Source organism: Mus musculus, chromosome 8 (genome assembly GCF_000001635.26).
Source record: "Mus musculus strain C57BL/6J chromosome 8, GRCm38.p6 C57BL/6J".
Taxonomy (NCBI): domain Eukaryota; kingdom Metazoa; phylum Chordata; class Mammalia; order Rodentia; family Muridae; genus Mus; species Mus musculus.
In genome coordinates, this window is record NC_000074.6 from 96,301,840 (window position 1) to 96,365,247 (window position 63,408).

General features: G+C 40.5%; 1 long non-coding RNA gene and 1 other non-coding gene across 3 annotated transcripts; one reads left to right on the forward strand and one right to left on the reverse strand.

Moving 5' to 3' along the window:
- Window positions 1-7,322: 7,322 nt before the first annotated feature.
- On the forward strand, window positions 7,323-59,994 carry Gm32005. Of its 2 annotated transcripts, XR_879124.2 has the most exons (6): window positions 7,323-7,781; window positions 52,556-52,696; window positions 56,017-56,199; window positions 56,695-56,889; window positions 57,931-58,004; window positions 59,347-59,994. It is a non-coding gene; the product is annotated as a predicted gene, 32005 (long non-coding RNA). The 2 variants fall into 2 exon arrangements; XR_387954.3 differs by lacking the exon at window positions 57,931-58,004.
- On the reverse strand, window positions 16,648-16,779 carry Gm22780. The gene has a single exon (XR_003947698.1). It is a non-coding gene; the product is annotated as a small nucleolar RNA SNORA17 (small nucleolar RNA).
- Window positions 59,995-63,408: the final 3,414 nt, after the last annotated feature.

Genomic DNA, 63,408 nt, shown 5'->3' on the forward strand with positions numbered 1-63,408 from the left:
TCAATGGAGGAGCTAGAGAATATACCCAAGGAGCTGAAGGGGTCTGAAGCCCCATAGGAGGAATATCAATAAAAACTTCGATTTTTTAAACAAATCTGTTTTAGAAGAAAATCCCCACCAAAAGCTATGAGGCTAAGTTTCATAACTTGACAAAACTTTTATCTTGTGATTCAATGAATATCATTTGAAATTAATATTTAAAGAATTTTAGAGTTTTATAAACATGCTAATAGACCCCAAAATACCATAGTCTAGGTTTTCAGAAGTTTAGAGTATAGAAGGTTATTAATCTGTGTGTATTTATCAGACAAAACACTTGAATTTATATTCACATATGCATGTATGTGCATACACATACATTCTAAGTTAGGTGTGATGCAAATAAAAATTTTAATATATAATTAAAATGTAAAAAAGAAAAGACCACAAGTTTGTTATTCAGTTAATTTGGGGTTTCTAGGGCTAGACTGAATTGTGTCCCATACTGTTTTAGACGCAGCGTCACAGTTTTATGAAGAGAGCTATCATAACACCTGTAACACAATTACATTAAGTCAGAGCATAAACATTAAGACCAAGTAGAATGTTTTCATCTCTATCTTTGGAGAAAAGATAATGCTGCCTTTGGTATTTTTGCATGGTGGTCTAATTTTTTTGCGGGGGGATTTACTCTGTTCTGTAAGGTGATCAGTCAGAGGCTGGCCTCTTCCTTCTCTGAAAACGGCAGACCCTTAGGTCCTTACATAATAGACATGGCTACAGGGGCATTTGATGCACTCATGCATGGGCTGTGCATTAGGAAGCAGGTCTTCCCTCTCCTATGATTTCTGACACTTACCAGAAGGGTACTTCCTTTAATAGTCCCAGCAAAAGGCATCTACAGGGGCAGGTACAGACACCTGAATCCCTTTTCTCTGCCCCCTTTGTCTCCTTTCAGATCTTAGCTGTTGAAGACCAAGAAGGCAATGTCCAGCAGCTGAGTTTGTGCAATCTGAGGTCCTGATGCTGCTTCTGAAGTTTTCTAAGGATGTCAAGGACTGACTGTGTAATGAGACCAAGAAGAGCTTGTTCCTCTGGGGATAAGGGAGCAAGGTTCTTGACTATTCTATGAGCTTCAGTTAGCCTCCTTGGAAATCTGGCTGGGTTTTCTTTCCTTCCTTGAGGGTTTTTAGAATACAACTTTATCCTTGTTATGAGACTTTATTATCATCCTTCATCTATGGATTCTTTCTAGGCTTATAATTCCAAGCAGTGGGTTTCTGATCTGAGAGAACATGTGCTGCCACCATATGATTTGGAGTTTAATTAAGTAGTTTGATCCACCTGGTTTTTAGCTTCTTCTCCATCCTCTGGTCTTCCTTAGGGTTAGAGACTAAGTACAGGTCTTTCCGTATGAGACCATAAGCTAAAGATAGGGTCTGAAAGTTACTAGTAAATTGGGGTGAGTCCTCAGTGAAGCTTCTTTGCTTCTTGTATTACTAAAAGGTTGTGGCTGGAAAGGAACGTGGAACTTAATTGTTCCCTAGGGTTCAGGTACTTCACTTAAGTGGAGTGCTCTTGGTTTGGGAGTGGATAGAAAACCCCTTCCTTGTATTTCCTGCAGGACTTGATTCTCCTTTCTCTGTCAACTCGTGGCAAATGGGTGGATATGAGTTGGGATGGAACTCTGTGGGGTGGGAGGAGATCATTCATCTGTGTGTCCATTTTCTATTGTTTATCATTTGAAAAAATAAATCAGAATTTGAACATAACCACGGGTCATCCAGGGTATTAGGGGTGTTTCTGTTTTGTTCCTTCTACCCACAATCCCATACATTGGTAGAGGACCATGAAGGCTTGAACATGTCAGAGCATTCTCCTTGAGTTTTATCAACTAGGCCCATCTCTAAGGTGGCAGCCCAGTTTCAGCTCCCATCCTTCGGACAAACTCCTCATCACTTGGCTTTTATTAAGGCCAGATTGTATTATAGAAAATTACAATTAGCTTTTTCTTCTTAGTTTTTTTTTCATATTCTTAGGATGAAATTTATTTTAATTCTTGAAGATATATTATAGTGGGGATTTCAGAGAAACCGAAGGTGAGATTTCTAGGATGGTCCTCAGAAGAGAGACAAAATATCAAGGTCCTCTGTGGTTGCTGAGGTGCTGTGATTCTTACCCACGCGTAGAATCCTCAGCATGGCCACAGGAGGGTTAGAGATATTGGTTTGAGTCACCAGACCTTTTGGGACTACTACTCCTTTGGTCAGAGTTTGAACCAATTGCCTGACTGTTTCTCCTGGGACTAAGTTCTACAATGTTGGAATGAAGTCCCAGCTACAAGCATTTCTTTTACCTCAGTGGAATAAGTCTGTCTCTTAAGGAACTTTTAAAATAAAAAGCCTGTGCTGTTAGGTTGCTATGATCAGTGAAGAGGCTTGGCTGACTGGATCTTGTTTTGTTTTGGATTACCACCCAGGTTAAAGCTATAAATAGGTGGTGGTCCCCATCCCCCTCTACTCCCTGTTTGGACCCCATGCTGAAGGAGATGTCTTACTATCCGAGGGACTAAATCCATATCTTCATTGATGTGATTGCCTGTAATAAAGGAATAGGAAAAACCAGAACTATGTAGGATATGACAAAGGAGGCATAACTAAAGCATAGCAACATGCCACAGTGATAGAGAAATGTTTAACAAAGTCAGTTATTAGAAGAGCGAGAATCTGAACCCTGGCCTAATGTGTGCCCTATACTCCCAGCTGTGCATCTAAGCACCTAGACAGTGCCCAATCAACCTTAGATAATGTCTGTGTTCAGTTAATCTTGTTCTTATGTCTCTAGGTCATTGGGTCCACAGGGCCTCATCCCTGTCAGGCACTGTTTCTGAAGGTTGAATGTGAGACTGATGGCACCTTGCTGTGTGTTCCAACTCTGTTAGAGACCTTTGGGAACTACCACAGCTAGTGTCTTTGTTCCCACACCCAAGCATGCTGTCTCTGGGCTTGAACCTGCCATCTCTCTCTGTGCCTTGGGGAATGTGAAGAGAGGTGAACAAAGGGAAGAGGAGGATGGAGCTGGTGAGTAAAGTGTTGTTAGCACGAGGAAGTTTGGCATCAGGTGGTGCTTGGAGGACCTAGTGGACTGCATGCACTGTGGAAATGGAGTGTCAAGTGGCTATCAGCATCTCACTAGTGCCATCATGGCTGTCCCCTTGCAATCAGCAACGTCTTTGTTAACTATGTGGTTCTTGCCACCTTTAGTCTGAATTCTCCACATGCCTGCCTGCAGTTATCTTTGGTTGGCATCCTCCAGGTGGCTGAAGTCCATCTTGACCATCATAGATTTTGCATGTACACATGCTCAATTACTGATGACATACATGTGTCCAATGGTCAAGCCTTGTGCTCATTTTGCTATTGATTACTAATTGGCATTTACACATTGGTAGACAGATAGATGCTATAATGACAGGGGGTGCACTTTGTGACCCCCTTGTGACACTGGATGTCATTGGTGGCAGGTTGAGGGTGAGGGTCTGTTTACTTACCCTAGCCTTATGCTAATCCATGAAAGAGTGAAATGAATGGGACTTAGTGATGCCAGGCTTCTGTCATTGCTACCACAGGGGTATGATATAAGGGTTTTAAATGCTGAGAGGAAAGTGAAGGAGGCAGGAAAGGAAGAAATGGATGGGCTGATGAGACAGGTGAGCATTAGTAAAAAAAACCGAGGAGAGTATTCTTTGACTCACAAGTTGCCCTGCTCTGCACTCTGGCTCCTGTTACATTAGCTCCAGCTGTAAGCACGAAATTCCTGCATCTGGGTCTATGGTCTCTATGTGCTTTGGGGGAAAATGAAAGGAGAAAGAGAAAGGAGGATATAAGGAAGGGAGGGAAGAGAAGAGGGAGAGAGGGAAGGAGAACAGGAGGTGGAAAGGAAGGGCCCCTTTGAGGTAAAGTTTTTTTAAAAGTTTTGACACAAATCTTACTTTCTGGCTGGCTATATACCTGCTGGGATGTCCAGCATCTCCTGTCCCAGACCAGAGAACTGGGACAGTTTCTGCATGTATAGTGCTTGAAACAGAGAGTTTGTTAAGAAAGAGAGCACTTCCCAGTAATGAAGTAGGCTGAAGAGGCATGTTAGAGGCCAAATGTTAGATGCTTGCTAGGAATTGGTTATGGGACTCACAACCATTTATGTATCATTGAAATAGTGTCTCCTTCCTCCCACATCTGTCACAACCTTGTCTCTCAAATGTTCTGCCACTTCTATGTAATTCTTGGTGATAATGATGGTGGTTGGTTCTCCTCCATCCCATGTTATTGATTTCTTCATATGCTAATCTCTTAGTGCAGTATGATAGGAAGGAGTGCTATTTTATTCCATGTTCTGTCCTCTCTTCTAATTCGCAGGGAAACATGAATTCAAGATTGCCAACAGGCATCTGAAGGGCAGAGAAAAGCTCAGGAGCTTCTTTAAGATTTTGTGGACAGGAAACAGTCAAGTCTTCAGCTCACGACGCTACTGAGCACCAAAACTTTGCACACAATTGCGTCCTGTGACATACTGTTACTTTCTATCTAGAAAGATGCAGAATTTTTAAAAAGTTACAGTTAAAACAACACCTAAAATTATTTCACAGCAAATGATATTATCAAAGATTTTATGTTGATGGCATTGAGAAAATAACTGTAAACATAAATGTTGGTTAACATTTATTTAAGCTACAAGTAACAAAAGACTATATATCAAAATGCCAATAGCATTGCATCTCAGTTATATAATTATATTAGAATATTGATTTTTATTCTATTTTTCCCTTTATTTTCTAATTATCTCCAGTGAATATATATTATTATGGAAATAATAAATACGTTTGAAAGCTGACATTTAAAAATATCTGCAAAGGACATTGGAACATATCTCTAGCTCCTTTGAGTGAAAAATCATGTTTTTTCTTTCATAAGTCACTACATGATCACAGAAATAGAGGAAATGTTGTGTAGTCACGAGCTTTTCTACCTGGCCACTTTGTTCTTCAAAATAACAACTCTGAGACCAATTATTTATTAATAAATAATCAGTGCATAGCATTGGCTTGTCCCTTAACTATCTTGTTACTTATATAACCTGTTTATTGTAGTGTGTCTGCCATGTGGCTAGTTAACTCTACTCCAGTTTCATAGGTCTATCTCCTCAGCATTCTGGGGCAAATCTCCCTCTTTTGACTCTTTCCCAGAATTCCCCACTCCCTGCTGGATGTCCCACCTTCTAATTCTGCCTTAGCTCATTGGCTGTAGTCTTCCACACATTGCATCCTCAATTTTAGTTACTTTATCATAAATTATAAAAGTTTCTGACATCGTAACTGTGTACTGATCTATCTGCAAGGTGAGAGAAAGAGAATTTTATTTCAGAGCACAAAGAGTTTCCAATTTACAAAACTTTCAGATTATAAGCATGTGGTGACATCTGGTCTCACAGTTTATGCTATATCTAGGGTTAGAAATAGTTTGACATTTCCACTCTAAAGTTGCGGCTATTTATTTTTGTGACCTCTCTTCCTACTCAAAAAGCTCCATTTGGGTGCATTTGCTCATCTAATAAAATGAAGAGAAAACACACCATGTGGCATCTAATTCGTTACAAAATTTTTATATTTGTATTCTAACATAGGACCTGAGAATATTAAAGTGATGGAGGAAAGAAGTCAATTACAAAATTCAGAGTAAACTTTATTCTTGTTCAAGTGAAAACTGAAAGTGATCGTTGTCACAGCCAGGCAGGTGGGAATCTGTAATCTTTTTGTTTGTTTAACATTCAAATTTTTGATTTATTAAAATATACCTTATGTATGATATTATACGTGTATATATAAACTGTCTGTGCCTGGTCCTGTTTTGTTTGTTTTGACATAGTTCACTTAGTACCAAGTTGCCTTAAAGGTAAAAGTGCTCATGTAAACCAATATTGTTAACTTCTCCCAGCTTCCTTTGGTTCCCAGTAAAGCTTAAATTTCATAAAACAAATATTTATAAAAAAATAAGCAATTAGACCTGTACAATTGTGCCTCAGAAGTCTTAACATCACCTCATACTCACCTGTGAATCAGTAACCTTGAGGAGCACATCTCTGGTCCCCAAGTTTAAGACTGAATGTGAACTCTATGTGTTACCCTGCTTCACCTTCCACATCTCATGATCTCGTTTTCCTGATCTAATCTTCTGTGCCGCTTCCTTTCAGCATGGCAGATTTGTCCATTCAAGGCTGTCTGCTCCTCTCATTGGCTTTCTGTTTTGGCCACAGGATTCGGTGGATACAGTATCTCCCCAGTCAGAAGGAATCATATTCTGCTTTTCCTTTTCAATTCTCTTTCTCCAAGTATGGGCAATAGATCTCATTATTTTGCCTGCAAGATTAAAGCTTAAAAGTGACTTGTTTTCTTTTTTTTTTTTTTTGCGTGGGTTGATGCTGTCCTATAGAGCTTGTGGGAGAGGGGAAATTCTGGAGCTATGTTCCTCAGTACTCCTTGATACTCCAAGAACATGGCTGGCTACTGTGCCCCTGGAGGTACCGGGGCGCAGCTGAGGAGATGACTGTGTTGTTACAATTAGTAGGTGTCACCTGTGACTGGCTTATTCCACCGCACAAGTTTGGGTATCCTTGTAGATAAATGCAGTTTTGTGTTCCTTATTTCCTCTTTTATTATCTTCTTTTCATTTCCTCTCTCCACTCTGCTTCTCTGTGTAAAGATCTTTGTTATATGGTTAGCAAAGGGATGGAAAGATCCTGAGAGTCCACAGGAGAAACCATGATTTCTTGAAAAATCAAGTGGGGAAAATCCATCAGGGAGAAAGCACAAGACTTTCTTCCTCTTTTAGTCAACTCTTTTTGGGAGAAAGGTTCTGTCCAAGCAGGACACAGTTAAGCTTGACAGGAGTGAGTTCAGTGACCTCTAGGGTAATGACCACACTCTATACATTTCTTCATATAGGTTAGCTTGATAAAGCTTCTGTCAATTAAAAAGTTTTAACTCAAAAAGTTAGTGTGTTTGGATGTTACAACGTGAAATAGCCTGACGATGTGATTATGTAAAAATGTTTCTTTCCCCCGTATTTCATATGATATCACGGGGAGTGGTGTGATCTTTTTCTGGATCCATTAACTTAGCCCCATATGTGATCTCATGCTTTGGAGCAAAGTACTGTACGGTAGGGTTATGATTCTTTCAAATGCTCCACCCCCTGCCTCCCTCGACTACTCTGATAGGCACATTTTGTTTTTTTTTTGGATCTCGTTAGGTGCGACATTGCTGTCTACCTTGGGATACAGTGTCTGTTGCAGTTTGGCAGTGTCCGTACTGGGCACAGCTGTCAGCATCTCTTTGCCTTCATTTCAGAGAAATCAGATGCTATTGGCAACAGATCAGAAGGCAAGCCAGACATAATTAGGGTTTCTCTTTAGCAAAGAAGAAATAGAAAGATCATCCTTCAGACCTTCCCTCTACCCCAGCTGTTTTGGGGGCAGTTTCTTCATTTCACTGATGAAGAAAAAAAAAATCACATTTTTTCTTTATTATTTTTTTTCCTATTCTCATGTCCAAGCTCACAGTGGGGGAAATAGAATTGTCCCATTTTTATTACTTTACTTGCTGTTTTAGCACAATGCTGTGCTTGAAGTTAGAGTACAAAGAGACAGCTTTACACAGAAGGCGTCTGCCCCGCCTGCTGGGAACACACACTCCACATCCACATCCCGGAGCCTCGGACTGAGAATCAACTTATTATCTTTTATCAAAGGTAAATGGAAGCGGAAGGATTGTCCTCTTCAGTTTTTCAGTTGACTAATGTTTGGCTCATTAATATGATTTGGGATTGTAACGAGAGGATCGGGAGAAGCTGGGATCTGTCTAACAGCAAAGAGTAGGCTGTGACAGGGTTGCAAAAATGGACAAGGAGTGGTACCATAAAACATAAAGAGGGATGCATATAGAAACTTTCAAGCAAGTTAAAAATGCTAAGACAGGGGCTATAAGTTCATTAGTTTGGAATAAATAATTAATATAAAACTCAAACATTATAACATGTCCTTGACCCAGGTTCATAGATAAACAAGGAAAAGATGTGTGGTGGAGGAGAAGCTGTATTCATCTTCCTGATGGTAACTTTCAGACTTTTATATAAACTCTACCTCATGATAATAAATTTGCTACTAACAGACCATGATACTTTCGTGAAATAATTGTTATTAATTATTTTACTTACATATGAATAAGCTAATATTAAGAATATTTTAGAGCAACTCACCATATTTATTGGGAGTGGGATCCAAATCTGTGGGTAAGATCCCAGTATATACCTTTATCTTCCTCCTGGACCCATGGTACTTGATATATACAGCCCAGACTCATGAGCAAATGGGCAATGGCAGAGAACATTAAATGGATCCCCTTTACCCAATGAACTCAAGATTCAAACACTGGACTTCATTATCTCCAACATAATGTCTACACTTGATCTTTTGTTGGTCTGTGGACTCCACTTTCTCCTTCTTGTAGCCATGGTCTATACTGTCTTTTATGGAGATGAGGGAAAATCTTGCAACCTGCCTAAAGGAGTTGAAATACACTGTGTGTAGAACAATACAGCCAAGGTAGGAAAGTTGGCATGAATACTCTGTGGCAGCCATGAGAAAATAAAATAATTTGAAATGAATAAGTGATGACAAATGAAAAATTATCTTGTTGTAGCATGCAAGAGTCACAGCTGGGTAAGAGAGAAAGGAGGGAGGGGCTTATTAAGTTGGGGGAGGAAGGGAGGGGACTTAGGGTTGAAATGAATGAACCTCATTATATAAGTGTATGAAACTCTGAAACGATAAAACTTCACAAGTAACATTTTGTTGCTTTAAATAAATAGTGATTCCTTCCTTGGCTTTTATAATTACTCATACATTTAAACCGATGTTTTTGTAGTTTCTAAAATGAATTTTCCTAACATATTTTCATTTTCTACTTTGAAAAATCAAGTCTTTTAAAAGCAGTTTTGAGGAAAAGTGGTCTAGGGTATTTATTGTGACTTTTGTTTAGAAGAGACACTAGCATCTCTTTTTGAAAAATAATTAAAATATATCGTTTTATTTTATTGAAAATAGGTACTAGAGACTGGGTAGCCCAGAGATCTAGGGTAGAACCAAACACAACAATCACACACACACACACACACACACACACACACACACACACACACACCACACACACACACACACACACACACACACACACACACACACAATCAATGAACTGATTCCTAATGATATTCTGTTATACTCATATACCTTGTCCATTTGTCATCAGCGATGGGAAGAGGTGCAAAGACTCATAGCCAGACATTGTGTGGAGAGAGAGTCTAAATTGAAGGTCTCCATTGAGTCCCTCCCCTTGGAGATCAGTGTACGCTGAGGAAGAGGAGGAGGAAAGATTACGGGAGTCAGAGGGTTTGGGGAACACCAGGAAAATATGATCCATTGAATCAACTAAGCAGGTGATCCCTCTGTGGCCTCACAGAAACTGAAGCAGTAAGCACAGGGTCTGCATGGATCTGCAACAGGTCTTCTGTGTGTGTGTGTGTGTGTGTGTGTGTGTGTGTGTGTGTGTGTGTGTGTGTGTGTGTTATGGCTGTTGGCCTGGTGGTTTTGTGGAACTCCTAACATTGGAAGCAGTCTGTCTCTTTTGCCTGCTCTTCAGGCTCTTTTCCTTCCATTGGGTTGCTCCGTCCAGCCTAGATATGAGTGCTTTGCCTTGTCTTACCGTATCTTGTTTCGTCGTGTTTGGGTATTTTCTCTTGGAGCCCTGCTTCTTTCTGAAACGGAAATGGAGAGGCAGTGAATCTGCAGGAGAGGGGAGGTGGATGGGGGTTAACTGGGAGGGATGGAGAGAAGGTAAACCGATCGCCATGTATTGTAGGAGAGCAGAATAGAGTCCTCTCTCATTTGCACCTGCTCCCATCTGCTGCAGGAGGAGGTTACTCTGATTATGACTGGACAAGTCACCCATCTATGCGTGTAGCAGAATATCATAAGAAATCATTTCACTGATTTTTTGTTTGTTTGTTTGTTTGTGGTTCTACCTTAGGTCTATGAGCTATTTAGCCTCTGGTTCTTGGCCATCCAGGCAGTATAGGGCATGGGTTCTCTATTGTGGCTTGAGTCTCAAATTAGACCTGTTGTGGGAAATATGAAAAAATACACCACCCTACACTATTGCCAGCTACCCTCGGGGCCCATGCCTAGCCCCAAGCAGCAGCCGCCCATCTCACAGTTCTTTTGCTGCTCACATTCCCAGCCATCCACCCGCTGTGGTCAGCAGTCCCAAATCCCAGTAACCCAGTAAAGTCGAAACTCTAGAGGCTTGTGATTTATAAGTCAGATTTATATCAGTAAATTCTCATGCCACAAACGCTCATACAATGAATGCAGAGCCAATTGATATTCATATAAATTGCCCACCTAGATAAGACAAATTGTCCTGTTATTATCCAGCCCTTATAAGATATTCATAGCTACCTGTGACTATTTAAAGCCATGCCTAATCTGGATCCTCTCTCTCTTCCTCCATTGTCCTTCCTTCTCCTACTTGTCCTCTCTCTCCCGTCTCTAGAAATCTCCACCTGCCTTCCTTTTCCACTGCCTAATCATAGGTGTCTTGTTGTATTAATAATTAAATTAATTTGGGGAAAATTCTGCTACCAAGACCCAACATTGATTGGCCACTCTTGGAAGTTCTGAGCCTTCATCTATCATTGCCCCAGCCCATCATTCAGGCAGGGCAGGTTGTAGATGATGGAGGTGTGTGTGTGTGTGTGTGTGTGTGTGTGTGTGTGTGTGTGTGTTTTGGTTGGGTTGTTCAGATTTCTTTTTCCATAGGCTGCAGAGTACCTTTTAGCATCAAAGAGACCAACATGTAGGGGTGAAGCCTCTAATTTCATTCCAGATCAACTTCTCTGTATTCAATGAGCTGTGTAGAAGTTGTCCTCTGCAAAGGGACATTGTTGTCAGTTTTCAGAGAGTGACTTCCTGTCCTAGAATCAGCCTGGGTTGTTTAGGGATCTCCATGGGACATTGTTTTATACCACTACCACTACCACCACCACCACCACTACCACCACACAACAACAACAACAACAACAACAACAATAATAACAACAATGAAAATCTATTTTTTCCATATAATATGTTCTGCTTATAATTTTCTCTCCCTCTCTTCTTCCCAGTCCTTCTGTACCTCCTCTCACATCTGGCTTTGCCCCCTTTCTGTCTCTCATTAGAAGACAATAGGCTTCCAAGGGATAACAATAAAATAAAATATAATAAATAAAATTAAAACAAATACATTAGAGTAGGATAAAACAAGAAAACCGAAAGAAACAAGCCCAAGAAAAGGCACAAGAAATAGATAAGACATATAGACCCACTCATTTAAACACTCAGGAATCCAGTAAAAACACAAAACCAGAAGCCATAATATTTATGAAAAGGACCAGCAGGGTAAAAAGAGAGAAAGAAATAAAAAAGAATAAAATCAAAAGAAGAAAAAGACGAAATTTAAAAAAAGGAAAGACCCTGACATGACATAAAAGACAAAGACCCTTCAAAGATGCTATTGAGTTCATTTTCTGTTGACCATCTATTGCTGGGCATTTGCCCTACCTTTAAGAGTAGTTTGTTTCCGCAGGGAGACTCCCTTTGAGGAAACTGAATTTTCATTTGCAAGTGGTTATCAATTGGAGATAGTTTCTTGGGATGGAGAAATGTGGCATCTGTCCACTTCTCTTTTTTAACTCTTGCACCCCACTGGTGCAGACCTGAGAAGGCTCTCTACATGTTGTCCCAGTCTCTATGAGTGCCTTGTTAGTCCATTATCAGAGAAGCTTCCTCCTGCAGCAGATGGGAATGTATACAGAGACCCGTAGCCAGACAATATGCAGAAAATGAGAGACCATGGGGCCCTCAGCCATAGATGGGATGTTTGTATCAAATACCTCCCCCCAGGACTCAGGGAACCCTGTGGAAGAGGCTAGCCTCTTTGACCTAACTAACAGCCATTTGGTATTCTCTGCTTTCATTTTTTCATGACTATAGGAGGAAACATTAGAAACTTTCAGAATGTGTTGGATTTTGTGATTATGATTATCTTGAGGCTTTAAAGCTGAGTTTTAAAATCATTTCTGCAGGCAACATATGTTTAATTTTATTTAATATAAATGTTACCTGCATAAAATTCTCCACTGCAGAGAACTGGAGAGATAGGTGAGTGGTTAAGAGTATTTGCTGCTCTTCTGCATGACATGAGTTGGATTCCCAGCACAACTCTTTTTGTGACAAAAAACCAACATTGACTCTAGAAGACCCATTGCCTTTCTCTGGCTTCTGTGGGGATGACCCCCAATGTTAATATACACAGACACACACAGACACACAGGCACAGACACACACACACACACACACACACACTGAAAATAATAAAACATTCATCATTCTAACCATTTCAAAGTGCCCCTTTGTTGACTTTTAGCACATTCACAATGTGGAGCTCCCACCCCCAGACAACGTCCCAGAACATATCATCTCCCAGAATAATTTTCCGGGCCACTACAAAGCCACAGGCCATTTGTTACTTTTCCTAGACTCCGGATACCACAGTTTGCTTTCTGTCTATATGTATTTGTCTACCATGGGAATGCTGCATAAATACAGGAAGAATCCAGCTTTTCAAAGTGGATGAGGAATGTCATTGAGTAATTAATTTTAAGTCATTTTGTACACACAAGATGTTTGTATGTCTTTCATAGCTTTTGTGTACATTCACAAACTATTATTATTTTAAATAAACTAGAGGATGGTGTTAATCTGAAGCAACTTTCAAATACATTTATTTTCCTTGAGGGAGATGGGCAACAAAGAAACAAGTATAAAAAAATGGACTTTGGAGGAAAAGTGATAATTGCAGTGGAAATTCAACTTAAGCCAATTTAACTGCCTCTGAGATGCAGACCAATTGTAGCTAGGTCCTGTTACATTCTGTGTATATGCTACCCTGTTTCTGATAAAATTGAAGCATTTTCTCATGTTATCTTGCCCCAAACTCCAATAGGAGTACAGTACCTGGAGACATATACAGGAAATATTCACCCAGTTTAAAATAAAATGTCCTGACCACTTAGGAATGCTTCCTTAGTTCTGCAGTATAAATGGCTATGGCCCACCCAGTTGTGGTTTCTACAACATGTAAGCTTTTGCAGAGAATAAGGGGCCCTTCAGAGTTGTCCTTGCCAGGTTTTGATCTTGACACCAGCCATCCCTGAGACTTACTTGTGTTAGCTACAATCACTTTTTAGAGTAAGTAAGCTTGTTTTATTCAAGAATGTGTTGTCTGTCCCTACAGTGAAAGGGATTTGATTACATCTGAGGTGGCTGAAAACATGATGCCTAAACCAAAGAAGTTGAAGTTTCTACTTACCCACAAGGGAAGGTTAGTGGGTGATAGAATTCAAGTAAGGTTTTTTTTTTTTTTTTTTTGGTTTTTCGTGACAGGGTTTCTCTATATAGCCCTGGCTGTCCTGGAACTCACTCTGTAGATCAGGCTGGCCTTGAACTCAGAAATCCGCCTACCTCTGCCTCCCGAGTGCTGGGATTAATGGCATGTGCCACCATGCCTGGCAAATCCAAGTAAGTTAACTGTAGAAATTCATCACAGTAAGACCTCCCAAAGCCGCCCCAGTTGAGAGTAGTCAGGAATAGACTATTTGAACAGACGGTAGTCAAGTGTCTTCATGGATGAGTGTCTCCCTTCACATATCAAGTCATGGAGAAAAAGAAAATGGAGAGAGACACAGGGTTCACCCAGGAGCACTTTTGTGATTGCTCGCTTGACATGAATTGACAGCTTTTTTCTTCCTATTTTTTCGTTTGGTTATTTCTGCATCTCTTGCTCAGTAAGCTGTATGTGTTTTGTTCTGTCTTACATATTTAAAAGGGCAGTCAAAAGATAGATGTATTTTTCTGTCTGAATCTTGGATTGAGCGAACTAAGATGCCCTGCTGACCAGTGAGACAGCCCTTTGGTAGCCTAGAGCTGCTTTCTTCTGTGCTTATCTGAATGGAAAGTCAGTGCGTCCTAGCTTGCCTCTACAATGGTTGCTCCACACTTAATGTTTCTGAGTGTTTCGGCATTTCCACTCACTCTGGCTGCTCATGTTCAAGATCATGACTTTTTATGTTCCATTTTTGATATTCCATTTATATCCTAAGTTTTTTTTTTTTTAACTTAGAACTCTGATTTGTCAGGTCCTTAAATCTGTTATATGCTGTGGCAAAGAAGAAAGATGACATCACAGAATGCAAACGATACAGAGCTTCTCTACTGATAAATAAATGGTGAGAACAGGGCAAATGAAAAGTAGGTGTTGGGAAAGTAGGAAGAAACCAGAGCTGGTCAGGAAACAGAAAGACGGGGTGGGAATCTAGGGTACTTGCCTACTGTGTGAGAGGCCCTGGGGTTCATCTGGCACCACAATGAATAAATGAATGAATAAATGAATGAATGACAGAAAGAAGTGTACTGTGGCTTGGAAGTGAACAACCTTCTCCCTCCCATCTATGCCGTAGTCCATCAAGATGTTCAAAGACAGTGGCATTTAATACTCTAATGATTCCACTGGCTTCCCTTTCAAGAGCTGGTAAGCTCTGCTGTGTATCCTGTCCAGTAAAACCCAGTGGATCATCAACCTAGAAAGTTTCTAGAAAAATGCTTATGCAAATCCATCACACAGTGAAAATTATAAAAATAATTATTAAGAAACAATAATTGGTTCATTTACATGATCTAAAACTTGAGGAGGTATCAGAAAGAGAACAAGAATGCAAAGTCCCTACTTGGAACTATTTTAGATAATATGACTTGAATACTTTTTATTGTAGCCAAAGTTGGGAAGCCAGTGCTGTAAGCTTAAAATGTCACAATAGAAGGACCACTATGATAGGTATAGATATTGTAATGTATTCATCCAACTTGGTGGGATCACTACTATACCAGTTATGAGTTCCCACCCAACACAGGTCTTCTAATTATTTTCATTTTGTAATTAAATTTCATGTTTTAACATTTAAAAAGATTTATTTATTTATTATATGTAAGTACACTGTAGCTGTCTTCAGACACCCCAGAAGAGGGCATCAGATCTCATTACAGATGGTTGTGAGCCACCATGTGGTTGCTGGGATTTGAACTCAGAACCTCTCCTCTGGAAGAGCAGTCAGTGCTCTTAACCTCTGAGCCATCTCTCCAGCCTTCATGTTTTAAGTTTTATTAGTTCTTTGTGAATTTCACATCATGCACCCAATCCCATTTATCCTACCCTCCCCTTGTGCCCACCCTCTACCCTTGCAGACTCCCCCCCAGAGAGAGAGAGAGAGAGAGAGAGAGAGAGAGAGAGAGAGAGAGAGAGAGAGAGAGAAAAGTCTTATTGTGGAAGCTGTAGCTACCAATAGTGTGTCCTACAGTCTACCCTTTTGTCCAAACTTCTTTGCTTGTAAGTGTTCTTTGAAATGACTCACTGGTCTGGTTTGAGGTCTCTGACTTCTGCTATTCTATCACTACTGGAACATCTCTGAAACTTCCTTCAGATATCATCTTGTTGCTTTGTACCATGGAGGTTCTGTAGTTTTGGATCTGTAGGACTGAGCCCTTAATGCACCCCAGGATCCATGGAGTGGATGTTGGGGTAGGCCAATTCAAAGCCCTTAATCTGGGCCAGAGTGGTATCTGAGATGGGCAGCCTGCTGGCCTTTGGAGCTGGCTCACTGGCAACCTCAGAACCAGGACCAGCTCTACCTTGCTTCCCAGGTAAGATGCAGGGCTTGTTTTCCTGAGTGTTGCAGCTGGTGAGGGACAGGGATAGCTCTCCCATCTGCCATAGACATCGAGGAACAAGGGAGGAGAGGAGGGTGTCTCTCCCCACTCTGTGCCACTGTTCAGCAGACAAGAGGCAGGGTTGACTCTCCCGCACTTAAGCACATCAAGGGCCAGCTGTACTATGCTGCCCAGGTGAGGTGCAGGACCTGCTCTCTCTAGGGCTGCAGCTGGCTGGGGGTGCAGTCAGCTCTCTTGCTCTCATGCTCCAAGGGCCAGCCTTCCCATGATGTCCAAGTGAGGGGTGGGAGCAGTTCTACACAGCCCTCATAGATCAACATGTCTCCAGGAGGCAGTCCAAACCAGGGGCCTCTGAATGGTGTTTGGTGGCAACAGACCCAGACCAGCTCTCAGTGGCAGCACAGGCCAGGACCCCACCATGGTCCCAGGTGGCATCACCAGCTACTCACATCAGGCTGTTCCTCACTACCCCCGAGGTTTTAGTTTTGCCTCTCTTCATTGTGCCCACATCCTTCTGCCCACATTCTTCTGTGTCTCTTTCTCTTCGATTTCTCCACCGCTTACTTGTTCCTCTTAGTGATTCTCTGAGTGTCATCTCAGGAATGGTCTCAGGAGTGCTATGCCTTAGTCATGCATTATGGCACTGGGCAGGGATCATCTCAGGCATGCTCTGCCTCCAACCCCCAAGGTTTGCGTGGCACTAGACTGGTGATCATCTCAGGCTTGCCCTTCTCCGGGAATGTTAAGCTACTAATCATTCAGATGTTCATAGGTCAGAACACTGAGCATAGACATAGCCTCTCTCCTTTCTGCCACCTACTGACCAACATGTGGCACAGCAGCCACCCCTGCAACGATTCTAGAGGCAGGCTCGAACAGAGGTTTTAGTAGGAATCAAATTTATAGGTTGTACAATTTAAAAATTGCTGCGATCCTCTCCTCTACTTTTTAGGCTATCTTGGTCACCTGGCACCTCATTTTGCTACCACCTCTCAGCTTCCCTTTTATGTTTTAGTGAACTTTATTATAGTCATGAGAATTTTATTTCATTAATTTATATTCATTTGCTTCTTTATTTTGTTTCTTGAGATAATGGCTTTCTGTATATTCTTGGCTCATCTTGAATTTACTATGTAGACAAGAGAGCTAGGTACAGTCCACCCAATGCCACTTTGTTTCCCTGGAGTAGTCACCACCCTTCCATTTGCTACAGTTTGGATCTTGAATGTCCCTCAAAGGCCAATCAATGTGTTCAATGTCTATCTCTACAGGGTAGCATTATGGGAGGGGTGATGACATTTTTTTTCAGAATTCTACAATTTTTATTTGATATTTTCATTTACTGTTATCCCCTTTCCTGTTTTCCCCTCCCAAACCCCCCTATCCCATCACCCCTTCCCCTGCTCACCAGCCCACTCACTCCTGATTCCTTGTCCTGGAATTCCCCTACAGTAGGGTATCAAGCCTTCTCAGGAACAAGGAACTCTCCTCCCATTGATGTCCAACAAGGCCATCCTCTGTCATATATGCAGCTGGAGCCATGGGTCTCTCCATGTGTACTCTTTGGTTGGTGGTGTAGTCCCTGGGAGCTCTGGGGGTACTGGTTGATTCATATTATTGCTCCTCCCATGGGTCTGCAAGCTCTTTAACTCCTTCAATCCTTTCTCTAACTCCTCCATTGGGGACCTTGTTTTTAATAGCTGAGTAGCACTCCATTGTGTAAATGTACCACATTTTCTGAATCCATTCCTCTGTTGAGGGACATCTGGGTTCTTTTCAGCTCCTGGCTATTACAAATAAGGCTGCTGTGAACATAGTGGAGCATGTGTCCTTATTACATGTTGGAGCATCTTCGGGTATATGCCCAGGATTGGAATATTAAAGGAGCATCTTCTATGTATATGCCCAGGAGTGGTATAGCTGGGTCCTCAGGTAACAGTATGTCCAATTTTCTGAGGAACTGCCAGACTGATTTCCAGAGTGGTTGTGCCAGCTTGCAATCCCACCAACAATGGAGGGGCGTTCCTCTTTCTCCACATCCTTGACAGCGTCTGCTGTCACCTGAGTTTTTGAACTTAGTCATTCTGACTGGTGTGGGGTCGAATCTCAGGGTTGTTTTGATTTGCATTTCCCTGGTGATTAAGGATGTTGTACACATCTTTAGGTTCTTCTCAGCCATTTAGTATTCTTCAGTGGAGAAATCTTTGTTTAGCTCTGTAACCCATTTTTAAATAGGGTTATTTGGTTCGCTGGAGTCTAACTTCTTGAGTTCTTTGTGTATATTGAATATTATCCCTCTATCCAATGTAGGGTTGGTAAAGATCTTTTCCCAATTTGCCTTTTTGTCTTATTGAAAGTGTCCTTTGCCTTACAGAAGCTTTGTAATTGTATGAGGTCCCATTTGTCAATACTTGATCTTAGAGCATAGGCTATTGGTGTTCTGTTCAGGAAATTTTCCCCTGTGCCCATGTGCTCGAGCTCTTCCGAGTTTGTTTGTTTGCTTGTTTGTTTGTTTGTTTTTCTATTAGTTTCAGTGTATCTGGTTTTATATGGAGGTCCTTGATTCACTTGGACTTGAGCTTTGTACAAGGAGATAAAAATGGATTGGTTTGTATTCTTCTTCATGCTAACTGCCAGTTGAACCAGCACCATTTGTTGAAAATGCTGTCTTCCCCCACTCTCCAGTATGGTTTTAGCACCTTTGTCAAAGATCAAGTGGCTGTAGGTGTGTGAGTTCATTTCTGGGTTTTCAATTCTATTCCATTGATCTACCTGACTGTCACTGTACCAATACCATACAGTTTTTTATCACTATTGTTCTGTAATATAGCTTGAGATCAGGGATGGTGATTCTCCCAGAAGAGCTTTTATTGTTGAAAACAGTTTTCACTCTCTTGGATTTTTTGTTATTCTTGATAAATTTGAGAACCGCTCTTTCTAACTCTATGAATAATTGAGTTGTAATTTTAATGGGAATTGCATTGGATCTGTAGATTGCTTTTGGCAAGATGGCCATTTTTACTATATTAGTCCTGCTAATCCATTAGCATGGGAGATCTTTCCATCTCCTTGGGTCTTCTTTGATTTCTTTCTTCAGAGACTTGAAGTTCTTCTCATACATATCTTTCACTTGCTTGGTTAGAGTTACAGCAAGATACTTTATATTGTTTGTGACTATTGTGAAGGGTGTCATTTCCATAATTTCTTTCTCAGCCTGTTTATCCTTTGAGTATAGGAAGGCTACAGATTTGTTTGGGTCAATTTTATATCCGGTCACTTTACTGAAGTTGATAGGAGTTCTCTTGTGGAGTTTTTGGGGTCACTTAAATATACTATCATATCATCTGCAAATAGTGATATTTTGACTTCTTCTTTTCCAATCTGTATCCCTTTGACATCCTTTTGTTGTTTAATTGCTCTAGCTAGAACTTCATGTACTATATTGAATAGATAGGGAGAGAGAAGGCAGCCTTGTCTAGTCCCTGATTTTAGTGGAATTGCTTCAAGTTTCTCTCCATTTAGTTTGATATGGGCTACTGGTTTTCTGTATATTGATTTTACTATGTTTAGGTATGGGCCTTGAATTTCCTGATCTTTGAATTTTTTCAAATGCCTTTTCAGCATCTAGTGAAATGATATTGTGTTTTTTTTTCCTTTGAGTTTGTTTATGTAGTGGATTATTGATAGATTTCCATATGTTGAACCACCTCTGCATCTCTGGGATGAAGCCTACTTGATTGTAGTGAATGATCATTTTGATGTGTTCTGGATTCAGTTGGAAAGAATTTTATTGGGTATTTTTGCGTTGATATTTATAAGGGAAATTGGGCTGGAGTTCTCTTTCTTTGTTGGGTCTTTGTGTGGTTTTGATATCAGCATAATTGTGGCTTCATAGAATAAATTTTGTAGTGTTCCTTCTGTTTATATTTTGTGGTATAATTTGAAGAGTATTGGTATTAGGTCTTCTTTGAAGGTCTGATAGATTTCTGCACTAAAACCATATGATCTGGGGCTTTTTTGTTGGCAGACTTTTAATGACTGGTCTATTTCTTTAGGGGTTATAGGACTGTTTAGATGGTTTATCTGATCCTGATCTAACTTTGGTATTTGTTATCTGTCTAGAAAATTGTCCATCTCATCCAGATTTTCCAGTTGTGTTGAGTATAGGCTTTTGTAGTAGGATCTGATGATTTTTAAAATTTCCTCAGTTTCTGTTGTTATATCTCCCTTTTTATTTCTGATTTTGTTAATTTGCATACTGTCTTTGTGCCCTCTGGTTAGTCTGGATAAGGGTTTATCTATCTTGTTGATTTTCTCAAAGAACCAACTCTTGGTTTGGTTGATTCTTTGTATAGTTCTTTTTTAAAAATTAGGTAAAAAGTCCCCCACATGCTCCCCCATCCACTCCCCCACCCACCCACTCCCACTTCTTGGCCCTGGTGTTATGAGTATGAAGTGCCCTTCCTTGTCTTTTTGATAACTTTGGGTTGAAAGATTATTTTATTTGATATTAGAATGGCTACTCCAGCTTGTTTCTTGGGACCATTTGCTTGGAAAATTGTTTTCCAGCCCTTTATTCTGAGGGCCCTTTATTCTATTTGTTTTTGACACTGAGGTGCATTTCCTGTATGCAGCAAAATGCTGGGTCCCATTTATGTATCCAGTCTTTTAGTCTATGTCTTTTTATTGGGGAATTGAGTCCATTGATGTAAGTCATTGTTGGTCCCTGTTATTTTTGATGTTATTTTTATGTTTGTGTGGTTATCTTCTTTCGGGTGTGTTGAAAGAAGATTATTTCCTTGCTTTTTCTAGGCTCTAGTTTCCCTCCTTGTGTTGGTGTTTTCCATCTTTTATCCTTTGTAGGGCTGGATTTCTGGAAAGATATTGTGTAAAATTGATTTTGTTATGGAATATCTTGGTTTCTTCATCTATGGTAATTGAGAGTTTTGCTAGGTATAGTAGTCTGGGCTGGCATTTGTGTTCTCTTAGGGTCTGTATGAGAAGTTCTCAGGATCTTCTAGCTTTCATAGTTTTTGCTAAGAAGTCTGGTATAATTCTAATAGGCCTGACTTTATATGTTACTTGACCTTTTTCCCTTGTTGCTTTTAATATTCCTTCTTTGTTTAGTGCATTTGGTGTCTTGATTATTATGTGACAGGAGGAATTTCTTTTCTGGTCCAATCTATTTGGAGTTCTGTAGGCTTCTTGTATGTTCATGGGCATCTCTTTCTTTAGTTTAGGGAAATTTTCTTCTACAATTTTCTTGAAGATATTTACTGGCCCTTTAAGTTGGGACTCTTCACTCTCTTCTATACCTATTATCCTTAGGTTTGTTCTTCTTACTGTGTCCTTGATTTCCTGAATGTTTTAAGTTAGTAGCTTTGCATTTTGCATTTTCTTTGACTGTTTTGTCGGTGTTTTCTATAGTATCTTCTGCACCTGAGATTCTCTCTTCTATCTCTTGTATTCTGTTTGTGATGCTTGTACCCATGTCTCCTGACCTCTTTCTTAGGTTTTCTATCTCTAGTGTTGTCTCCCTTTGTGATTTCTTTATTGTTTCTACTTCCATGTTTAGACACTGGATAGTTTTGTTCAGTTCCTTCACCTGTTATTTGTGTGTGTGTGTGTGTGTGTGTGTGTGTGTGTGTGTGTGTGTTTTCCTGTAATTCATTAAGGGACTTTTGTGTTTCCTCTTTAAGGTCTTATACCTGGTTACCTGTGTTCTCTTGTATTTCTTTAAGGGAGTTATTTATGTCCTTCTTAAAGTCCTCATTCATTATCATAAGATGTGATTTTAAATCAGGTTCTTGGTTTTCTTGTGTGTTAGCCAGGGCTCACTGTGCTGGAAGAACTGGCTTCTGATGATGCCAAATAGCCTTGGTTTCTGTTGCTTATGTTCTTGTGCTTTCCTTTTGCCATCTGGTCATCTCTGGTGTTAGCTGGTCTTCCTATTCTGACTGTGACTTCTCCTTCCTGCAAACCTGTGTGTCAGTACTCCTGGGAGACCAGTTCTCTCTGGGAGAAATTTAGGTATGGAGAGCTGTGGTATAGGGTCAGCTCTGGGGTACACACCTAGACCAGAAGGATTCTGTCCACAGCTGATCCTTTGTTCCTGGGTCCTGATGGCTCTGGGATGGTCACTCTTGGGCCAGAAATTTGAAGAGAAGTGGTGGTCTTACCTGTGTTTGTAGGTATGTAGGCACTCCTGAAAGACCAGCTCTCTCCTAGTGCTATTTGGCTATGGAGCCCTGTGGCAGAGGGTCTGCTCCAGGTGTAGGAAGAAACCAGAAGGTTCCTGTCCCAACCTGTCCCTCAGTTCCTGTGTCCTGAGTGTTCTGGGCATGTTCCTTTGAACAGCAGTGGTGTTCCTACCTGTGCTCAAAGGCCTATCTGCACTCCTGGGAGGCTCACTCTTTCCTGGCACTATTTGGGCATGGAGCCCTGTGTCAGAGGACCGACTCCAGGCACAGACGGGAAACAGGTGATAACATATTTAACAGGTGAGGCTGTTAAATATAGTAAGTTTTTAGGTAACTGGATCTAAGTACTTGAAGGGGGCAGTGGGATTCTGTCTCCTCAGCCTTCTTTGTTCCCTGGATCATGATGTATTTGATCTGCCTTGTGCTCTTAATAGCAGGTACAGTTGTGCCATCAGCCCAATGCAATTAATACATTATAGACTAGAACTTTTACAACTGGAATTAAGACAACCCACTTCTCTTTACCCATCCCAGTGGTTTGTTATAATGTTAGGAAATAGACCAACAAATCCTTTTAACTTCTAGATTCAGGAAAGGAGATATAGACCTAGTCTTTTAATAGAAAGAATGTCAAGGGCTTTATGGGCATCTCTTTTGAACCACCACAGTAGCATAATTACCTTCCTGAGATGCAGTGCCTCTGTCCAAACTGTTGCTCATAGGGTTTCTAGAAGGATTGGAAGTCATCTTTGTCAGTAGTCTGTACACTTATCTTAAAGTACTGGAAAGGAAGTGTTGGTATGTTTGTGGGCCACTTAATTCTGAGAGAAGTACTTATCTGTTGTATGAGACAGAAGCTATGGACATCAAAGAAATGAATGACTTTGGCTGTGTTCCAATTGCTTTATCTATGAACACTAATATTTTGAATCTCATGTAATTTTCACATGCCCTGAAATATTATTCTCCTCTTGCTCTTTTAAATTCATTCTAAAATGTAAAAAAAAAAAATTATGGCTAGCACAAGGGCTGTGCCAAAGCAGGTACCAGATTTGGCCCTTGGGCTATAGCTTGCTGATCTAAGTAGGTGACTTCTCAGAGGACATAGGGCATGTTAGGGGATGAGTAATTACACATATGGTCATTATATTCAGCCATTCTCAGAGGCATATTAGCGAGGCAGCTCACTTCTGTGATGGATTTATATTTCTCAAGGGCACAGCTCTTGTATAATTCAACGAAACAAAATAGTGACAGATATTTTAGAGACAATAGAAGTGTTTTTGAGTGTCGTAGTTTAGTGAAAGATGTGCAGGCACTATCAGTGGAAGCTCACCTTGTTGTTCAGCTGAACTTTGTGATTATTTGACCTTCATTGGCAGCAATGGCCTGATCCCAAGCCACAGCAGGGATGTCTCAATGCGAGTTGTTTAATGTCTACATCCTGCTATAATTGTGATTGACATGACCACCTTCTTTTATTTCCCTGCTACAACACTGAGAACTACATTCCCAGCTACAGCTTAACTCTCTCTGTTCTAAAGATAGAATCCAGCATGTTTTAGATTATTATAGAAAAGTTACTAGTGACATCGTTCATATTTGATTTTTATAATCCAAAGTCCTTGGGATCTATAAAGGGAGGTCCTCTACTTGTTAGATGTATGATTTTTGGCAGTTAGCTTTTTTGAACTTCAAAGTCCTCATCTGTAAAATCAAAATAAAAATCCTTATCCTATAATATTATGCTAATGTTCAATCAAATTATGCATGTTAAATTCCTGATTAAATAATAAATGCTTAATAAACATTTTCTACAGCCACATATATCATGATGCAAAGTTTCCAGGCTAGCTATTTATTTGCTGTGATACTTAAGGGGTATCTCTTGCTAATTGCGAGTCTAACTTATTTGTTCAGCAGCAGTACAATGTGGTATTTTATCTTTAAAACTTTATGCACAATTTTTATGGAGTAATAGAATTTCAACTATCTATCTTGTAACTATGAAAATAAGTGATTGAAACTATGTATTTATTATGCAATAGTCACTATGTAGTTACCAGATGTACTTTCTGGAGCTATTTTGAAAGCCAGCAATTGGTTGGCTCAGTAGACTAGACTTTCTGATTGAGTTCTTGAGCATTAATTTTTTTCAGTGTCATGGATCCAAGCTAGGACCTTGCATATGCTAGAGAAGGAGTCAAACCTTGAGCTTCACTCCAGTCCTTTAGAATTTGCATTTATGACATGTCCTTTGGCCTGGATTCACTAGAGAATTGTTAGTCTCGGTGACCTCCAATAGTCTTCCTATTTTTGACATTAGTACTCTTTACTTTTGTGCATTATAGCTCTTAATTATTGTGCCAGTTTATGCAACCAGTGCCAAGCTACAGAAGAGAACAATATAGACAAGGCTTCCTGTTATTTCGGATCTTCCATCCTAAGACTTAAAATAGCCAGTACACATGAAGGAAATAGTATGTACTAGGAGTCTCCCAAAGCACCTTATAAATGTTAGCCCATTGTATTCCTCAGATCCCTGTAAGGGAGATATTATAATTATTTTTGATTTTTCAAATAGGGAGGGTAAAGCACATGGGCTCAGGAATGTGCCCAACGTACTACTATGCTTGGCAGAGCTGAGAATTTAACTTAGGTGGTTTTGTTTTAGAGCCATGTAGCAGTCTACATACGGGTCTACATAAGACACAACAAGTGTATTAATCCATTCTGGCTGTTTAATGATAATCCAAAGATTTTGTAGCTTCAGAAAAACAGAAATTTAGTTCACCCAGTCCTGGCCACTGGGAAGTACAAGGTCAAGTGGTTGGCAGACTGAGTGTCTGGTAAGAAGGCCTGCTCATGGCCCCAGATCTCTGCCTCTTTACACAGTGGGAAGGAAGACAGACCCCAGAGTCTCTTTCATGGGAAAGAATGCCTATCTATTCATGAGTTTCTGTCCTGTATTCCATTCTCTGCTGAAGGTCCCATGTCCTAATACCATAACATTTGTACTCAGGACTTTAGTGTATGGATTTGGGGGGAACATAAGCAATGGAGCATAAAGAGATTTGCTGAAAAAGAAAGCAAGGGGAAAGAGAGTGGTTTTGTGTGTGTGTGTGTGTGTGTGTGCCTAACCAATGTGGACCATCATCATTTAAATACAAGAGTAAACTGGAATAAATAATCCACAGAAAAAAAGAGAGAGAGAGAGAAAAAAAACTTGGAATCAACACAGCTGGAGAGTACTTTTTTTTAAAGATAAAAGCTGTAAACATCTAGGTCTTTTGTCAACGCCCCTCAAAGATAGTTAAAATTACAGCAATGTTATTTTTAAAAGCGTAGAAAGCCTCTTCAGAAAGCACGAAATAGGCCATGAGAGTGGAGGGGACATCACTGTAACTACTCCAACAACATTTTGCGTCTGGAAGAGACTTCAGGAGGGAGTTGTCTTTTCAAGGCTCATTCTGTTTAGTTTACAAGTTATGTGTTGTTATAGAGAAAAAAGTCCCAGAGACACATTATATTTTCCTTATGTGAGGCTCTCCCTCCTCCATGTGGTCCCTCCTGTTCCTATCTCCACCCACTCCTGGACCACCCACAAAATCTATTCCGTGTCGATTTGATTAAAGTTAGAGTCATCTGAGAGGAGGTAGCCTCAGTTGAGAAAATGCCTTCATAAAGCAATAGATAAGCCTTTAGGGTATTTTCTTAATTAGTGGTTGATGTGAGAGAGCCTAGTCAATTTTGGTTGCCACCCCTGAGCTGGTAGTGTGGGATTCTATAAATAAGAAAGCAGGCTGATCATGCTGTGAGGAGTAAGTCAGTAAGCAGCACCCCTCCAGCCCTGTTTGAGTTCCTGTCCTGACTCTTAGACTATGGCGTGGAAGTGTAAGCCTTCCACGTTCCTTCCCAAGTTGTTTTTGGTGTTGGGACTGCAGCACAGCATTATTAACTCTGACTGAGACAATAAGTATCTAGTAAAATGCCTGGAACAGAGCAAGTGCCTGACATAGTATATCTTTTATTTTAAAATTTAAGTAAAAACACCCTTGTCTAAAAGATAATACAATAAGACCACGAGACAGTTATATCTTTACCTCCTCCTGCATGGATTCCTGTATTTTCCTAATAGAAGTATTTTCTACTTTTCCTTACTCAGTTTAATATTCTCATGCTCAAGCTTTGCTTAGTCAAGGAAAGCCTTTCTAAAAAGTTCAGGTACAAGCTGTCTCCCTGTATTGCATTTTTCTTTAAATTTTTATTTATTTTTACTTTATATTGGCAAATGTTTGTCTTCACATATGATATGAGCCATATGTATGCCTGTTGCCTGCAGAAATCAGAAGAGGACATTAGTATTCCTTGGAACTATAGTACACGATGGTTGTGAGCCACCATGTGTGTGATGGGAAATGAACTCCGTCCTCTGCAAGAACATCGAGTTCTCTTAAATGCTGGGCTATCTCTCCAGACCCCTCTCTTTTAGTATTTTTAGGTTTCTTAACAAATATGTTACTGGTAGTTTTTCTTTTTGGAGGTAGGGTTAGTTGTTGATTCTTATTTTTCTACATTTCAAGAATTATCTTGAACCTAGGCCTCAGTCCTTGTTCAGCCTTTTTGTTGAGCCTCATCTTTTACCACACAATGAGTGAACAGTCTGGTTCTAAATTGAGAGGCTCTTCAAACAAATGTGACTGTGTGATCAACAAAGTGCCTTACCTCTTCCACAAATGAAGAAAATTAATTTGACCACTTTGCTATAAAAATAGCATCTGCTTGGGGGTTTTTGAAATGTTCTTCTGGTTACTCTGCATCCAGATTGTTCGTTCTTTGTTTTCATGATGCCAGATCTTTTGTAGAAAGGTAAGTGTAGGGTAATAACTCTGCCATCATTCCTTGCATACCACATATGCTTGCCTCACCTTTAGAAAGCTGCCAAAGCTCTAGAGGTAGGAATTTAGTGCCAATCCATCCCTCAGCTCAGGTTTTGTTTTGTGCACTATGGATACTCAAGCATATATTATGAGGGCTGTTGATAAGGACAGATTCAATTGTATTGCTTTACTCTCCTGAAAAATGCTTGCCCTTGTTCATTTTCTATACCCATTACCTCTCCTGTCCATGCTGATGGCTATGTAGAAGCTAAGATTTAAATAGCCATGTATTCTTCAGTCATATGTCAGACTTGATTTCTGAGCTGTAAAGTGAGGCGTGTGAAATAAGAAGGAAATCTTTATTTTGATACATTTTTTTTTGTGTACTTTTTTGGGGGGATTGCATTATTTATTTTACTCTCAGATACACTTAACTTGAATTTTTTTTATTACTATTCCTTAGAGAAGGAGATAATGTATTCTTTTTGCTTTAATATTTTTTCTTTTATTAGATATTTTCTTTTTTAACATTTCAAATGTTATCCCCTTTCCTCGTTTCCCCTCCGAAAACCCCCTATTCCATGCCCCTCCCCCTGCTTACCATCCTACCCACTCTTTCTTCCCTGTTCTGGCATTCCCCTACACTGGGGTCTCAGTGATGACCAACTAGGCCATCCTCTGCTACATATGCAGCTGGAGCCATGGTTCCCTTCATGTGTACTCTTTGGTTGGTGGTTTATTCCCTTGGAGCTCTGGGGGTACTGGTTGGTTCATATTGTTGTTCCTCTTATGGGACTGCAACCCCCTTTAGCTCCTTAGGTCCTTTCTCTAGCTCCTCCATTGGGGACCCTGTGCTCAGTCCATTGGTTGGCTGTGAGCATCCACTTCTGTATTTGTCAGGTACTGTTAGAGCCTCTCAGGAGACAGCTATATCAGGCTCCTGTCAGCAAGCACTTGTTGGCATCCACAATAGTGTCTTCAGAGCTAAACCAAGATTTCTCAATTGAGGAGTACTGAATGGCTGAAAAGCACCTAAAGAAGTGTACAACATCCTTTTTTAAAAATATTTTTTATTATTACGTATTTTCTTCAATTACATTTAGAATGCTATCCCAAAAGTCCCCCATACCCTCCCCCCAACTTCCCTATCCACCCATTCCCATTTTTTGGCCCTGGCATTCCCCTGTACTGGGGCATATAAAGTTTGCGTGTCCAATGGGCCTCTCTTTCCAGTGATGGCCGACTAGGCCATCTTTTGATACATATGCAGCTAGAGTCAAGAGCTCTGGGGTACTGGTTAGTTCATAATGTTGTTGCACCTACAGGGTTGCAGATCTCTTTAGCTCCTTGGATACTTTCTCTAGTTCCTCCATTGGGGGCCCTGTGCTCCATCCAATAGCTGACTGTGAGCATCCACTTATGTGTTTGCTAGGCCCCGGCCTAGTCTCACAAGAGACAGCTATATCAGGGTCCTTTCAGCCAACGCTTGCTAGTGTATGCAATGGTGTCATCGTTTGGAGGCTAATTATGGGATGGATCCCTGGATATGGCAGTCTCTAGATGGTCCATCCTTTTGTCTCAGCTCCAAACTTTGTCTCTGTAACTCCTTCCATGGGTGATTGTTTCCAGTTCTAAGAAGGGGCAAAGTGTCCACACTTTGGTCTTGGTTCTTCTTCAGTTTCATGTGTTTTGCAAATTGTATCTAATCACCAGGGAAATGCAAATCAAAACAATCTTGAGATTCCACTTCACACCAGTCAGAATGGCTAAGATCAAAAACTCAGGTGACAGCAGATGCTGGCGAGGATGTGGAGAAAGAGGAACACTCTTCCATTGTTGGTGGGATTGCAAGCTGGTACAACCACTCTGGAAATCAGTTTGGTGGTTCCTGAGAAAATTGAACATAGTATTACCTGAGGACCCAGCTATACCACTCCTGGGCATATACCTAGAAGATGCTCCTTTAATATACCACTCTTGGGCATATGCCTATATAACCCAATCACAAAAGAACACACATGGTACACACTCACTGATAAGTGGATATTAGCCCTGAAGCTTGGCATACCCTGGGTACAATTCACAGACCACATGAAGCTCAAGAAGAAGGAAGACCAAAGTGTGGATGCCTCTGTCCTTCTTAGAAGAGGGGTCAAAATCCCCATGGGAGGAGATACAAAGTGTGGAGCAGAGACTGAAGGAAAGGCCATTTAGAGACTGCCCCACCTGGGGATCCATCCCATATACATGTTTGGGTTCTTATTTGTCACTAAAGAGCCAAGACAGATCTTAGTGTCCTGATGACCTTTTTCATGGTCTTAGTTCAGCTTAATGGTTTACTTAGTATTATGCCTTAGCATTCACTGTGGTTTGCTTATGCTTTGGTTGTTTCCCCCAAAAGTCCATTCTGGAAACTCTGGTCCCAATATTGTAATATTTTAAAAACTAGAAGGACATTTTAGAGGCATAGTGTAATGGAAGGGTATGGTGAAAATTTTGGTTTCTTTAAAAACCCAGTTATTGTTATGTGATTATGGTTTTGTTTTAATTCCACATGAGGGATATGGGGCTACTTCAGACTGTCATAGCTGCTATCAATGTCTACTGCTCTAGGAGGGGAATCATTTTTGCCAGCTGCAGATAGTTTACGTTTGGAATTCTGGGAACTCTTGAGAGGGTATAAATGTGAGAGCCCTAAGAGGGCCTGTGGTGTCTGCTGCTGCCCCTGCTGCTGCTGCTTCTTGCTGTTGTGTCAATGGTTTTGCTATTGACTGATGGATTGCTGAATCAACATACCCTGACAATGAATATTGGACTTGCCCCTAGGAACTGGAAGCCCCTAATCATCAGGAAGTAGGCTAAAGTGATCTATCCACCCTTTTCCCTTTAACTTTATTTCTCTTCTACCTAATGCAGAGGCTTGAAGGGATTAAGGAGGAGTAAGGGTTGGAAGGGTGGTAAAACCCAATAAAATACAAAAACCCAATAAAGTAGCCCTAAAAGTATGGTTATAGATGGGGGCTAGATAACTGGAGGTACAATACTCAGAAGGAATTAATTAGCTCTTTTGAGATCCTGGTTCATTTTCTACTGAGCAGATAATTATATACAAAACAGCAATCATGGTCCCTGAATCCCCTTAGTTCCCTGGCTCAAGATGAGATCTATCCATTTAGCATGTGGCCATTTTCAGTTTGGCTTCTCTGTCATGTTGTAGTTTGGTAAAGGGACCTTGCCTCGATGCTGATGCCATTGTATTTGGATTCTTCAATATCAGAATCATAAATGAAACATGACTCACCTCATAAAAGGTGCTGCCTTGGGTGTGTAATTATAGCAGTAGAAAGGACTAATACAGCACTTGCCTCATAATTTTACTTTAATTTAGTCTTGACTAGATCAACCTATCCAACTGCTATAGGAACGGTGACTTGAAAGCTGTGTGCTTTAGAAGTAAAATCCTGAGTCTTCCTTCAGAAGAGAACACAGCCCAGGCAGATGGATGAAACTAAAAAAAAAAAAAATCATCCTGAGTGAGGTAACCCAGAAACACAAACATGATTGGTGCCTAGCCCAATTGTCATCACAAAGGCTTCTAGCAAACTGACGCAGAGATCCACAGCCAAGCATAATGGAAAGCCAGGGGATCAACTCAGAAGTTGGGGAAGGAGAATTCTAGGAGCCAGAAAGGAGAATATAACCCACAGAATCAACCAAGCAGAGCTCATAGGGGCTCACAGAGACTGAAGTGGTGAACACAGACCCTGTATGGGTCCCAGCTAGGTCATATGTTTTATGGTTGTGTTGCTTGGTATTCTTGTGGGACCCCATCAGTGGGAGTGGGGGAGTACCTCTGATGGTTTTGTCTGCACTTGGAGCCCTTTTACTTCTACTGGGTCACCTGGCCAGCCTTGATATAAGAGTTTGTGCCTAGTCTTATTGTAAAATGTTCTGCCATGTTTGTTTTCTTTTGTCTTGTCTTGTTTTGTTTTGCTGTTTTTTTTTGTTTGTTTTTGAAGAGAAATGAAGGAGGAGTAGATCTGGTGGAGAGGAGAGGTGGGTAGGGGGACTGGGAGAAGTGAAAGTAGGGAAACAAATGGTCAGAATGTAATGTATATAAAGTATAAAAATAAAATTAAAAAAAGAAAATAAAAAAAAGAGGAAGCTGTGTGCTTTCTCTACTGAAATTCCCCATCTTAAACAATGGTAGAAGTGAGACACACTCTCTAGTACTGTTATTGGGCAAGTGTTCCTTAAAGAACTGTGCATTAAATGCTTGGCCCACGATATATTGGGAAATGATAACGCCAATATGAGATGAGTCTTACCGGGAGGTCCTTAGCTCACTGTGGACATGGTTTCAAAGAAGATAATGGAATGCTGTCCATATTCTGTATTTCTTTGCTCTATGGCTATGAGGCCAGTAGTTTTTTTTTTTTTTTTTTTTGATTATTTTCATGTTTATTTTGGGATTCTTTTTTTTTTCCATTTTTTATTAGGTATTTAGCTCATTTACATTTCCAATGCTATACCAAAAGTCCCCCATAGCCACCCACCCCCACTCCCCTACCCACCCACTCCCCTTTTTTGGCCCTGGCGTTCCCCTGTACTGGGGCATATAAAGTTTGCGTGTCCAATGGGCCTCTCTTTCCAGTGATGGCCGCCTAGGCCATCTTTTGATACATATGCAGCTAGAGTCAAGAGCTCCGGGGTACTGGTTAGTTCATAATGTTGTTCCACCTATAGGGTTGCAGATCCCTTTAGCTTCTTGGGTACTTTCTCTAGCTCCTTCATTGGGGGCCATGTGATCCATCCAATAGCCGACTGTGAGCATCCACTTTTATGTTTGCTAGGCCCAGGCATACTCTGACAAGAGACAGCTATATCAGGGTCCTTTCAGCATAATCTTGCTAGTGTATGCAATGGTGTGAGCATTTGGAAGCTGATTATGGGATGGATCCCTGGATATGGCAGTCTCTACATGGTCCATCTTTTTATCTCAGCTCCAAACTTTGTCTCTGTACCTCCTTCCAAGGGTGTTTTGTTCCCACTTCTAAGGAGGGGCATAGTGTCCACACTTCAGTCTTCATTTTTCTTGAGTTTCATGTGTTTAGGAAATTGTATCTTATATCTTGGATATCCTAGGTTTTGGGCTAATATCCACTTATCAGTGAGTACATATTGTGTGAGTTCCTTTGTGAATGTGTTACCTCACTCAGGATGATGCCCTCCAGGTCCATCCATTTGGCTAGGAATTTCATAAATTCATTCTTTTTAATAGCTGAGTAGTACTCCATTGTGTAGATGTACCACATTTTCTGTATCCATTCCTCTGTTGAGGGGCATCTGGGTTCCTTCCAGCTTCTGGCTATTATAAATAAGGCTGCTATGAACATAGTGGAGCATGTGTCCTTCTTACCAGTTGGGGCATCTTCTGGATATATGCCCAGGAGAGGTATTGCTGGATCCTCCGGTAGTACTATGTCCAATTTTCTGAGGAACCGCCAGACTGATTTCCAGAGTGGTTGTACAAGCCTGCAATCCCACCAACAATGGAGGAGTGTTCCTCTTTCTCCACATCCACGCCAGCATCTGCTGTCACCTAAATTTTTGATCTTAGCCATTCTGACTGGTGTGAGGTGGAATCTCAGGCTTGTTTGGATTTGCATTTCCCTGATGATTAAGGATGTTGAACATTTTTTCAGGTGCTTCTCTGCCATTCGGTATTCCTCAGGTGAGAATTCTTTGTTCAGTTCTGAGCCCCATTTTTTAATGGGGTTATTTGATTTTCTGAAGTCCACCTTCTTGAGTTCTTTATATATGTTGGATATTAGTCCCCTATCTGATTTAGGATAGGTAAAGATCCTTTCCCAATCTGTTGGTGGTCTTTTTGTCTTATTGACGGTGTCTTTTGCCTTGCAGAAACTTTGGAGTTTCATTAGGTCCCATTTGTCAATTCTCGATCTTACAGCACAAGCCATTGCTGTTCTGTTCAGGAATTTTTCCCCTGTGCCCATATCTTCAAGGCTTTTCCCCACTTTCTCCTCTATAAGTTTCAGTGTCTCTGGTTTTATGTGAAGTTCCTTGATCCACTTAGATTTGACCTTAGTACAAGGAGATAAGTATGGATCGATTCGCATTCTTCTACACGATAACAACCAGTTGTGCCAGCACCAATTGTTGAAAATGCTGTCTTTCTTCCACTGGATGGTTTTAGCTCCCTTGTCGAAGATCAAGTGACCATAGGTGTGTGGCTTCATTTCTGGGTCTTCAATTCTATTCCATTGGTCTACTTGTCTGTCTCTATACCAGTACCATGCAGTTTTTATCACAATTGTTCTGTAGTAAAGCTTTAGGTCAGGCATGGTGATTCCACCAGAGGTTCTTTTATCCTTGAGAAGAGTTTTTGCTATCCTAGGTTTTTTGTTATTCCAGATGAATTTGCAAATTGCTCCTTCTAATTCGTTGAAGAATTGTGTTGGAATTTTGATGGGGATTGCATTGAATCTGTAGATTGCTTTTGGCAAGATAGCCATTTTTACAATGTTGATCCTGCCAATTCATGAGCATGGGAGATCTTTCCATCTTCTGAGATCTTCTTTAATGTCTTTCTTCAGAGACTTGAAGTTTTTATCATACAGATCTTTCACTTCCTTAGTTAGAGTCACGCCGAGATATTTTATATTATTTGTGACTATTGAAAAGGGTGTTGTTTCCCTAATTTCTTTCTCAGCCTGTTTATTCTTTGTGTAGAGAAAGGCCATTGACTTGTTTGAGTTAATTTTATATCCAGCTACTTCACCGAAGCTGTTTATCAGGTTTAGGAGTTCTCTGGTAGAATTTTTAGGGTCACTTATATATACTATCATATCATCTGCAAAAAGTGATATTTTGACTTCCTCTTTTCCAATTTGTATCCCCTTGATCTCCTTTTGTTGTCGAATTGCTCTGGCTAATACTTCAAGTACTATGTTGAAAAGGTAGGGAGAAAGTGGGCAGCCTTGTCTAGTCCCTGATTTTAGTGGGATTGCTTCCAGCTTCTCTCCATTTACTTTGATGTTGGCTACTGGTTTGCTGTAGATTGCTTTTATCATGTTTAGGTATGGGCCTTGAATTCCTGATCTTTCCAAAACTTTTATCATGAATGGGTGTTGGATCTTGTCAAATGCTTTTTCTGCATCTAACGAGATGATCATGTGGTTTTTGTCTTTGAGTTTGTTTATATAATGGATTACATTGATGGATTTTCGTATATTAAACCATCCCTGCATCCCTGGAATAAAACCTACTTGGTCAGGATGGATGATTGCTTTAATGTGTTCTTGGATTTGCTTAGCGAGAATTTTATTAAGGATTTTTGCATCGATATTCATAAGGGAAATTGGTCTGAAGTTCTCTATATTTGTTGGATCTTTCTGTGGTTTAGGTATCAGAGTAATAGTGGCTTCATAAAATGAGTTGGGTAGAGTACCTTCTACTTCTATCTTGTGAAATAGTTTGTGCAGAACTGGAATTAGATCTTCTTTAAAGGTCTGATAGAACTCTGCACTAAACCCGTCTGGTCCTGGGCTGTTTTTGGCTGGGAGACTATTAATAACTGCTTCTATTTCTTTAGGGGATATGGGACTGTTTAGAAGGTCATCTTGATCCTGATTCAACTTTGGTACCTGGTATCTTTCCAGAAATTTGTCCATTTCGTCCAGGTTTTCCAGTTTGTTGAGTATAGCCTTTTGTAGAAGGATCTGATGATGTTTTGGATTTCTTCAGGATCTGTTGTTATGTCTCCCTTTTCATTTCTGATTTTGTTGATTAGGATTTTGTCCCTTTGCCCTTTAGTGAGTCTAGCTAAGGGTCTATCTATCTTGTTGATTTTCTCAAAGAACCAACTCCTCGTTTGGTTAATTCTTTGAATAGTTCTTCTTGTTTCCACTTGGTTAATTTCACCCCTGAGTTTGATTATTTCCTGCCGTCTACTCCTCTTGGGTGAATTTGCTTCCTTTTTTTCTAGAGCTTTTAGATGTGTTGTCAAGCTGCTAGTATGTGCTCTCTCCCGTTTCTTCTTGGAGGTACTCAGAGCTATGAGTTTCCCTCTTAGAAATGCTTTCATTGTGTCCCAAAGGTTTGGGTACGTTGTGGCTTCATTTTCATTAAACTCTAAAAAGTCTTTAATTTCTTTCTTTATTCCTTCCTTGACCAAGGTATCATTGAGAAGAGTGTTGTTCAGTTTCCACGTGAATGTTGGCTTTCCATTATTTATGTTGTTATTGAAGATCAGTCTTAGGCCATGGTGGTCTGATAGGATACATGGGACAATTTCAATATTTTTGTATCTGTTGAGGCCTGTTTTGTGACCAATTATATGGTCAATTTTGGAGAAGGTCCCTGAGGTGCTGAGAAGAAGGTATATTCTTTTGTTTTAGGATAAAATATTCTGTAGATATCTGTCAGGTCCATTTGTTTCATAACTTCTGTTAGTTTCACTGTGTCCCTGTTTAGTTTCTGTTTCCACGATCTGTCCATTGATGAAAGTGGTGTGTTGAAGTCTCCCACTATTATTGTGTGAGGTGCAATGTGTGCTTTGAGCTTTACTAAAGTGTCTTTAATGAATGTGGCTGCCCTTGCATTTGGTGCGTAGATATTCAGAATTGAGAGTTCCTCTTGGAGGATTTTACCTTTGATGAGTATGAAGTGTCCCTCCTTGTCTTTTTTGATAACTTTGGGATGGAAGTCGATTTTATCCGATATTAGAATGGCTACTCCAGCCTGTTTCTTCAGACCATTTGCTTGGAAAATTGTTTTCCAGCCTTTCACTCTGAGGTAGTGTCTGTCTTTTTCCTTGAGATGGGTTTCCTGTAAGCAGCAGAATGTTGGGTCCTGTTTGTGTAGCCAGTCTCTTAGTCTATGTCTTTTTATTGGGGAATTGAGTCCATTGATACTAAGAGATATTAAGGAAAGGTAATTGTTGCTTCCTGTTATTTTTGTTGTTAAAGTTGGCATTCTGTTCTTGTGGCTGTCTTCTTTTAGGTTTGTTGAGGGATTATCTTCTTGTTTTTTCTAGGGTGTGGTTCCCGTCCTTGTATTGGTTTTTTTCTGTTATTATTCTTTGAAGGGCTGGATTCGTGGAGAGATAATGGGTGAATTTAGTTTTGTCCTGGAATACTTTGGTTTCTCCATCTATGGTAATTGAGAGTTTGGCTGGGTATAGTAGCCTGGGCTGGAATTTGTGTTCTCTTAGTGTCTGTATAACATCTGTCCAGGCTCTTCTGGCTTTCATAGTCTCTGGTGAAAAATCTGGTGTAATTCTGATAGGCTTGCCTTTATATGTTACTTGACCTTTTTCCCTTACTGCTTTTAGTATTCTATCTTTATTTAGTGCATTTGATGTTCTGATTATTATGTGTCGGGAGGGATTTCTTTTCTGGTCCAGTCTATTTGGAGTTCTGTAGGCTTCTTGTATGTTCATGGGCATCTCTTTCTTTAGATTTGGGAAGTTTTCTTCAATAATTTTGTTGAAGATGTTTGCTGGTCCTTTGAGTTGAAAATCTTCATTCTCATCCACTCCTATTATCCGTAGGTTTGGTCTTATTGTGTCCTGGATTTCCTGGATGTTTTTAGTTAGGATCTTTTTGCATTTTCCATTTTCTTTGATTGTTGTGCCGATGTTCTCTATGGAGTCTTCTGCACCTGAGATTCTCTCTTCCATCTCTTGTATTCTGTTGCTGATGCTGGCATCTATGGTTCCAGATTTCTTTCCTAGGGTTTCTATCTCCAGCGTTGCCTCACTTTGGGTTTTCTTTATTGTGTCTACTTCCCTTTTTAGGTCTAGTATGGTTTTGTTCATTTCCATCACCTGTTTGGATGTCTTTTCCTGTTTTTCTATAAGGACTTCTACCTGTTTGGTTGTGTTTTCCTGTTTTTCTTCAAGGACTTGTAACTCTTTAGCAGTGTTTTCCTGTTTTTCTTTAAGGACTTGTAACTCTTTAGCAGTGTTTTCCTGTTTTTCTTTAAGGACTTGTAACTCTTTAGCAGTGTTCTCCTGTATCTCTTTAAGTGAGTTATTGAATTCCTTCTTTATGTCCTCTACCATCATCATGAGATATGCTTTTAAATCCAGGTCTACCTTTTCAGGTGTGTTAGGGTGTCCTGGACTGGAGGAAGTGGGCGTTCTGGGTTCTGAAGATGGTGAGTGGTCCTGGTTTCTGTTAGTAGGATTCTTACGTTTACCTTTCGCCATCTGGCAATCTCTGGAGTTAGTTGTTATAGTTGTCGTTGTTAAGAGATTGTTCCTCTGTTGATTTTGTTACCCTCAATCAGCAGGTGTGGGAGACAAGCTCTCTCCTCTGAGTTTCAGTGGTCAGAGCAGTCTCTGCAGGCAAGCTCTCCTCTTTCGGGGAAGGTGTACAGTTATCTTGTGTTTGGACCTCCTCCTGGCTGAAGGTGAAGGCCCAAAACAGGATCTTTCCCAGAAGCTGTGTTGCTTTGGCCAGGAAGGTGGCCGGTTGTCTGGAGTAGAAGATGTAACCGCCTCAGAAGCTCTGTGGCTCTCGCCAGGAAGGTGGCCGGCTGTCTGGAGATGAAGATGGCGCCGCCCCAGAAGCTCTGCGACTCTTGCCCGTCCCAGAAACGGCTGGCCTCTGTATTCCACAGGGTCTCCCGTGCAGCCTGCCCTCTGCGGAGTCCCGGAGCCAAGAAGGCTCCCGCTGGCGCCTGTGACACAAACCTCTCAGGCCGGGCAGAACCCCGTGCTCTCACCAGGAAGGTGGCCGGCTGTCTGGAGATGAAGATGGCGCCGCCCCAGAGGCTCTGTGGCTCTCACCAGGAAGGTGGCCGGCTGTCTGGAGCTGAAGATGGCGCTGCCTCAGAAGCTCTCCAGTAGTTTTGTTCTACCAATACATTCCCTACCATGATGTAGCCTTGCTACAGACCCAAAGTCATAGTTTCATTTGATGATGGTCAGTCTAAAGCTTCCAAAAGTATGAGCTCATGTGGGCCTTTTTAAATTATAAGTTCATTACCTCAGTTATTGGTCGTATCAACGGAAATGGGGCTAACACATCACTGTTAAACACGTATACCAAACCCTATATTTATTACTTGCTAGCTGCATGCCTGATTTATTATTGCCTCAATTTTTAGCGTTTTAAAATACTACTTTATTTTCACTTGAGTTTGTGGTGTTAACATTTTTTTTGTTTGTTTTATTAGTTTTTTTCCTCAGAGTTTGGTGTTAAAAGTTTAAAGGCTAAGCTAGGAAGTCCTTAATGGGGGGATCTCAGGTAGTTCCAGTTAGATGTTTGTTGCATAGAATAGGAACCATCTAAAGGGTCAGCTGGTCTGGGTGTTCCCTCCCATGTGCATGACAGCCCATACTGGCCATCAGCTGGAAGTTCGTCAGAGTTAATGACTGGAGCATCTGTTTGTGAGCTCTGAGTCACTTGACTTCTCACTGGTATCTAGCTCTTGTTAGACTTAGTATCACAAAGAAGAAACTGCATGGTCTTTTTGTGACCCAGCCTTCAGAGTCAGATAGCATCAGGTTGGCTTCATTATGTTCCTTAAAGCAGTCATAAAACTAAAATAAAGGGAGAAGGAATAGACATCCCACTGTGGAGAAACCTTTATGATTGCACACGTGGTGGTTACCATTAGAAAATGTGAGTTTTCTCTAGTTATTGTTACCATTTGAACTTCCACCTCCATCCTTAAAGTGGTGATATCAGAGTTAAGCCTGAAGAGAATTTCAGGACCATGACATAGACAAAGCATATTTGCTGAACTTTCTTTCTCTTTAAAGCTTTATTGGAGAATTATTTAAGATGACAAACCCCAGCTTATTTTCAGGCACTCTGGAACTCTACAGAAGTCCATGAATTCATGGCTCTGCAGAAATGATTCTGAGATTGTATCCATATTTCAAGCAGGTCCAAATGATTCAATTCTCTAGTGGAAAGTTCTCTAACAGACTGTCATATCTAGTGTAACTGACCAGCCAAATTTAATTATTATTCATGCCACAAGGCCTAATACTCATTTTTCCTGCAGAGAACTTGGCTTTGGTACCCACTGGTAGATGCCAGGCACTAGGTTATCGAAATAGGAAAAGAGTCGTGACTCCAGCCTGGCTCCAGGCTCCAGGGTCCAGGATGGAATATTTAGAGTATGGGATCATGATTGCTGGATTCATTTTCAGTGTTGGGTACACACTGAGCTGTGCTTACAAAATGAGCTTGCCACACATTCGTTTCTGTCCTGACAAACAACCCACAGGGCCAACTTTCTTCTCCAGTTATAATTTAAGGAAAGCAAACAGAACAAAATTGCAATTATCTTTTATGTCACATTTATTTTCTTGTGAATTATTAAATGATTGATCACCCAAATGTAGTTAGCACACTTGTTAATTTGAGGGTGGAGAGGATGGAAAATTCTCATATTCATTTATCTAATGGGCATTACTAATTGAAAATAAAAGGTTCTTTCGGCAGAACTCTGACTTTTCAATCAGTTGTTTGCTGGAAAGTTTTAAAACTAATGTGAAGTGAAAGGCACATTAAATAAAACACCAACTGCAATTTTGTGTGTATGTGTGTATATATGTATATAAATATATATGTATGTATATAATTGTATGTATATGTGTGTGTATATGTGTATTTGTGTGTGGAGTGTGTGTGTGTGTGTGTGTGTGTGTGTGTGTGAGAGAGAGAGAGAGAGAGAGAGAGAGAGAGAGAGAGAGAGAGAGAGAGAGAGAAATACTATGTGATTGTGATTAAAATGTCATGATCTTATGGACTTCAAATAAAGTAAACTAGGTTTCCTTTCCTTGTATTACATGGTCCTTGGAAACACTTATCCCAAATGAAAAACCTAGGAACACTTTCTACATAACATGTTGCATTTTGTTACCCCCCTCCTGTTTACAAGCTGGTCTATGTGCCATGGAATGCATCTCATCCTGAGTCCAGGGGAGGAAGCAAGTCCTAAGCTCAGCTTGCTTTAGTCCCCCCTAGAGTCAAACATCTAAATCACTGAAAATGAATGATTGGGAATATTTCCCTACTATTTAGTTTCAAGACAGAGAACACATTCAGTTTATGGGCAAGAAGGGAAAGAGGATATTTAAATTTCTACTTCAGTATGAATGAGGTCTTTGAGCTTTGAATACACAAGGAAATGTTACATCTTCAACACCCCTGGTGTATAACATTAGGCTAAAATACTATATGTTGGTCCATGAGAAAAGTAATACGTATTCTGTAGTACTAGGAAGCTTCGTAACCCCTGAAAGGCCAATCAGGAGCTAATCCAATGCATTCACGATAGGATCTTTTTTTTTCTTAAAATTTTTTATTAGGTATTTTCCTCATTTACATTTCCAATGCTATCCCAAAAGTCCCCCATACCCCCCCCCCCACACACACACACTCCCCAGATGCCCATGAACATACAAGAAGCCTACAGAACTCCAAATAGACTGGACCAGAAAAGAAATCCCTCCCGACACATAATAATCAGAACAACAAATGCACTAAATAAAGATAGAATATTAAAAGCAGTAAGGGAAAAAGGTCAAGTAACATATAAAGGCAGGCCTACCAGAATTACCCCAGACTTTTCACCAGAGACTATGAAAGCCAGAAGATCCTGGGCAGATGTTATATAGACACTAAGAGAACACAAATGCCAGCCCAGGCTACTATACCCAGCCAAACTCTCAATTACCATAGATGGAGAAACCAAAGTATTCCATGACAAAACCAAATTCACACGTTATCTTTCCAGGAATCCAGCCCTTCAAAGGATGATAGGATCTTTATTCTCAAGCTTGGACTTCACTCACCACGGACCCATGGGATGATTCTGATGCAAAAGCCCCGAATTCTCACTGGGACAAGGTTTTATAGGAAATGGCAATTGAGAAGTGAGTTTTCTAGCCTGGCAAGCATCTAATGGTGGTGGGTGGGTAGGGGGTGGCTACTGTGGCCTTTAACATAATTGGCTGCTGCTGGCAGCCAAACCATAAACTTAACTTCTGCTTTCTTCCTGATTGGTGGTTGTTAGGAAGTGAAGTGCCGTGGTGAACTTGTAACCTGGAGGTCCTGTTCGGTGGTAACCTGAAAACTGGTGCTAGGTAACGGCCTGTTAGTTTACTTGAATTCAAATTTAGGTCAGGTTCTCTAAGATTGAGTTTCAACCCAAAAGATTTGGTCTCTCTATTCATGTGCTCTTTTTGTTGCCATATTTCTTTTGGTGTTTCTGTGTTAGTTGTGATTGGTGAGTTACGTGATTTAATTACATTATATCATTTAATATTTTGAATAGTATTATAGTATGGTGGTTAGCTTTAGTCATTAATTTGGCACAGATTAGAATCAGCTGGAAAAGGAGTCTAAATATAGATGAAATTGGTCTTGAGCTTTTTTGTGAGGGATTGGCTTGATTGCCTTAGTTGTCCTGGGAAGACATAGCCTGAATGTGGGCAGCACCATTCCAGAGCCCTGGACTGTGCAACAGAAGAGAAAGCAGCTGGGCATGAAGCATGTGTACTAAGCATGGACATTTAGTCTGCCTCTGCTCTCAACTATGGATGTGACTAGGAACTTCAGGTTTCTGCCTTGACAACTCTGTAAGGATGAATTGTAATCTGGACTTGTGAGGTAAAACAAACCATTTCTCCCCTAAGTGTTTCTCCGCCACCAACCCCTGCAGGATCTTTCATTATAGCCACAGAAATGAAACTAAACAAAGCTATTTACTATGGCTAGATATTTAGTAGAATGAATTATAAAATATAATTCCCCAAAACTACAGTATTTTAAAATTTGCTTTTATTTCAGACTTGAGACATATTACATTCTAGTACAGTGTTGGGCATATTATTATACCTTTCTCTGTAAAAAACCATTTTACTAAGGGAAGTAGGCACCTCTGTTCTACCTCAGAAACTGTCTCCATTCAAATTTTTATTTGTTGACTTGATCTGGAATGTGAACATATGAAAGCCCAGGCTAAAACCTGGTCCTATGTGAATTGAGGGGAGCACAAGAGCAAAGCCTTCCAACGAAGTATAATCAATTTCAGAGGCAATTAATAAACTGGACTTGAAATTAGCCTGGAAAGATTGAGCAATACCAAAACAAAAATTATAACTTTAAGCACTTGCAATATGCCAGCAGCATTAATTATTTTCTTTCTAATTTTCAAAACCCTCCTGAAAATTGGGAATTATTATTTCCATTATACAGATAAAAAAAAAAAACTGGCTCAGAGGAATCATGAAGTTTCCTCAAGGTCACACGACCAGTAGTAAATTTAATTAGCACTGTGTTTTTCAAGGATTTTTTTTTTATTATCTCTTTGCTCCTTCCCCTTTCTTTGCTTATTAATGGAAGCTTTCTCTTTGAGAAATCTAGCATTCTAGGCTTAATATTTGACAGAATACATTTCAAAATGCTGAGATGGACTGGGAATGAGAAAATCAATCCAACTGATCAGAACTCTGTTGATTGTGAAAATGGTAACAAGAAAATACAACACTGTTACAACTGGCTCCATTAAGGGAGGCAAAGACTTGAGAGATTAGAGAGACGATTGGGCAGTGCAGCCATCAACATAGCTAAAATCTAGTCCCTGGGCAACTTTATGCCTTATTTTATTTGACTTGCTATCCGTTCTGATTAAATTATACCAAACAATTGCCAAGTCTCCTCTTCAGTGTGTGTTGTGTAGTCAGCTCAAGGGATATGGTCAGCCTGGGATAGTATTGGAGATAAATGATTGGATTTGTAGTTTTCCTGTCTGGGAAAGCAATCTGTTTAACTGTGTAGAGATTCTTTCTTTTGGGCAAACTGATTTAGTCCCAGAGCATTTGTCACTAATACAAATGCCTACAGAAGATCTACAGCTAACACACACACACCTGCAAACACATTGAGGTGCAAAGGTGTTGAGCTGCAGGCACAGGGACGAAGGAGCATAGCTTTGTGGTTTCCTTGCTTTTTAAAACACAGACCAGCCTGGACAAAATGAGCATTCGAGAAGTGCTAACCCCAAGACATGTCTTATTGTATGATTTCCTAGATTCAGAGCTCTGACGAGAAGTCTATTTCTCAAAAAAATCTTTATTACCTCCTTACTTCCTGCTCTTTTACTACTTATTAATGGATATTAATAATTATTGTTATATAGTAAATTATAATGTTTGACAGAATACACCTAGCAGCATTCTCAGAAGGCAGTTCTACAAGGCACCAGAAAGGTAGTGTAAAGGAGACAGAGAAAGGATGGAAGGAAACACAGATATATTTAAGCAGACCATCAGAGCTGAGATCCCAGGATCAATCTTTGTAGAGAACTCTGGTGGACATTGTAGTTCTGTACTCAGAGCTATCCCACCCAAGATCTGAGGATACTGAGTATTCTTCACCAAGTCCTGATCCTGTCATCTGAAGACTATACTTCTGTGTCTGGGCGATAGAAAAATTGTTTAGTAGAGAATGGCATATTGTTTTCCACTGAATGTTGTTGATAAGGACAGGGCTCAGAAATGAAAATCAAGAGCTTCAGAATAAGTCATCAACTGTATTTGCTAAGTAAAGATAAACCTTTTATTTGTTTTGTAATGTTTCGTTTTTTGAGACAATGCTTCATGTAGAGCGAGATGACCTTGGATTCACTATGTAGCAGAAATTGGCCTTCTATTTCTGATCCTCCTGCCTCCACGTCCCAAGAGCTGGGATTGCAGGTGTGTGTCATTATGTGTATCTTTGTTTCATCTTCAGATTTACTCAGTGCCTCTTTAACCCTCTTCTGCTTGCATATTTGAGTTAGATGCTGGGAGGTTTGGAGAGGATGAAGATGCTGTCTTCCCTGTCTAGAAGATGCACTATTTTTTGTCCAAATTTCACCAGCCTTCTACCACATGGACTGAACAAAGAAATGATGATATAGAGTTTTAGGCACTATCTATACAGCAAGTCAGCAAAGAGTCTTTCTTGGGGGGAGGGAACAAGGTCTTTCTATGATTCTCAGACTGGCTTCAATCTGGACATCCTCCTATATCTATCTTACTTTTTAAATTTTTTAAAAATTTTTTTCATTTTTTAATTTATTTTTTATAGTCTTTTCCCCCCACATTTTTATTAGATATTTTCTTCATTTATATTTCAAATGCTATCCCAAAGTCCCCTATACTCTCCCCCTGTCCTGCTGCCCTACCAGCTCACTCCCACTTCTTGGCCCTGGCATTCCCCTGTACTGGGGCATATAAAGTTTGCAAGACCTAAGGGCCTCTCTTCCCAATGATGGCCGACTAGGCCATCTTTTGATACATATGCAGCTAGAGACATGAGCTCTGGGGTACTGGTTAGTTCATATTGTTGTTCCACCTATAGGGTTGCAGACCCCTTTAGCTCTTGGGTACTTTCTCTAGCTCCTATATTGGGGGCCCGGTGTTCTATCCTATAGATCTTTCTAGTACTAAGATTATGTGGGCATTTCATTCCCACATGCTCCCTTAATGCAAGGATAAAGACATATTCCACTTGTGCTCATGGCTACTGTTCACACTAAACCCCATATTAAATTTTATCTTGTCCTTTTTTGAAAAGTGATTTTATTTTTTAAAAAGTTCATTTTATTTTATGTATATGAGTATTTTTCTTGCATTTTTGTATATGTACCATCTTTGTGTCTGTTGCTTATATAGGTCAGAAAGGGTATTAGATCCCCAGCAACTAGAATTATGAGTGACAGAATTATGTGGGTTCAGAGAATCAAACCTGGGTTCTCTGCAAGAGCAACAAGTCCTCTTAGCTACTGAGCCATCTCTCTAGCCTGATATTTTAAAACTGCAACCAGGAAAATATTTTTTCCTATCTTTAAACTGCTATACAATTATTGCCCCCTTGTTGACATTTCCTAGTTTCATCCACATGCCCAAAAGAGTAATTATGAAAATATAATGTGGAAAAAAGAGAAACATCATCATTTTAATTGGTAAGGATTAATCAAGTCATAAAACTACTACATATTAACCTCAGTGAACTGCCTCAGACTCTCACCTCCAAAGTTGATATAAAGGCAATCTGAGCTGTCCTGCGAGGGCTATTCATATCTATTAATTGTTACAATACAAGATACACTGGGACTCAGCTGGCTGCCATTTCTTCTGTATTTGAAATGTGCTTCTCAGCAGAGATGGGAGGACACCACAGGGACTCATTTGAGGCTGACTTTCACATTAATTTTGCTGTGCTGTGAAGAGCAAAGACAAAATCAATGTCCATCAGTGATTATTCAAGGTAAAATATCTAGCGATATTGAATACCAATGGCAGCTCCAGGCATAAAATTTACTTAAGACTTGTTGAGTTGACAGCCATTTATTCTAATCCTGCTTCATTTTCCTTGTCATGCTTATTTTTTTTTCTTAAGGAAAAATAAAACAATTACATGGGAAAAAATAAATTCTACTCACAGACTCAATTTGCCATAATCCAGATTTTTTTTCCCCAAATGGTAGAAAAGAATGGAGTCATAGAGTTTTCATGAACTTAACTGAGAATAATGTTACCATTTGGAAGAAGTAGCGTATTTCCCAGTACACAGTGACACAAAATCACGTGGCTCAATTAAATGTTCATAATGGAGACGTTTTGTCATTCGTGACCGAACTTGGAATGAGTAAAAGTCTGCTTCTTCAGTCCTGGACAAATCTTAAGCTGAAAATATGCTCATGGCAGAGGAATTTGAACACATCTGGTTTTAAAAGTTTGTTTTGTTTCGATTGTTATTGTGGTGAGCCCCAAGGATGCTCCCCGTGGTGTGTTATATACTGAATGATTTACAAAGAACAGCTAGCCATACCCAGAAGAATGTTAAACTCTATTATTTCTCAGGTTCCAGTATAGGCTACCTGTACAACACCTGCCTTACTTTGCTAGTTGTCTGACAACAGAAGGGGTTGTGAGGAGTAAGAAGAAGGACTCCAAGCCGTCTGCATTTGGGCCATAATATCTTGGAGGCATTTTTTGTTCCATCATGTCAGGTGAGGGCCGGTGTCGGCACGCATTCCATTCCTGTGATTTGCAGCCGTACCTCAGTCTACGACACACCAGAAAAGAGAGAAAACAGTCCCTGGAAAGTACTGAGTGTTTTCTGTCCAAGCAGTTTGCCTTGCCAGTTTTTACAGAGACGATTTTGCCATGGTATAATCCTATATGAGATTTATTTTCTTAGGAGAATACAGTTTGTTGTATTTGGTAACTTCACAAGAGACTTTAGAATTTAGCTTTTTGTGCTTTCTTTGCCGTTTACTCAGGTGACGGCTGCTTCTAGGAGGCCAAAGGCAGTGCACTGAATCAGATAAAATTTCATCCTTTCCACCCGATTTCCCTCTTTAAAAAGGCCTAAGACTTGATGTGGTTTCTAGATGAGATGAGGTAGGGCTAATGGTAAGCTAGATTTGTGCAGTCCTGAGGCCACAGATAAACATAAAGTTTGAACACGAGTTTCATTCATGATCAATATCTTTTGTATCATATATTAGATCTAAGACTCTGCTGGGGCTATTACCTCTTCCTAGCAGAAGATGCACAGAGCTATAGAACTTTACATTAGCTATTCCATAGATGCTGGACTAAAACACAGCAGCGTGTGATGAGCAGGTCTAGGACTGCCAATGCGCATGCTTCTTAAGGAATAAGTAACTAGGTATGCTGGGTGTCACACGAGATGAATGACTTCATTCCCAGTCCTCAGGAATTCACAATATTATAAGAAACAAATAGAGGCTAAAACAGCTATATCTTGGTAAGTACTTCAATGGAGAGAAGGAATTCTTTTTAGATTTCCTAAAGGAAATGGAAGACCGGAGCAATGTGGAGCTATGACAATAGGGACAATATGGCAGAACATAGTGGCTTCATTCACATGGCTGCATTTAAAGACAGACCTCCAGCCCCTCTCGTCCTCTGTTGACAGATGAGATGAGTGTAGGTGTGAACTTGGTACCCAGTAAAGTCTTCCTGAATAGGCTAAGGGTAAGGGCTTGAACGTGGGAACAACCTGTTCTCAGTTAAGGTGTTTCATTCTGTGCATTATCAACTCAATGAGTTTGGGTTCCCCTTTCTAGGTTAGGAGACCCCCATGGTGGTTGTCAACTTATCCTTTGATTTCTTTTGTGCCTGTTACATCACTTAGAAATAAGAAAAGCCTCCCCAGTCATGTGCTGACTGATTACCTGTGAGCCAGGACAAGGCAGCTTGTTTGTATGTGGGAATTCACATCTGCTTTGCTGGGAGTTGTTCTTATATTCTTTCCGATATACTTCAGTGGTTTCTATCTTCATTATGTTCAGAATAAGGCGCTGAAACAGCTTTGCCCCAGGTAGGATCCGTTTTCATGGTTTTTTGTTTTGTTTTGTTCTTGGCATTAGTTTGTCATAGACTTCAACATAAATAAATTCATACAGTATGTATCTCTTTAGTGTTGATTTCTAAAAATAAAGTTTTTTTGGGGGGGGGGCTGAGCAGAGTTCTAGTGTATCAATTACATGACATATCAATCTGCATAAACAGATCACTTTCCAAATGTTGCTTCCCCTTCTGTGATTAGGAATACTGTTCTGAATACTTTTGCACAAATATTCAAATGTCTGTCTACTAACTTATGACTATCTTTTTAAAAACTGAATTTCTCTGTTATGGGACACATTAGCCACCTTTCCCTATTGTCAGATATATTCAGAGAGTGCCAATTTCCTTTTCAAAATGTTTTGTCCAGATAAAATTGGAATGCACGGACTCCCATCAATTAAACAAGTAGACACTACTACTTTTCCCCACGAAGGCATATTTTACAAGGGAGCATCACAGCTGTTCAGTGGAGATAAGCCCTTTCTAGTGACAAGTTCCATCGAGTTCTCATCAGATGGCTGTGTTGTCCTGTCACTGTTGCCAGTTATTGATGACTTAGCGTCCATCCTGCCTGCCGGGAAGACCCAAACGTAGTTTCATTGGTTGGTGTCTGATGGTCACATGCAAATTGGCATCAAAGCTGGTGATCCTATAAACCCTGAATGTCTTTGTTAAGGCCTTTCTATAGACCAGGAAAAAAAAATGTGTCACAGAAAATGGCCCCTGTCCCTGTATTCCTAAATCAGTCTAAGCACAAAGTAAATTGCTCTTGCAATAGCTATCAGGAGAAGAGGGGAGTGGAAAATAGATTATCAAGTAAAATTCAAATGGCTTGTAGGCTCCTGAGCAGCCTACAACCTGAAACATTAAATGGTGTAAGAGGACAGATATTGGCATTTGAGGTTAGGTATTTGCAAGCCATAATAACCCCTCGAGACAGACAAATTTCACATCTTCCTTTTTTTCCCCCTTGAAGTAATTCCTTACTATGGCCTAGTTTGCGAACTCATTCACAATTGGCTGCAAAAAAAAGCTTATTGAGACAAAAGAGTGTGCTGGTTATGCTGTTATTAGTGGTGCACATATCCATCTATCCTTCCACCTAAGCATCCTATGGATCAACATTTGCCACATTTATGTTCTACTAAAGTGAAAAAAGAAGCTGGATGGCTGTGGTCTGTCTGAAGTCTCAAATCCCCCAGCAGAAAGTTTACTTTTGATCTTCGTTTATCATTGCTTGCTTCTGTATTTATTGTGCTGTAGAGAGTCAAAGAAAACACAGAAAAAGCCACAGTGCTGACTTTTAGCAGAACATCTGAATGAGAGGCTCTGTCTTCACACTAAAGTACAGGCTCATGAGAGCAGAACCTGAGGGTGGCAGGCCCTGAGGAATAGCTGTACGCTATCCACATGATTCTTTCCTACTCCACCCTTTTTCTCCTGTCCACACAGATTCCCAAGGTTATGAGATCAGGGCAGTTGCCATCTGTGCAAAGAATGCGGTCCAAGCAGAGCCGTGCAATGCCAAGACAAGCTTCCCAGGCTCCACTCAGAAAAACAGAAAATGACATTGTTAATTGGGGAACGGATATCTGGAGAGTTGTGCCAATATTCTCTTATCTAACTGGCCTTTCAAAATTGAATGCACTCGCTGGAACTGCTGGATCTGATACTGTCACTTTTCAAATTCTGGGGAGATAATTTCGGGACTTCTTAGTCACTTTCTGTTCTGCTCAGATTATATCAAATTTGAAAGAAGGTGAAACCAACCATGTCTGTTTCATTCCACTTCTTGGGGAGATATGTGAACCCCATTATGACAATTGACTTTATTTTTCCACTTAGATTTTTTCCTCCGACTCAGGGCAGAGTTAATCAGCTCACAGACAGAGTAGTTAGTTACTGCACGTCTCTGAGATGAAACACGCTGTAAAAATGTATAATGGTAATAATTAGAATCACAATATTAATGATAGTGAAATTAACATTTTGACCTTCATCGCCTTCCCAGGTAAAAAAAAAAAAGGCATCAAAATCCAAGCATTATCCCTGAAGGTATAACTGAAAAAGACGACATCTTTTTCTTCTCAAAAGCAATTAATTTCCACATAAGAAAGTGTCATTAAAATTCACAATTGTTTTAAAATATAATGTTAATTTGCAAGGACATTATGGGCAATAATTCAGAATAACTCTCGAAACTTCCTCATGACATCATCTTACTTATTATTCCATAGACGGAGGTGGCAAAACATTTCTGTTTTCTTGATGAATAAATGAACAATGATACAGGTATCAAGTACTGAAAAGTGGGAAGTTCCTCAAATATTTGTTTTGCAAATATTTGTTTTGTGAAGACAAAACAAAGCAAACAAAACCACAAGACTGTTTTCACCAAAGTACCAAGAGAGGGAGATGTGGTTGGCACCCACTCCTCCTGTACCTCCGTCTCTCCCCCTCAGAAAGCAGCTACAGGTGAGCAATTTTGATAAAGGGGGGGGGAATGCCTCCCCAGCTCCCTTCACTCTCTTGGTTCAGAAGCCCCAGCTTCCTACAGTGATCCACATTTCATCTTCATGAGCTCTGTGTCTACACTGGATCTGTCCACATCTCAGACAGGACCTTAGTCAGCTACTTTTCCCTCTAAGCCAGTCAGACTTTCCCTATGGATCCTTAAAGTAACACATACAAAGCATAATAAAATTTACAAATTCTGAAACATTTTTAATATATAAAAATACATGTAAAACTGATTCACATGTAATTCAAAATACCATATATTTCATAGGCTGGTTTGACTTAGAAGAATAAAAATAAAGCAAAGAGGAAATAATAATAATAATAATGATGGCAATTTTAATCAGTGTACAATCTTGTTATAATTAGCTAATTTTCAAGCATTAATTTTTAGTTGAATGTTGGAGCAGTCATTCTAGCTAACCAGTTTCCAGGTGTTGGTTAGCTCTTTGTTGGTTAACCAATTACAGGAGACTAATAAACCAGAAACTGATTTAAACCAATTACAGGAGACTAATAAACCAGAAACTGATTTAAACCAATTACAGGAGACTAATAAACCAACAAAACTAGCCAGCTGATGGGGTGATTGTTACTGACAGTGGTGAATGGGGTTTGGTGGTAAGCGTTCTATCTCTGCTCCGTTTCTCACTTTTGACTTTTGTGGTCTTGCTTCCACTTTCTGTGAATCTTCCTCTGAGTCCAACGGTTGGATGTAAGTACCTGCATCTGTCCAAGTCAGCTGCTGGTAGTGCCTCTCAGAGGACAGCTATGCCAGGCTCCTGTCTGCAAGTTCAACATAGCATCAATAATAGTGTTAGGGTTTCGTGCCTGCTCCTGAGGTCGGGGACCCCTATGGAAGAGTTAGGGAAGGATTGAAGGTGCTGAAAGTGCTGAAGGTGCTGGCAACCCCATAGGAAGAACAACAGTATCAACTAATCAGGACCCCTGTGAACTCCCAGAGACTAAGTCACCGACCAAAGAGCTTACATGTGCTGGTCTGTGGACCCCAACAATATGTAGTAGAGGACTATCTTGACTGGCCTCAGTGGGAGAGGATGCACTTAATACTGTAGAGAGACTTGAAGAAAGGGGGAATGTGTGGGTGGTGGGTGGGTCAGTGAGGTAAGTGGGTGACTGGTGGTGGGAGGTGGGGGGATGGGGGTGTGAGAGCACACTTTCAGAGGCAAAGGGGAGGATGGGTGATGAACTCTTAGAGGGGGGACTGGAAAAGGGGCAACATTTGAAATGTAAAACAAACAAACAAACAAACAAACAAACAAACAGAAAGCCAGTCTGGTGTTGCAATTACTCATTATTGTCCTTGATCAAGTAAGAGAAAGACCCTTACCTCACCCTTGTCTCCACCAGACTCATCTGTACTCAATCATCCTATAGGGCTTCACTATGTACGTAGCACTTTCTGATTAAGGAATTTTCTTCTAGAAGAACTAATTGAAGGAACACGTCTAGCATGTGCCATCCATCATGTGTTTACATACTCCATATAAACATTGATTCATTCAGTAGGCATTCACTGAGCCTCTACTGTGTGCCAATACTGATTCAGGTTCAAAGTGCTCAGTAGTCAACAACAACTCCCTGTCCTTGAGGTCCTGATACTTTGATGGACAAAGTCAAACAGTAAATAGAGTAAAGAAGTTACTTGGCATGATGATGGGAGTGAGGGAAGCATTCTGGGAGAAGAAAGCAGGAAGTGGGGGGGGGGAATTGCCTATTGCAGGAGATAGGGAGTAGGTAGCAAAAGGTGTTTGCCTTTTTAAATTAGCCAGGGAGAGCTACAGACGGACATTGGAGCTTAGACTTGAAGAAGCCATATAATTTAGATTATGATTTTGTAGAACATTAGTATGAATTGGTTCTGTTAAGTGAGAATTGTATTTGTTATTAAACTCTTTGTTTGTGTGTGGGCATTTGTGGTGAGCATTTGGCATCTGCTTCTTAATTGTGAGACCCTTAGTTTATATCAGCTGCTGCGATTTCTTCCTACATCTCAGCTGAGAAATCCAAGGGCCAGAAGGACTGGCAACTTACTCATGGTGGTTTAAGTTAAGAAAGAACTTAAGTTTAATAGTTAGATACTGAAACCTGGTTCTCAAAAACTATGGCTGCTTTTTGAATAGCATGCTATTTAAAAATAAATAAATATAAACAATATGTAAATCATATATAAAATATAAAGTATATACAAATAAAATACATAAAAAATAAAAATAAAAAAAAAAGTACAGTGCTAAAAAGAGGAGAGGTAAATGCTACATCCCCTTCCCACTAAAGCCATAAATAACAATGGCTTTCGATCGCATCTTGTGCAGGCATGCTCTTTGTCTTTTTATACACATCAATGACTTTGTACGCTACACCTAAGTCATCAGAACTGTAGGTGCTGTACTGTAAGCTGCTTAAAATATTTCCTGGATATTTCTCACGTCGAAAAATAGAAGTCTGTGACTTTTATTGAATTTCTGATATTTCACTTGTGGACACTGGTATTTAGTCAGACGGCTTTTTCGTTATTGGATTTTTAAAGTCTCTCATAGAATTCAAGGTCTGGAGCTCAGTATGGGTTCCTGTCTCCCTTCACTCTCTCTGTCTCTCTGGTTTTTCTTCAGAGCCCATGTGGAGTGCCAGAGGTTCAATGCAGATGTCAGCAGTCTCTGACGTTTGAAAAGATGACCAGAATAAAAAGAAACAACCCTCTCAGGCTCAGTAGGAACAGAAGCAACCTAGAACTTCCACGATCAGTGGCTCAGGTATGTATTTAATTAGGTCCCAGGAAATGACTTTTCCTTGATTTTCCATTTACAGAGCATTGGCTCTCATTTTGGGTATGTGCAGGTCAGTGCATGGAAAGATATGGAAGTGGAGTATAGTGTTACTGACTGCAGAAACCACTTCAGGGTAGCTAGTGGCTCAATATCCTTATCATATTCTCATGCAGACCACAGTCTAGTCCAGCTATTATGTCACTTGATACTCTAGCGCTCTCCTACTAGGTAATGAGAACATTAAACTAAAAAATATCCGGCTTTTGAGTTTCCAGAAGAAGGAAAGTTAACCTCAATAGGACTCGAGGAACAGCTAAGTTAGAGTTACTGAGGAATAGTTAGTTAGAGGAGGCCATGGCTGAAAGTGAAGGATGAATTAAAGAGCAAACCTTGAGAAGAGAAAAGATGGGAGGAAGGAGAGTGCCACAAACCCATCACTGTTTCTAACAATACTGTTTCTGCTATGCACTTTAATATAACTTGAGAAGGATAAAATCTTTATGTCAGAGACAAATCTGTATCTCTGGGATTCATTCAGTAAGTATGTCTACAAATTTTAAGGGTCCCTCAGAAATTGAGATGAGTTTAAAAGAGACAAGATGGACCCTGGAGAATGTTTTAGGAAGCCATTTATTCTTAGAAAGGGGAGTATTGGCTGGCTTTCTTACAGGACTGTTTTGCAAGACAGAGTCAGGAGTGGTGAGCCTGTGTTGAGGTCAGAGGATAACTTGCAAAGAACCCTGAGTTCTCTCCTTCCATCATAGAGATCCTAGGAATCAGATTCAGGCCATCACTTTAGTCTGATGAGCACTCTTTGCCAGCCCATATTTATTTTAAAGCAGCCCTGAATGAGCTGTTTCTAATAGATTCCAGCTCAATAAAGACCTCTTTTGAATTTAGCCTATCTTACAGTTGAGCAAAAGTCCTCTTCGGTGTATCCCCTAACCTTCCTTTTTCCCTGAGCCCCACAGCTCATAACATATTTCCATGTCTGGAATCAGGGCTACTCAGTTTTTCAGCCACAGAAGTATTGGATATTTGTATTCTCCCTACCCATCTTTCTCCTGTGACCTTCTTGTGGTCACATCCTGTTTTTGTGACGTGCCTTTTCAACCGTGGGATCCAAGATTGAAGTTCTCATCATGTTAATGCAAAAGAGATACATATATTCACTTGAAAGCCATAGGAGTTAAGAAGAAATAAATAAACACTACTACATCTGCATGTTAAATATGGACCCAAGGAGAGAGAACCCTTCAGAGGTAATCTGTGTAATATTAGCATTTATTCTGTTCTGACCTTTGAGCTATGGGCAGTGAGAGGCAGCTTTTGTTTCTCTCCCTTAATGCTGGTTTTCCAGGCATGAAGGTGCCAGCAGGGGTTGGTGAATAACCCAGACAAGCTTTCTGCCATTGCCTTTTACGTTCTTGACATGTCACAAGGTAACTCATTGTGTTTGATCAATTCTTTCCCACCTCGTTGGGAAGAAGCCCATGGAGCCTGTCCCAGCAAGAAATTCCAGTTGATGAATGAATGTTGAATAGTTTCCTACAAACTCATATGTCTGATGAAATGTAGCAGGAGTGAAATGCTCTGAGATGTTTCATTATAAGAGGAAAGGAAGGGTCTTATGAAGCACCGGGGAAGCTCTCTAGTCCAGCCTGCAGTTTTGAATTATATCTTGATAGGACAAGTGCCCAAACTTTCGAGTTGCATCTTAGAATGTACTACTTACACTTTTCACTTGTTTTAAAATGTGTGTTATATTTATTCTACTATGTGTGTGTATGTGTGCAAGCATGCATGTCCCATGGTATGAAGGGTGGAGGTCTTTCAGGAATCACTTCTCTCCTCCCACCCTGTGAGCTTTAGTCATCAAGTGTAGGCCATTAGTCCTGTGAGAGTGCCCTTTGGTCTGCTTAGCTATCTTATCAGCCCTCGCTTGTTTTAAAGTAATTCTGTTTTTATTTTTTAGATTTATTTTCAATCATTAAGTATGCTAATTCATTTAGGAAACACTATGTGTCAAAAACCATGCCAGGGATGTGGAATACCAATGTAAGCAGGAAGGAAGTCATAGTTTTTCTTTTACAAAATTGATGTTGTTGTGGTTATATGTAAGTACATAAGCACACATACATACACACACACACACACACACACACACACACACACACACACACACACACACACCACACTGAGAGAAAGAGATCAAGTGGGAGAGATTGAGTAGGTATTAATTCTGCTCAGAATGTGGAAGAGAACAAAATAATATAAGAATAATCTGAGGTCTAATATAATTTCTACCTACATTCTAAATCTTATCCTTGTGTGCACAGATGAACGTAGCTACCAACCTTCATCAAAGAAGCTTCTTTTTACAGCAAGCACTGACCATCACAAAAGTTACCACTGGACAAAACTCCGAGACCAATAGATTGTGAGGAGCCTAGCCCAGTGGGTGCATGTATATTGCAGCTCCTGTATCAGAGAACATAGTGGAAGAGAGGACAGAAAGATTGTAAGAGCCAGAGGATCAGGAAGTCTGCTGAGACTATATATATATATATATATATATATATATATATATATATATAGAGAGAGAGAGAGAGAGAGAGAGAAGAATAGAAGAATATTCAGAGTGATTTATACAGGATGATCAGAGAATGAGAATCTAAGACAAGGATAAAATGAGGATAGGGCACAGGTTGTGAGTATGCCCTAATAAAGCACTGCAAACTGGATATCTTTAGACAATAACATTTTTTCTTCTAGAGGTCAGAAATATGAGGTAAAAAAGCTCAGCAGAAAAATGTTCCCTTAGAAGGTACTTGGGAATCATTTGTTCCTGGCTGATGCTCTCCTAGCTGCCTGTAGCCTCAAGTAACCCCTGGATGACTCTTCACATCTTCCTCCTTTCTCTGTGTTTCTGTGCGTATATATAATCTATAATATGGTATATGTATTATATTTTCAATATATTTAAACTTATATAGCATACATATATATAATACACATATATTTGCACATACACAAATATGTGTAACATGAATCATAATAGATTATGTGTGATGCTTTTTTTAAATTGAAAATAGGCCCTTCCTTCATACAATGCATCCTGATCACAACTCCCCCTCCTCCACTCCTCCCAGCTTCCTCCTTTCTTTCTCTCATCCACTCCCCCTCCATTTCCCTTCAGAAACAAGCAGACCTCCAAGATAAAACAACCAAACATAAGGGGGCAAGATATAATAGGACAAGGCAAAGGATTAGGACTTATTCTAATAACTTCATTTTACTTTAAGGCTGCAAAACTCGCATGTCTAAGCGAGGTCACATTCTAAGACACTGGACTTCAACACATCCTTGTTGGAAGACATAATGCAAACTATAGCAATCAAGAAACAGTGTTCAAGACACGCTTTTAAGTAAAAGTTGGAATGAAGCATGGGGACTTGATAACTCAGAATTCTGGCTCCTTGAATAAAGTAAGTTGTGGGGAGGAACTTTAGTGGGAATAAGAAAGTGGGGTGTCTTGGGGCTGGAGAGATGGCTAAGAGCACTTAGTCTTCAAGACTACCTGGGCTCAATTCTCAGCAAACACAGGTTGGCTCACAACCATCTGTAATTCCAATTCTAGGACATCTAGTACCCTCTTCTGACCTTTGTGGGCACTGCCCACACATTGGTATACCTATATACTCTCACACATAAAATAAAGCTAATAAAAACTGGGTTTTCTGGCAGCTGTAAAACATGGGTGTGCACTCTTTTTTCATGCTACTAGCAACTGCTGCAGTACCTCTGTGGGGATATAGAGAGATTACTGATCATTTTATTTTCTTCCTGTCTTCATGTCTAGTTCATAGAATGCAGCTAGGAATGGAAGGTCCCCAAGTGGTTATGGTGCTTGCCAGCTTAGATAGAAAAATTAAATTTTCTGCAAGTCAAATTGTCACTTTTTTCTCCCCTGGCTGGACCAGGAACCCCAGGAGTCATCCTGTGAATGATCTCCAAACGAAACTGTGAAATACAGTGGACATGGACTTTACACCACATCAGAATCAGATGCTAAACCGGTCCCTCTGGAGATCACACCATCCTTCCAGTGCTAGGTTTGCATCTGGAAGGTTGGGTATTTGGTACAGAGGGACTGGACCCAGAAGATGTGCAAATAGGTACTGTGGCATTTTGATCTCCTGTCAACTCCAATTGCCTTGGGCTGAGTATGTTTAAGGAACCGAATGTTAGGCCAGCCATGCCTTTGACTTCACAGTCCTTATCCCCAGAGCCTTTCAGATGAAAAAAGTCATTTGCATGGATCCCTGTTTCTCTTTTTGGTGATCTCATTTCTACTCCATTTCACTTAAGCTACTGTCAAGCTTGGAGATTTATATCTCTTATTTTATCTCATGCTTAAGCCTTGGCCCAGACTCTTCTCACTAGAAAGACTAACTGATACTTTTATTTTATTTTAAAACTTCATGTAGATAGCATACCTTTAATCTTTAAAAAGCCTCTCAAGGCTGGTGTCTTAATTGTATTTTAAATTACAATTTTATTTTATTGGTTATGTTATTTATTTACATTTCAAATGTTATTTCCCCTTCCCGGTTTTCCCTCTCCAAACCTCCTATCCCATCCTCCTCCTCCCTGCTTCTGTGATGGTGCTCCCCCACCCCACCCACACTTCTACCTCACTGCTCTAGCATTCCCCTATGCTAGGGCATCGAGTCTTCACAGAACCAAGGGCCTCCTCTCCCATTGGTGCCCGACAGGGCCATCCTCTGCTACATATGCAGCTCGAGCCATGGGTCCCTTGGTGAATTGCAATTTTAAAACAAAAATTTAATAATTAAATTTAAAGGAGTGAGATGTGGAGAATTTAAGGGGTCCTCGGGGGATCCCTACGACCAGCTGTGTAGGTGAGGAACTGTATCACAGCCATGTGCGCTCCTGGCCATGTGAGCACAAGCTGATTGGTTAAGATCTCACTTCACTTTCCTTATCCCTAAAATAAGAAATATGGCGATTCTCACATCACACTGGAGATAGCAGTGTTGAGTAGCTGTGGTGGTTAGTTTTATGTAAATATAAACTAGAATAATTTGGGAAGAGGCACTCTTATTCAAACAAGATGCCTCCAAAAGATTGGCCTACATGTCTGCTGAACATTTTCTTGTTTAATGATTGACATGGGAGGATCCTGTTCATTTTAGGTGTGGCTAACTCTAATCAGGTGATCCTGGGTGGTCCAAGAAAGCAAGAGGAACAAGCACTGAGGAACAAGTCAGTAAGCATCACTCTGCCATGGCTTCTGCTTCAGTTCCTGCCCTGAATTCCTTTGTTGATGGATTTTTGATGTGGAAATATAAGATGAAACAAACCCAAGTTACTTTTGGTCATGGTATTTTATCACAGCAATTGAAACCTACAAAGGACTCAGTCTATGTGTACTGTGTATATGCACTAGTCATTATTAAAAACTTAGTGTGACTCTCAGTTACAAAGTTACTAGATGTGTGCATCCAGGTAGGTGCTTGAACCTCAATAAATTCAAGCCAATCTCCCAAAGCATTATTGCGATGTCTGAAAAGATCACTTTGATGTTTGGTATTTAACATTCCATAGGACCAAATGGTCTTAGATGAAACCAAAGAGGGAAACAAACTGTGTGTGGTTTTGGTAAGTCAAAACAAGGAGTTTGGATTTAATTTTGAAGGTAACAGAAAATCATTAGTTGGATTTGATTAAACAAGTGAGGTATGCTTGAGAATTTAGAGATTTCACTTGACCTCTGTGATAGCCCGAGAAGAATCGAATCAAGAGATGAAATGGAACAGCCTGAGTGCTAGTTCAGCCATGGTGTGTAGTAAGTGTGGTGTTCAGGAATGGAAGAGGTGGCAGCCAGGAGAAGTGATGCTGAAGAGTAAGGAGCTGAAGAGGTTTGCAACCCCATAGGATGAACAATATCAACCAACCAGACCACCCCAAAGCTCCTAGGGACTAAACTACCAACCAAAGAGTATACATGGAGGGACCCATGGCTCTAGCTGCATATGTAGCAGAGGATGGCCTTGTCGGGCATCAATGGGAGGAGAGGCCCTCGGTCCTGTAAAGGCTGGATGCCCCAGTGTAAATGAATGCCAGGGCACAGAGGTGGAAGTGGGTGGGTGGGGGAACACCCTCATAGAAGCAGCAGGAGAGGGAATCGGATAGGTGGCTCCCAGGGGGATACCAGGAAAGGGGATAACATTTGAAATGTAAATAAAGAAAAAAATATATGAGAAAACCGGATGAAGGATGGATGATAATGAGAAGAATGCTGAGCTGTGGTACTTCTCAGCCATGCCACCGGCTTGAGGTCATATGTCAAACCTTGTTTCAGTACCTCAGCATGTAATCTTACTGGAAGGTGAGATATTGATTCCTCGCTGCTATCACCAAACAATTAACAAAGAGGAACTTAAGGGGAGGGAAGAGTTTATTTTGGGTCATGGTGTAAGATGAAGTCTGTATGGTGGTGTAAACACTACAGAAGAAACATGACCTATCTGGTTGTATTACACCCACTGTCAGGAAATAGAGAGAGATTGTTCATCTGGATTCTTCCATTTTCTTTTATTTTCTTTCAGGACCATGAGCTATTGGATAGTGCTGTCTGTGTTCAGGGTTGGTCTTCCTTCCTCTGGAAACAGCCTCACAGACATATCCAAAGGGATGCCTCCCAAATCATCCCAACTCTAATCGAGCTGATAATGAAGATTCACCATCACAGTAATCCAGTTAAAATGAAGCTATTAGGATGAACCCTACTTTACTATGACTGGCATTTTCATCAGAAGGGGAAGAGAAACCTGGGATAGATCATTTTCTTGTAGTCCTCAGAAAGAACCAATACTGTCAATGTCTGGCTTTTGCCTCTAGCCTCCCAAATGTGAAGAGAATAAACCATTTGGTCTGAGGAACTTCACTGTTGAGTAAAGTAATATAACCATGCCATGCAACTCAGGGTTCAATCACATCGCGTGCAGTGTCTAGAGATCATTAATCTTGATCTTAACTACATGTAGTCTAACATAATGCTTCCTACACTCATAAGAATGGCTGAGGACTGCCTGGTCTGGCCTCAGTGAGAGAAGACACACCTAACCCTCATGGGACTTGAGGCCCTAGGGAATGGAGAGGTCTGGTGGGGTTGGGGGGATAGGGACATCCTCTTGGATACTGGGGAGGAGGAATAGAATGAGGAACTGCTGGAGGGTAGACTGAGAGGAGGATAGTGCTGGACTATAAAAAAGATTTAATAATAATAATAATGATAATAGATTGAGACTGTTTAATAAACCACAAAGCCCCAAGTCTCTGTAATGCAAGTTTGAAAATTGTATAGGTATTAGGTTGACCAAGAATTCTCAAGGTGGGGTCACTCTTGTAGCTATCTTCTGAAGAGTGCACCAGCCTAGTCTAGTGGTTCACCTATGGTAGATGTTCAATAAAACCAAAGGAGCTTAGTTTAAGAATTCTGGACCAGCTAAGAATCCAACAGACAAGTAGTTATTCATCTCATTCTCTGCTTCTTAATGGGAAATATACAGGGAGTATTGTGATGACTTATTTTGGATGTCAATTTGACAAACCTGGGAAGAAGGACCCTCAACTGAGGACATGCCTACAATGGAATGACCTGTGGGCATGTCTGTAGGGGCATGATTTTTGGTTGTGAATTGATATAGAATGAACCAGTACACTGTGGGTGGTGCCTTCCTTTGCCGGGTAGGCCTAGGCTATATATGATGAGTCTTACTGTGAGTCTGGGAGCTAGCCCAATAAGCAGCATTCATTTGTGGACTCTGTTTCAGTTCCTGTCTCCAGGTGCCTGCCTCGAATTCTCCTAGTGATAGGCTGTAGCCTGTAAGCTTTCCTCCTCAAGTAGTTTTTGGTCAGAGTGATTTTATTATCATGACAGCAAAGAAGCTAGAGCAGATATATAGACTTCATGTTTTTGGAGAGCATGTTATGTTACGTGTATTTTGATACAGAGTTTGCATCAGTGGTCTGCCCAGAGCAAGGTATCATTGGAAGCAGAACACTTTTTTTAAAAAACAAAGTTAATCCAATGGTGTTGAGCAGGGAAGGTTTTGAAGGATAGGAGTAATTGCTGCAGCCAGATGTCTACCGCTGCATGTGATTGAAAATGGTGGTTGGGTCAGAGAATGCTAATCATCCATGAAGTGGGCTTGCCACGACTCTGACACCATGTCCCCTGGTGCACTCGGCAGTAGGTGCATCTTTGCTGAATGAATACAAAGTGAACTTGACGGGAAAGGAGACCTCGGCAGTCCTACAAAGACAATTTTGCAAGCTGTCTGCCTGTGGAGTTGGTGGAGTGTTTGCTCTGGAAGAAACAGCTGACGTCAACTCTGCTCTCTTTGTATCTCAAGGGCAGAGTTAGCCGTGCCTCTGGCCTGTGCGACACCCACAGAGGGAAGAATGGCGTCCAGAGGGAAAGGTTAAAGAACGGGTCAGCTGGGCGCCTGTGCTCCCTGCCCCTCCCTCCCTCTGTTTGTCATCTTTCTGGCAAGGTGAACTCAATGCGCAGTAATTCCTTCTGACTTTCTGAGAGCTGTGGAATACACAAGTGTAAGAAAAGTCATTCCAGCACTAACAGCATTAGCTTGGCTTTGTAACCCGATCACTTCGGCCAGAGAGAATAAAGAATCGGGGCCATGTAGAGGGGGCAAGAGGTAAAAGATAAATGAGGAGTTTTCACTGCTGAACCATCAGGAGTAAGTGTGGATGTATGTGCGCTTTGTTTAAATCACAGAGGTTTCTTTTCCCTTGGAAGAGGCCTGTCCAATATGAACCGAGGATGCATTTTATTTTCCTTGTAGCCCTGAGTAGCAGTCTTAAGGTTTTGCATATATGTAGTTATAAACATCTCAGGGATTAAAAATATCCTGGAGATCTTATCACCACAAGCAAAGGCAAGGACTGTATTATTACTGCATAGTCTAGACACATGGAATTTCTCATTCAATCCAGAGAAGCAGGATAGTTCAGCGGGATGAGGGGTGGTGTTAAGAACAAACCCCAGGTTTCATTTCCAATGATTTGTTAGAGGGGCTTGAAGAAATCTTATGGAGCCTAATTGTTCTCTCTGATAATTCCATATGGACCTAAAAACCTCCATCACAAGTCAACAGGTGTGACAGATTGTGTTCACTTTTGCCTGTGTGTGTTGTGTCAGTCCTTCAAGTCTCCAAAACATCAGGTCTGTGTGTGTTTGGATATTCAACTTCATGTTATATGAATATCTTAATGATTCAGATCACAAAGTGAAAATACTGTGAATGGCCAAGCCACAAATCTTGGATTTTAGTTGTAGCTGGTATTAGATGTGGGACCCCAGGCAACTTCTAAAAGTTCTCTGATCTTCCATTTTCTTATGTAAATAGATGGAGAGACCAAAGAGTGACTGAAGTTTAGACATTTTGCGTCCTCAGTGGGGAGTGATGGAGAGTGAGGTTTGCTTAGAGAAGGTCTGTGCTAGGTCCCTGTGCTTCACTAGTTAACAGGTATACATGTGTCTATGTGATTTGTTATAAGGATAATAAGAACCACTGCTGCATTCACAAAACCTATGCTTTTGCCAAGGCAGGCAAACATCATAGCTATTTTGTTTGAGGAACAAGGGACACCGTAGTAAACCTTCCTAGGACCACATTCCATTATCTCCCTGTGCTAAGGTAGAGAAGACACTACCTATTTCACAGAACAGGCTCACAGTACAGTCACAACACACAGCTGTTTGCTTTCCCCTTCACTGGGTTTCCTTCCTTGGGTTCACTGACCTTGCCTCCCAATCTCACTGTAGAAGCAAAGTAAGGACAGGCTGAAGCTACTGAGTCAAAATGCAGGTGGTTGTGTGTCTGGAGAAGGAATAAGAGCAGCCACCACTTTTAACTACCCAACACACAAAATGTCATTGAGGAATGGGGCCTCCAAGAACGGCAAAAATCTAGCTTTCCTAGAAGTGTACACGGCACCTGGGCATGTGACAGGAAGTGTGTAAAAATGCTTTTGCCACTACTGAATTCTTCCAGTTTAGATAATAGTAAAGATAAGAAAAACAGCATGGATTTAAGTATGGATAGATATTGTGAGGTTTTCATGATAAATTAGAGAGTGTCTAGTGACTCGTTGGTAAAAATGATTGACATTGGCTTCTTGAGGATCTTGTATTTGAATCTCATGATAGCATTTTATTTATTGTCCTTTCTATGTTAGGCACTAATCTGCATCACAGAGAAAAAAAAAAAGAAATCTATCTAAGTCCATTTAGGAAACCATGAAAAAGGACATGACAGAGAGCCATCATTGGCACTTATTGATTAGTTATTAGTCAGTGATGACTATTAACTAGTGACGAGTACCATGGTAACCACAGTGGAGACATGCACAGTCACTAAGGGAGGTAGCTATAATGCATGCAAGGAGGTGGTAAAGAATAAGTTTCTCAAAAGATGAAGACACAGCCCTAGGAGGGGATTGTTGTTCCTCCTTGTCTCCTTACATGAGAAGAGAATGCTTGGTATGCGCAATCCCTTAAGGAATCACAGATAGAGAGGGAAAGGAGTATAGAATAAAAATGCATGTTCAGTCATGAATCACTGCCAGCATCCTATCTATCATTT